At 44.9% G+C, this 72,089-nt stretch overlaps 1 long non-coding RNA gene across 14 annotated transcripts; it reads left to right on the top strand.

The window, feature by feature from the left end:
* Positions 1 to 25,942: 25,942 nt before the first annotated feature.
* LOC125551634 (uncharacterized) lies at positions 25,943 to 33,466 on the top strand. Of its 14 annotated transcripts, XR_007302979.2 has the most exons (11): positions 25,945 to 26,442; positions 26,725 to 26,762; positions 26,873 to 26,896; positions 27,068 to 27,145; positions 27,314 to 27,560; positions 28,566 to 29,495; positions 29,810 to 29,899; positions 30,903 to 30,942; positions 31,231 to 32,315; positions 32,437 to 32,841; positions 32,964 to 33,466. It is a non-coding gene; the product is annotated as an uncharacterized LOC125551634 (long non-coding RNA). The 14 variants fall into 14 exon arrangements; XR_015600965.1 differs by having other exon boundaries at positions 25,943 to 26,442; positions 28,566 to 28,650; positions 29,362 to 29,495; positions 29,810 to 32,315; XR_015600962.1 differs by having other exon boundaries at positions 25,944 to 26,442; positions 30,903 to 32,315.
* Positions 33,467 to 72,089: the final 38,623 nt, after the last annotated feature.

Here is a 72,089-nt window from a genome sequence, read left to right as displayed (position 1 = left end):
ACCAACATGGCCGTGTGGTTGGGCACATCGAAGCACCGGGTCAGACGAACCACTTGGTTCTGGGAACGGGTGGCCATCTGAAAGCACAGAATAATGCAAAGGCATTAGAATTTTCTAGGGGAAATCGGACAGCATAACAGCTGTAAATGCTCAGAAAAATATTTGAGACATCCACAACAGTTTGCAATACCACTCAACAAGATCATATCAAGGTTCTGATTCAACTAACAACATACTAAAAGTAGTAGAAACTGTACTGAGGCTTGTAACAACAATCCTATAAGCTACTACGGATTAGTAACACGTGAAACCTGATAGAAAGAAGAGAGCCTAGTCCTTAACCCACGTAGAATGAGAAGAGAATGACTCAGATCAGAGGGCATAAGGTAAAGGAGTAAAAGAGCCTTACGTTCCCTCCCACAATCAATTCCCCTACATATAACTAAAGCATTTCTAGACTCGACATCGACCAGTTTGGCTCAACGAACCTACAGGCAGTCCGGCTCTGATGCCAACGCTGTCAGGACCCCGATTCCAAGTCACATCGATCTAGCCGGTAACACCTCATATCATATTGCGGCCTCACGCACGGTATCCCCACGGGTGTCGCCTTACCATGGCCCGGGACCGTTTGCGCCATTTGGCTCACGTATATGATAGTGTCGCTAGCATCCATATGACAGAGAACCCGGGCCGACATGGCTAGTCATGAACCCAAAGCGGCACAGACCTATGGAGACAGGCGTACATGAATCACATCGAGCATGTCGGTCAACAGCGTGTGAATCCGGGCTGTAGCACTGGGCTAACAGGACTCTGGAGAACCCGGGCTGTAGCAGGCTAGGCAGGACTCCGAATGTCACCGCGTGACATTTCCCTGAAGGGACAGACATAGGAACGAAGTGAAACACATGCCGGCCAGTCAAGTGTCCTAAGCAGTAGTGCTGGGCTAGCAGGACTCCGGTGAACCGGGCTGTAGCGAACTACTATGGCTCAAGGAGCACTAGACTACATTTCCCCATAAGAGAGGCTGCCAAGGATAAACAACCAGATTGTCGGATCCCACACATACCAAGCATTTCAATCATACACACAATATGCTCGATATGTGCAAATACAACATGGCATCACAACAAAACTCTACAACTCAAGTACTTTATTTAAAGGCTCCAGAGAGCCATACATAACATGTTCATATAGGTAGGGGTCACATGACCCGACACTCAAGTCATACAAGCATACAAGCACATGCAGAAGCAAATAGTCTGAGTACAGACACTAGAAAGGAAGAAGGCTTGTCGAAGCCTGTCTATCTACATAGGGCCCTCCATGGCTAGGATCACCACCTGGGTGGCAAGTTACTCGTCGACGTCGAGGTCTACATAAAACCCATCGGAGGGGGCGGTGTTGTCGTATGAAAATAGTAATTAAAGCAAACATGAGTACAAAGGTACTCAACAAGTCTTACAACAGAACCTACTATACATGCTCATTCTCAAGAAGGTGGTGGAGTTATTGCAGCAAGCCAGCTTTGACCCTTGGCTAAGCTATCCTACGAGACACCACTAGTAAAATAGTTTTCGCACAAGAGTCCACTAATCACTAACACAATACTCCACCGGGGATCCTCCCTCGTCATCCTATGAGAGGGCCATCCTCGGTACTCACACTTATCTTGAGTCTTTTAGTAGTAACCATTAACTTGTCTATGAACTGTATAGGCAACCAAGTAGTCCTTTACCGCGGACGCGGCTATTCGAATAGATGATGTTAACCCTGCAGGGGTGTACTTCTTCATACACGCTCTCACCACTTACCGTCGTTTACACGACATGTACTCGGCAACCTTCAAGCGGAAGCCCAACGAGGGTGTCAGCCACGGCCTACCTAAACACTCAAGTCTCTAGTCCAGGTTTATCGCCTATCCAGGTTCCATCCGCAGGGAGTCCGGCCGAGGTTTCCACATACGGCCCCGAACGATGTGAATAGGGTCCCGAGACGCCAAACGGGCGCCAGGCATACCCGGCCATGGTGTATCTACCGCATCATAGCCCACCCCTAGGGTCAGTGCTACGCACGGCCGCCAACACATAACCTACAAACACCAGAAACTAGTTGCAACTCCTAGACAGAGTACTAGGGTGATTAAGAAGCCGAGAGGGTCCATTGGTTTTCGGCCCAATGTACGGTAGTAGCTGATTCTTAAATCACACATACAGATCTCAGTTCTTAGGGACGGCCTCAATGAAACAACCCACCGTGTACTCCTACATGGCCTCTCATCGATACCTTTACCAAATCATGTTCAACGCATCCCTCACATTACCGACATAAACATTTCACTCTAGCCCATCACCCAGATTATAACACCCTCGATGCGACTATAGCTCCCACGTGTCGAGGCACGACTTAGAGACATAATCGCATTGAAGGCATATGTCACAAGTTAGGCAATCTTCACAAACATCCCATGTAATATAATAATAAAAGGGAAGAACATAGTTGGCTTACACTCGCCACGTCAATCAAGTACATAAATAACATTACATCATCCAAAACACTCATGGCCCGACTACGGCGCCAAAATAAAAGAGAACCCAACATGCGACACGGTCCCAGTCACCCCCAACTGGGCACCACTACCGATCATCGGGAAAGGAAACATAGTATCGTTGAGAGTCTTCGTCGAACTCCCACTTGAGCTCATACGCGTCTCCTGGAGCGGAATCATCAGGCCCTGCATCTGGTGTAATAGTAATCTGTGAGCCACAGGGACTCAGCAATCTCGCACCCTCGCGATCAAGACTATTTAAGCTTGTAGGAAAGGAAAGGCAAATATATGTGGAGCTGCAGCAAGCGACTAGCATATATGGTGGCTAACTTATTCGCAAAGGAGAGCGAGAAGAGGAGGCAAAGCGCGAGCGAGAAACTAGAGAGCAACCTGCGCAAACATTACTCCAACGCCGTGTCCACTTCCCGGACTCCGCCGAGAAGAGGCCATCACGGTAACACACTCAGTTGATTCATTTTAATTAATTAAGGTTCAAGTTATCTACAACCGGACATTAACAAATTCCCATCTGCCCATAACCGCGGGCACGGCTTTCAAAAGTTCAATCCCTGCAGGGGAGTCCCAACTTAGCCCATGACAAACTCTCATGGTCAACGAAGGAATAGACCTCCTCCCAAGACGTTCCGATCAGACTCGGTATCTCGGTAACTCAAGACACTTCGACAGGTTAAAACAAGACCAGCAACACCGCCCGAATGAGCCGACAAATCCCGATAGGAGCTGCACATATCTCTTTCTCAGGGCACACTCAGATTGTCCTAGGTATGGGTAGGCCAGCCCAGAGTTGCCCCTGGTGGCCACCGGTAGCTGACAGGTGGACCAACACTCAGAGGAGCACTGGCCCGGGGGGGTTAAAATAAAGATGACCCTTGAGTTTGCAGAACCCAAGGGAAAGAAAGGCTAGGTGGCAAATGGTAAAACCAATGTTGGGCATTGCTGGAAAAGCTTTAATCAAGGCGAAATATCAAGGGGTTCCCATTATAACCCAACCGCGTAAGGGACGCAAAATCCGGGAACATAACACCGATATGACGGAAACTAGGGCGGCAAGAGTGGAACAAAACACTAGGCGAGAGGCCGAGCCTTCCACCCTTTACCAAGTATATAGATGCATTAAGATAACATGGCAATATAATGATATCCCAACAAGTAAATAAATGTCCCAACAAGGAACGGCCTCCAATCTTCACCTGCAACTAGCAACGCTATAAGAGGGGTTGAGCAAAGCGGTAACATAGCCAATCAACGGTTTGCTAGGACATGGTGGGTTAGAGGTTTGACATGGCAATTTGGGAGGCTTGCAAGCAAGTGGTAGGAATCGTAGCAATGGCATAGCAAAGAGCGAGCAAACTAGCATAGCAAAGATAGTAGTGATTTCGAGGGTATGATCATCTTGCCTGCACAGTTGTCAGAGTTGACTGGATCCTCACAAGCAAACTCAACGGGCTCCTCGGCAGTGAACTCGTCTCCCGGCTCTACCCAAACAAGACAAACAAGCAACAAGGATACAATCAACCACGTGCAAACTCAAACAACATGATGCAAAGATGATATGCTATGCGGGATGCGATGCGGGATGCAAAATGCAAGATATGACAGGAAATGCATGAACCTGGCCTCAACTTGGAATTCCAAGTCTGCCATTGGAAAGATGAGATAAAATCGCTTGAAAACGATATAAAGAACGCCGGAATCGGAGTTACGGTTTGGAAATGGCAAGCGATTTAAGAATGACACCGGTCTGCGATTTACAGCAAGTAGGCATCTAAATGCAATGAGATGAACATGCTACAGCCACCAAACATGACAAAAAAATACATGGCAGGGATGCACACAAGATGCTTAACAAAAGTCTAGCACTGAGCTACGGCCAAATCATCCATTATGAGGTTCAAACAAGCATGTCAAAAACGCAAATGCAAAACAGATCTCAGACTTAGTGAAATTAACACTTGTCTGAAATTTCAGATTACGAAGCCCTCTTCGGAGCAGCAAAACAACATGATGCATGATCTGATTAAGACAAGTAAGAACATGGCATGGAGCTACTCAACAAGCTTAACAAAAGACCCAAAGTGACCTGGGGCCAAAAGGGTTCACAAAATATACTAACGGGCACACGAACATAGCTAAAACACAATCAGTTTTCAAACAGTGAAAACTGAGACATGCTGAAATATAACTCACGAAGGCATGTAAACGAGCTCGATGCACTCACTATGGTGCAAGTCATGGCAAGTCAACCATACATCCATTAAGAAGGCACAAAATGCTAGCTAGACATGGCAAGAACAATGGCATAGCATGCACGGATCAACTACAATAACATCGGCAAAATCGCAAACAAGTTGACGATCTGCCCAGATTCACAACAAAGCAAAAGTAGAGCTCGATTGACTCAAGATAGGGTGCTCCATAATTGCAAACAAAGACATGGATGGATAGATCACTACAAGGTTAACAAAACTCCCTTACTGATTATCATCAAAAGAGGCACGGATCACTAGGAAACAACACGAACATATGGCATCATGAACTAAATAATCCCAGACTTTGTGAAAACTACTAAGTCCCTGAAAACAGATTTACCGGGTGCCTCACTTTGCAAGCTTGCACAAGTCACCACACACATCCTAAAAATGCATGGGTTGCACCTCTGGAAAGAAGACAAAATCCTTAACAAAACATATGAAGGACTCACAGGCATAGCATGCACACAATAATCATGGCAAAAATGACAAAAGTCTAAGATGAACTAGCAGATCTGACAATTAACTCATGAAGCCTCCTTCTAACAGCATTTCAGGCATCAAGATGCACTCAAATGAAAATGATGCAATGGAATGAAATGATGTACTCATCGAGGCGAACATTTTGATATGCTATACGCCCAAATTGGAGCTACGGATGCAAAGTTACGGCAGGTCAAAGTTTGCTCGAAAATTAGGGTTCGGGGATAAAAATCAACCGGATCTCAGATCTGGATTGGGCGGCACGGATTACGAGGTTCGCCGGACTTCGAGCACTGTTCACCGGAATCCTTGCCGGAGATGGAGAAGAGGCCGGGGCTTGGGAGGAGAGGCCGGGCCGGGGCGGCGGCGTGGTTGGCGGCGGCGGGGCGGCGAGGAGGCGGCGAGGGGCGGCCGGCCGGGCGGCGGGGAGGCGGCCCGCGGCGGCGGAGAGGCGAAGCAGGCGGCAGCGCGGCAAGCGGCGTCGGGGACGAAGGTGCGGGCGGCGGCGTGCGGCGGATGGGCCACGGGGGCCGGCCTCGGGCCCTCGCGGGCCGGCGCGGGAGGCGACAGGTGGCGACGGTTGACTGGCGGCGGTGGATCGGACGTTGTCCGGCTCGCCCGGACACGTCCGTCGGCGGCGGAAGGGATTTTTTTTAGGGTTTCGGGGAGAGGGGAGATCCGAAAACGGAGGGGGTGTATTTATAGGCATAAGTGGAGCTAGGAGAGTCCAAATGAGGTGCGGTTTTCGGCCACGCGATCGTGATCGAACGCTCTAGGACATGGAGCAGAGTTTGGTGGGTTTTGGGCCAAATTGGAGGGGTGTTGGGCTGCAACACACACGAGGCCTTTTCGGTCCCTCGGTTAACCGTTGGAGTATCAAACGAAGTCCAAATGATACGAAACTTGACAGGCGGTCTACCGGTAGTAAACCAAGACCGCTTGGCAAGTCTCGGTCCAATCCGGAAATGTTTAAACCCCACACACGAAAGAAAGCTAGAAATGACCACCGGAGGAGAACGAAGCGCCGGAATGCAAAACGGACAACGGGGAAAATGCTCGAATGCATGAGGTGAACATGTATGCAAATGCAATGCACATGATGACATGATATGAGATGCATGACAACGATAACAACACACAGAGACAAAGACCCGAACCCGAGGAAATAAATATAACTTAACGCCGGAAACGGCAAGAGTTGGAGTACAAATAGGGAGAGTTACATCTGGGGCGTTACACAGATGAACCAGACCTGACACAACTCTAAGCATAGCAGGCATAGAAAGGTAGGAAACACATACATGGCTCAATCAACTCCTACACATGCTAGTGGGTTTCATCTAGTTACTATGGCAATGACAGGTCATGCAAAGGATAAGGGTTCAACTACCGTAGCACACAGCAGTTTGAAACGTTGTTGTCTTGATGCAGTAAATGAGAGCACAGGCGAGAACATGGGATTGTATCAATATGATCAATGGGACTGCTTGCCTGATGGAGTGGTAGTAGGGTACTGCCCTTCAGCTGGATACTCGGAGATATCCTCGGAGGCAGAACCTACCACGAAAGACACACAGAATATAATCAACACATGGCAATATGCAACAATATGATGCATGCTATGACATGGCAAAATGATGTGTCCTGCCTAATGCAATGTGAAACAAGTTGAAATGGGTCCATTTGAATCAAAGATTCAAATGGAAGCTTAAGTTCTTATGCATAATAAGTTCATTAGCTTGTTTCACCTAAACAGCAAGGTTAGGTTGTTTTTTCATGCATGAAAACATTACAGATGGAAAGATTGAATTTTTCTGATCATTTTTCATATATAATTTGTTTGATTTGGAGCTATGGTTGATTTTGTATGATTTTTAGAAGTTTTGGCTATTTTCTGGAATTTCCTGTATAAAAATAATTCCGGAAATAATTAACTGCGTCAGCACTGCGTCACTGTGACGTCAGCGGGTTAAAGGCGCCAGCCCAGGTCAAACCTGACGGCTGGGACCCGCACGTCAGTGGAACAACTAATTAACAGGGTTAAGTTAATACTAACTAAACTATCAGTGGGGCCTGGGCCCGCATGTCAGTGACCTATTAGGTTAACTAAAAGTTGATTAGTGCTAAGCTAAAATTAGCAGGGCTCTGGGCCCACCTGTCATTGACCCAGGGGAGTTAAACCCCTGGTCAAACGAGGTCAACTCGCCGGCGGTTTGACGCCGGCGACGACAGACGCGGGGGAGGGCTTCGGAAAACGCCCACAAGCGACCATTTGCGCGGCGGAGAGGCTCTACGTAACGAGGAGACTCGTCCGCGTCTAGTGGTGGTGGTGTTTGGGCTCGGGGTGGTCGGAAAAGACACCGGCGACGAGTTTGGCGGCAGCCGGAGCTCGGGTGAGCTCGGACTCGTCGCTAGGGGGCACGGAGAGGCACGTGGGTTAGTGCGTTGAGCTCCTGGGGACGTGGTGAGTGCGGTGACGTGCTCGGTTTTGAGCTTACGCGTCTGTGGCCACGACGGCGACATGGCCGGCGGAACCGAGCTCTCGGCCGTGATGGCCAACAGGGTTAGGGGGCAGCTCGAGCGACGTGGCTAGGGGGAGAAGAAAGAGGAGCTCACGGCGAGTGCAGCGGTGGCCTTAGAGAGCTCGGGGAGGCAGCGAGTCGAGCGCGGGGTCGCCGGCGATCTCAGAGCCCGAAGGTTGAAGAAGAGGTCGAGGAAGGTGTTGTAGAGCTTCCGGCGTTGCATAGCTCAGCGAGGAGGTCGAGGGAGATGCAGCGGAGCTCGTGGACACGGTAGGGCGGCGCAGAGATGACGGTGGCTACGGCTACGGCGGCGAGACGGCGGCGGCTGCGTCGGCCATGGCTTCAGGGGAGCGAGGGAGAGAGCAGGGGGGAAGTGTGCGGTGTCTAGGGGGTCGAGGGGAGGCCGGGGAGGCGGTTCAGGCGTCGCGGTGGCGAGGGACGCAGGCAGGCAGGGAGGTGGCGTGTCGTCATGGCGCGCGCGTGCGCTGTCTCCCTCCTCTGCCTACTGGCCGAGGTAGAGGATGACTGGCATGGGCCCTGGTGGGTTAGGCCACCAGCTGGGCCAGCCAGGTGGGCTGCCAGCTAGGTCCAGGTGAGTGGCCCAGTGGCCTTCTCTCTCTCTGTTTTTCTGTTTTTATTTATTTTCTATTATTTCTGTAACTTTAGGGCTTTATTAAAAATGCCAAGGCATTTCCAAAAATCATAAAATTAATCATGGCTACTGCTTAGAATATATCCAACAGTAAACATTTTAGTTTATGATTATTTGAGCATTCAAAATATTTTATAGCATTTAAATGCCCAAATGCAAATACTATATGAGTTAATCCAATGACCTTAAGATGTCCTAGAAAAATGTTCACCATTTTTGTCAAAGGTTTTAACCCAAAACAAAAAGGGTGCACTTTTTAGAAGGGCATTTCAGGTTCATTGAAAAAGTTTTTAGTAAACCCTAGTTTTCCAGGGGGTGCTAGGGGTTCTATCATCCCCATTTCATTTTTCTGGGAAATTTAAACATGATGCAATCACTCTAATGCATGAACTAGCTAGGGTGTGACATCAAGCCATATAACATTGGGCATCTTTCCCACCATGGCTCCGCCGCATTCTGCTTGTTGGTCTCCCACCACCTTCGGCTTGATATTAAAGGTCTTCAGCCACAGGCCAAAGTGAGGTCGGATGCGGAGGAAAGCCTCACACACGACGATGAACGCCGAAATGTTGAGGATGAAGTTCGGGGCTAGATCATGAAAGTCCAGCCCGTAGTAGAACATAAGACCACGGACGAATGGATGGAGGGGAAACCCCAGTCCGCGGAGCAAGTGGTGGAGGAAAACTACCCTCTCATGAGGTTCCGGGGTAGGAACAATCTGCCGCGCAGCGGGTAGCCGATGCGTGATATCTGGCTCCGCGCAGCTTCTTGATGTGTCCCTCCATAACGGAGGAAGCCATCCATTTGCCTCCCGCTCCGTACATGTTTGGAGAAGGTTGAGGGGAAGGATGTGGACTTGGGCTTTGGAGCTCGTGCGCAAGAACGGATGAGCAAGGAGGAAGAAGGCATGGGTTGAGAAAGGTTAAACCTTATCCCTTTATAAGGGCGGCCGAAACTATGCGCCCCCACTAGCCTGGTAAAACTCGCTCATCCCCCAAGCGTCATAATTGATGGCGCGGTGGGGTTACCCACACCCGTATTGATGAGAATCCCGTAATAAGGGGGACACGATCTCTGCTTTGACAAGACGTGTCAAGAAACTGCCTCGCGTTATGTGCGGGGCTGGTTAAAGAAAAACGGTTCGAATAATCACTGAGCCATGGCATGATGTCATGTTGCCAAAACGTGTCAGCAGATTAGATTTGTGGAAATATTATTCTCTCTACGGTGGTATGTGGAACTTATTTTGCAGGGTCAGACACTATCATGTTATTCAAACTCTTCTGTGGTAAGACAACACTGCGCGCCGGACTCATCGTCATTGAAGCCTGGTTCAGGGGCTGCTGAGGGAGTCCTGGATTAGGGGGTCTCCGGACAGCCGGACTATATCCTTTGGCCAGACTATTGGACTATGGAGGTACAAGATTGAAGACTTCGTCTCGTGTCCGGATAGGACTCTACTTGGCGTGGAAGGCAAGCTAGGCAATACGGATATGTATATCTCCTCCTTTGTAACTGACCTTGTGTAACCCTAACCCCTCCCGGTGTCTATATAAACCGGAGGGTTTTAGTCCGTAGGACAACATACAATCATACCATAGGCTAGCTTCTAGGGTTTAGCCTCTCCGATCTCGTGGTAGATCAACTCTTGTAATACTCATATCATCAAGAATAAATCAAGCAGGACGTAGGGTTTTACCTCCATCAAGAGGGCCCGAGCCTGGGTAAAACATCGTGTCCCCAGCCTCCTGTTACCATCCGCCTTAGTCGCACAGTTCGGGACCCCCTACCCGAGATCCGCCGGTTTTGACACCGACACTCACAATCACATAAGATCCACGAAGGTACAAGAACAACAAAGGGAAAGATACAAGGTAAAGTTCATCCCAAATCCAAAGGAGATGAGGTCTTGATGCTCCTATGATGGGGATCCTTCTTCAAGAGGAGGCCTTGATATCCACAAGAGGATCTTCTCCAAGAGGAGGGCTTGATCTCCAGGGGAGCTTCTCCAGAAGGAGTTCTAGATCTCCAAGAGGAGGAGGATGAGCAAAGCTCTCTCTTTTTATATAAAGTACTTTGCTAACCCTAAAAACTGAGAGGACCATGAAATATATAGTCTAGGGGCGAAGGGGTATGGGCCTCGGTGGTTACATGGGCTTTTTAGCCCAATTCGTAGCGAAACTAGGCCTACCGGACAGTCCAATGGTAAGGACCGGATAGTCCGGTGAGGACAGATGCATTTCCGTGTGCCACCGGATTGTCCGCTGTGGGGATCGGACTGTCTGGTAGTGCAATTTCAGTGTGACCGGACTGTCCGCTGTGGGGAACGGACTGTCTGGTAGTGCAATTTCTGCACGCTTCCTTTTCTTCATCTTGACACTTCCGGTCATCTCTTGGGTCTTGGGGTCCTTCTCCTTGGCCTCCGGGAAGCTTCCTAGCTGCTTGGTGGTGGTTGCCCTTGTACCTAATGATGCACAGCATTCCATGGTGAGGTAGCACCCAAGTCCAATGGATATTCATGTAAATCTCAAAGAGGAGCGGGTTCACCTTAAGTCCGGTAGGTCCACTTGGGGCTTGAGGGGCTATGAAGGTGTACATGCAGATCACCGTAGGATGCTCCACATCACTTTTGCTACCATATTATAAGCCTTCCCAGCTCCACATACATCTATGTCGTGCATCTGACTCTCCCTGGCAATCGCTCTATCCAAGCTTTGAGAGTTTTGACTACAACGATTGCCGATCATCACCTGTTGCTGGGAAAGAACTAGTAAGAATTCAAGATTTACTTGACGGATTTGTGACACATTGCCACTTTCTAGTAGTCTGTAGGATCATATTCTTGTGTGTTTCTATTGCTGCTAACCATGGCAGGACCACAAGCCGACAAGATTGACTGGGAGAACTTGACGAACAAGGAGTTGCATGACAAGTTTCAGCAAATGATGAGTGGCCAGGTGGGAGATGTGCTAAATAGATTTGAAGAGGCCATGGAGAAGATACATGGCATGGAGAAGTTGTTCGAAGCAAAGCTGGATAACAAGTTTAATGAATTGCTCGCGCGCCTTCCACAACCACCACCGGCTGCACCTATCGCGCCTCTATAATGATAACAACAACGCCCCCTTCCGAATCAGTTCAGACGAGCGAAGCGTGTTCCTATTGAGGATGGCCAAAATTCTGGTGCTGCTGTACCTATTGTTGATGCTTCTTTGGCTCCTGCTACAGCTTCTGCTGGTGCCGAGGAGGATGATGATTATGTGGGCGATTACAAGGCTGAGGTTGACCAAAATCAGGTCATCCACATGCATATAATCGCAACAGTAGGGCTGCACCACCACATCAGGTACGAGATCCTGACCATCTCCCTAAACTAAAATTGAATATTCCACCATTTGAGGATAGATATGTTCTTGATATATATCTTACTTGGGAGTTAAAAACTGAACAACTATTTACATGTTTACAATACCCCGAGGAGAGACGTGCTGCTGCTGCTCTTTGTGCTTTCACTAGTTTTGCTTGTGTGTGGTGGTCTGAACATCGTAGATTATATCCTAATAATATTCCAACTACTTGGGCTGCTTTGAAAACTGCTATGCGTACTCGTTGGGTTCCACTGTATTATCAATGTGAATCACTTCAAAAATTGCAGCGTTTAAGACAAGGAAAAAATTCTGTAGAGGAATATTATTAGGAATTGCAAACTGGCAAGATTAGATGTGGTATTGTTGAGGATAATGAAGCTATGCTTGCAAATTTTATGGGTGGGTTAAATAGAGAGATTCAGACCATTCTAGAGTATAAGGAGTATAATAATATCACTCGTTTATTCCATCTTGCTTGCAAAGCTGAACGTGAAGTACATGATCGACATACATTGATGCAAACTACCTTTTCTGCAGGTTGACCTTCATCATGGACATCGCGTGCATCCTCTACTTCCACACATTCTGCTGCACCGCCACCTCCTTCAGCCGCCACCTCCAACTGTGATACAAGAAAGCAGGCACAACCACCACTATCTGCCAAGAGCACACCTTTTGGACCTGCACAGAGCTCTTCTTCGTCCTTGGCATCAACTGGGCAAACACATGACATTATTTGTCGTCGTTGCAAGGGTGGAGGTCATTATGCGAGAGAATACCCATCTAAGCGTGTGATGATTGCTACAAGCTGAGCAAAATCTGTACACCATGATCATGATGGGTATGAGTCCGCTAGTGACTATGATGAGGAGACCTTGGCTCTTATTACAAGTGAAGAACACGATGAGATGATTCTAAACGAGAGACACAATTCATGGTTGGTGAAGATGCTGACATGTATGAAAGTTTAGTTGCTCAACGTGTTTTGAGTGTGCAGGTCACACAAGCTGAGCAAAATCAGAGGCATAATTTGTTCCATACAAAGGGAGTTGTGAAGGAACGTTCTATTCGCGTCATCATCGATGGAGGGAGACGCAACAATTTGGCTAGCATGGAGATGGTGGAGAAGCTCTCTCTCACCACAAGACCACATCCACATCCTTACTACATCCAATGGTTCAACAACAGCGGCAAGGTTAAGGTAACACGTACTGTTCGTGTGCATTTTAGTATCGCTACATAAGCTGATTATGTTGATTGTGATGTGGTACCTATGGAAGCATGTTCCTTATTAGTTGGTAGACCATGGCAATTCGATAAAAAATCTGTACACCATGGTAGAAACAATCACTATACTCTTGTTCATAAGGATAAACATATTACTTTGCTTCCTATAACTCCTGATTCCATTTTGAAAGATGATATTAATCGAGCTAGTAAAGGAAAACAAGAGCAAAATAAGAGTGAAAGTCAGATAGTGGCAAAAGAATTTGAGCAACAAATGAAGCCTAATAATAAACCATCTAGTGTTTCTTCTGAAATTAAATTGAAAAGTGGATGTTTAATTGCCACCGAATCTGATATTGATGATCTAGATTGCAGCAAATCTGTTTGCTATGCTTTTGTGTGCAAAGAGGCATTATTTTCATTCGAGGATGTGCCTTCCGCTTTGCCTCCTGCTGTCACTAACATTTTGAAGGAGTTTGCTGGCATCTTTCCACAAGACATGCCACCGGGATTACCACCTATTCGAGGGATTGAGCATCAGATCGACTTAATTCCCGGTGCATCACTACCCAACCGTGCTCCATACCATACCAATCCAGAGGAGACAAAGGAGATTATGCGTCAAGTACAAGATCTGCTCGACAAAGGTTATATACACGAATCTCTTAGTCCTTGTGCTGTTCCTATTATACTAGTGCCAAAAAAGGATGGTACGTGGCGTATGTGTGTTGATTGTAGAGGCATTAATAATATTACTATTCGTTATCGTCATCCTATTCCTAGGCTAGATGATATGCTTGATGAATTGAGTGGTTGTACAATATTCTCCAAAGTTTATTTGCGTAGTGGATACCATCAAGTTCTTATGAAATTGCGAGATGAATGGAAAACAACATTTAAAACTAAGTTTGGATTATATGAGTGGTTAGTCATGCCTTTTGGGTTAACTAATGCACCTAGTACTTTCATGAGATTAATGAACGAAGTTTTACGTGATTTCATTGGACGATTTGTGGTAGTCTATTTTGATGATATACTAATTTATAGCAAATCTTTGGAGGAACATTTGGAACATTTACGTGCTATTTTTATTGCTCTACGTGATGCACGTCTGTTTGGTAACCATGGGAAGAGCACCTTTTGCACCGACTGGGTATATTTTCTTGGCTATGTTGTTACTCCATAGGGAATTGAAGTTGATAAAGCCAAGATTGAAGCTATTGAGAGTTGGCCACAGCCCAAAACGGTCACACAAGTGAGGAGTTTTCTTGGCCTCACTGGTTTCTATAGGTGTTTTGTGAAAGATTTCAGTAGCATTGGTGCACCTCTCAATGAGCTCACAAAGAAGGATGTGCCTTCTGTTTGGGGTACTGCATAGGAAGAAGCCTTCACGGTATTGAAAGATAAGTTGACACATGCTCCTTTACTCCAACTTCCTGATTTTAATAAGACTTTCGAGCTTGAATGTGATAGTAGTGGAATTGGATTAGGAGGTGTGTTATTACAAGATGGCAAACCTGTTGCATACTTTTCTGAAAAAATCAGTGGGCTTAGTCTGAACTATTCTACTTATGATAAAGAATTATATGCTCTTGTTTGGACATTAGAAACATGGCAATATTATTTATGGCCCAAAGAATTTGTTATACATTCTGATCATGAATCTTTGAAACACATTAAGAGTCAAGCAAAACTGAACCTTATGTCATTAAACACAAGAAGGGTAAAAAAAAGTGTCAAGCTAAATGGGTTGAATTCATTGAGACTTTCCCTTATGTCATTAAACACAAGAAGGGTAAAAAAATGTTATTGCTGATGCATTGTCTCGTGGTTATACTATGCTTTCAAAACTTGACTGTAAAATATTTGGTTTGGAGACCATCAAAGATCAATATATGCATGATGCTGAATTTAAAGATGTATTGCAAAATTGTAAAGAAGGGAGAACATGGAACAAGTTCGTCGTTAATGATGGATTTATGTTTCGTGCTAACAAGCTATGCATTCCAGCTAGCTCCGTTCGCCTTTGTTGTTGCAGGAGGCGCATGGAGGAGGATTAATGGGACACTTTGGCGTGAAGAAGACGGAGGATGTACTTGCTACACATTCCTTTTGGCCAAAGATGAGACGGGATGTTGAGAGTTTTGTTGCTCACTGCACTACATGTCAAAAAGCTAAGTCATGACTCAATCCTCATGGTTTATATATGCCTTTGTCTGTACCTAGTGTTTTATGGGAGGATATATCTATGGAATTTTTTTTGGGTTTTGATAAGGACATGGCTATCTTGGATACGACCACAAATATTGCATACTTGTATATTTGTGAGGTGATTTCTAATGCAAACTATGCAATAATTTATTTATGTCATCCAGGACAAAAATACTTCACAAACTTTTGTGCCATGTCTAATTATAGGTGTATGGGACATTTGTACAATCCACATATGAAGATAAGGGAAAAGAGAAGTTTAGGTGCTGTTCAAAAAGTTCTCTCACGTCACTATTGGGCCAAGAGAAGATAGAGTCCAAGTCTCTCACGTTCTGTATTCAGATTCGGACTGCACAGATATACCTGACAAAACGCCAACCACTTTTTGATACGGACTCCGAATTGGGTGATTCTTTTTATGTTTGAAAGTATATTTCGTGCTCTTTCTAACACAATTGGATTCACCTTCAAATTCGTCTGGAGCGTTGAGTTATGGACGAAACAATCTGACATTGCAGCAGAATCCGAGTCAAACTACAAGCCCAAAGGTGTTGCATCACCTCCACTTGGGCCCATGAGCCTTGTACGACCTAGGGTTAGTCTTAGGCTGCCTTGGGACGTCCTCCCATCACTTTGGCCGCCACCCCTCGCTCCTATATAAGTAGATCCATTTAGTAGTTTTTTGCTTGGGATTTGTTTAGTTAGAAGTTAGCCATTGCAACTTCGTGTACTTCGTTTGTGTCCAACGACCAGACCAAGACCGCTTTCGGATCCCCACCTTTATCAATACTTCATCTATAATCGCAATACTCAGATTGCATTATCATATTCTTGCTTGTTCTTCGATTGCGTGCAGGAATAGACCTTCGTGGTCAGGCTGATCGTGCTTCCAGCATCGTCAGTAACCTCGGGAGATTGGTCTAGCGATTGCTAAGGCGCAACGTCATTCACGTTTGTAGTCGGATCGTCAAAGTCGTCTCCACCAAATCGATAGTTATCATCTCATTGAAAGATCAGGACACCCTCGCCTATATCAAGTGGTATCAGTTTTCAGATTGCTCGGTTAGAATTTCTAGTTTTTCCTAGATTAGATTTATTTTCTTACCTATTGTCCAAGAAAAAGCCACAAAAAAGTTAGATCTATTAATCCTTTGTCCAAGCCAGTCTGAGCCTTTGCAATTTTCTTTTCATTGCTTGCACAGTTGAATTATCGGTTGCATCGTCGTGTCGAGTTGCTGGTCTTAGTGTCTAGTTCGTTTAGAGTTTCGAGTTCTGTTCACATTAGTCACGCCGCCGCTGCATCGTTATCCCTTCCGCTGTCCATCACCCATCCATCAATTTCCTCCACCTGCTACCCACCGTTCATTGTCATAATCATAGTTGAGATTGTTCCCATCTTCGCTTGATCCAATCTACATCATATCTAGTTGGTTTGGAAAGAGGGAGAGAGAAAAAAAAGACAGAGAGAAAGAAACGAGAGAGAAAAAAGTAAAAAAAAGTCAGAGAAAAGAAAAAGAAAAAGAAAAAAAGTGCGAGGAAAAAAAGAGAGGAGAAAAAAACAAAATTCAGATCTATCTAGACTCAATCTCGTAGTTGAATTCGGATTGGAATCTGTTTTGTGCATTGTTCAGTAAAACAGGCATAACTTCCTCATACGAAGTCTGTTTTGGCTCCGCGAGTACTCAAATGAAAGCTAGCGACGAGCCGCATCTAAATAGTTGCAGAAGAAAGTTCAATATTTGGCACCTCAAAATCGGCTTCTAAATAGGTCTTTTTGCCCTCCGAAGTTCACGAACACAACTTATTCCAGTTTTTCAGTCCAATTTTAGAATTTTTTGACTCCTCATATCAACTCGGAATTGAGTGATTCCTTTTGTGTTTGAAATCTTGAGTCAATACCATTCTTGAAAAATTATTAAAAAATTGGCACAAACTTTTCCAGAGAAAAGTTGGAGAGAAAGTTGTTGATATATCCTGCTTGGCTGTTGTTTCACATCATTATCTTTACGGCTATTGTGATCTTCCCTTATATTTTTCTGTCCAGAGCTACTTCATATCCTTTATTGATGCTAGTTGTGCTATGGCGTGACCTCATTAGTGTTCTAGGCTCGCGTCTCTAGTCCGGTCTAGCCTAGGACCAGCATAGTGCCGTCGTTGAGCGTTTATTCAACATTGCATCTCTGAATTGATTATAGCTAATCTTTTGCTACCATATATAGCCAACCCAGCTCCACATATTTCTACACCGTGTATACGTACGTTCCCCTGGCAATCACTTTACACAATCTTTGGAGTTATTTGACACCGCTAGTTGCCTGTTACCACCTGTTGCATGGTAAGAACTTGTAAGATATTGATATTTGCTTTACTGTGAGCACTTTACAACCACATCCTAGTAGTTCATAGGAACATTATTCTCGAATTTTGTTTCTTATTTCTACTAATCATGACAGGTTCCGGCGATAGAAGTTCTTGGACGACGGACACATCTTCACCATCACGAGAGTTGGAACAACACACACAAGCACATCGTCAGGTTAACTTTTTACCGTCATTTGAAGGTAGATTTAATCCTGCTATTTATCTAGCTTGGGAGGTTGAAGTAGAACAAGTTTTTAGTCACCATGACTTTTCTGAACTTGAGCGAGTAGCTGCCACTAGAGCATTTACTAGTTTTGCTTCTGTTTGGTGGAGTGTGCATTATAAGAAAAACATTGATAACCAACCCACAACATGGAAAGATTTGAAATATGTAATGAGACTACAATTTTTCCCTCCTTACTATCGTCGTGAATTGCTTCGCAAATTTGAACAGTTTAAACAAGGCAACAACACTGTTCATGCTTACTACCAAGAGTTCAAATCTTATATGCATCATTGTGACATAGAAGAATCTAAGGATGATACAATGAATAGATTTTTTGATGGTTTGAACCATGATATTCAGGCAAGATTTCAGTATATTCCTCGTTGCATTACTGGTATGTATGTTCATGCTTGTACCTTTGAGAGACAGATACAGGAGGACGCATTGGGAGACTACAACAACTACTATTTCAGTTCATGCTCACCACCGCCGGTTGGTTCCTCCACCGTTGCACCTACTAGAGCAGCCCCACCTCGGATTGTGAGTGTGACATCATCTCAAGAGTATGGTACATTGTCAACGTCCATACCTACATCAGCTACGTCTTTGCGACAAGGTAACAATAAACGTATTGATGGTATAACTTCACATGAGAATGATGAATGCCTAGTTAACTTGAATGCATCTTGTGTTGAGTTATCTCTTGATTTGAGCACACCGCCTATTTTAGAGAATCTTGTTACTGTCATGAATCTGTCATGTGATCAAACAACTGAAATAACAACAATTTTGAGTGCACCCATTGAATTAACTGTTGATGCAAAAGAACCAATGTTTAATCATTTTGATATGACCTCTAATCTTGGTGATGATTCTGTGTCAAATGACTTATTACATGTTTGCTTATTTAAGCATGTTGTAGCATGTAAATTTGATGTAAGTAAGGTTTATTCACCAATGTTGGGATGGTTTAATGATGAACATTGTCAATCCTTTGATATGAATAAGAGTTTCACTTATATGTGCAAACTGAGTTGCAATATTTTCGTGCCTTCTACTTCTTGTGATAATATTTTGGCTTCAGATTTTATGAACTATGAAAATTACTCATGTATACATGTGTCATTTGTGCAAAAACCAAGGGAAGTAAAAATGGATGACATATACATATACAGCATGTACACCTTGTCTCTTTTGTTAGTCACATTTCAGATTAAGCAATGCTGAGGACGGCTTTGTTTTCAAGAAGGGGAGGATGATGAGGACATGACTACCTTGGATATGACCAAAAATATTGCATACATGTATATTTGTGAGGTAATTTCTAATGCAAACTATGCAATAATTTATTTATGTCATCTAGGAAAAAAATACTTCACAAACTTTTGTGCCATGTCTAATTGCAGGTGTATGGGACATTTGTACAATCCACATATGAAGATAAGGGAAAAAGAGAAGTTTAGGTGATGTTCGAAAAGTTCTCTCACGTCACTTTTGGGCCAAGAGAAGATAGAGACCAAGTCTCTCACATTCTGGATTCAGATTCGGACTGCACAGATATACCTGAATCAAAACGCCAACAACCTTTTCATACAGACTCTGAATTGAGTGATTATTTTTTTGTTCGAAAGTAGATTTCGTGCTCTTTCCAACACAATTGGATTAACCTTCAAATTCGTTCGGAGCGTTGAGTTATGGATGAAACAATCTAACGTTGCAGCAGAATCTGAGTCAAACTACAAGCCCAAAGGTGTTGCATCACCTCCACTTGGGCCCATGAGCCTTGTATGACCTAGGGTTAGTTTTAGGCTGCCTTGGGACGTCCTCCCACCTCCTTGGCCACCACCCCTCGCTCCTATATAAGTAGATCCATCTAGTAGCTTTTTGCTTGGGATTTGTTTAGTTAAAAGTAAGCCATTGCAACTTCGTGTACTTCATTTGTGTCCAACGACCAGACCGAGACCGCTTTCGGATCCCCACCTTTATCAATACTTCATCTATATTCGCAATATTCAGATTGCATTATCATATTCTTGCTTGTTCTTCGATTGCGTGCAGGAATAGACCTTCGTGGTCAGGCTGATCGTGCTTCCAGCATCGTCAGTAACCTCGGGAGATTGGTTTAGCGATTACTAAGGCGCAACGCCGTGCACGTTTGTAGTTGAATCGTCAATGTCGTCTCCACCAAATCAATAGTTATCATATCATCGAAAGATCGGGACACACTCGCCTCTATCAGGTTTGCCTCTGCAAAGAAGGGGAGGGATAGCATATTTGTTGTCGTGGATAGATTTTTGAAAATGGCACACTTCATACTATGTCATAAAAGCGATGATGCTGCTAATGTTGTTGATTTATTCTTTCGTTAAATTATTCGCTTGCATGGTGTGCCAAATACTATTGTTTCTTTATTGGAAAAAGGTGTACAGTCAGGTATATTAAACTGGCAGGAGAGAACACAAAATTCTTTCATGCAATGGCCAGTGAGAGGCATAGAAGAAACTCTATTGCTTCTTTGAAAGATATTGATGGGTCAGTGGTCTCTCAACATTCTCAGATGGAGGCAATTATCTGGAATTGTTTCAAGAACAGAATGGGAGTTTCTTCTGGTATAGCCATGGGTTTTGACCTCAGTACCTTGCTAAAACCTGTGGATGGGCTGGATTTTCTTACTGAGCGTTTCAAAAAGGAGGAAATGGATGACACAATCAAGCATATGCCCATTGATAAAGTCCCTGGACCTGATGGTTTTAATGGATTGTTCTTCAAAAAGTGCTGGCACATTATCTGTCAGGATTTTTATGAGTTGGCTGAGTCTTTTCATTCTGGAAATGCAAATCTAGAGAATATTAATGGCTCTTACATCACCTTGATCCCTAAGAAGCTAGCTCTTGAGGAAGTTGGAGATTACAGGCCAATTTCTTTGACAGGGATGGGGCTCAAGTTTTTATCTAAAATGGCTGCTAATAGGTTCCAGAATATCATCATGGCATGTATCCATAAGAATCAGTATGGTTTTATTAAGAGCAGAACTATTCATGACTGTATTGGTTGGTCTCTGGAGTATTTGCATCAGTGTCATCAATCCAAGAGGCCTATCATAATTCTTAAACTAGACTTTGAAAAGGCTTTTGACTCAATTGAACATGAAGCTATTCCGCGGATCCTCAAGTTCAAAGGTTTTAATCAGAAATGGATCTCCTGGGTCAAGCAGTTGCTCTCCACTGGGACATCATCTGTTCTACTAAATGGTGTGCCTGGTAGGCAGTTTCTTTGTAAGAAAGGGGTGAGGCAAGGGGATTGTCTCTCACCTTTACTCTTTGTTATTGCTGCTGATCTGTTGCAGTCAGTGGTTAATGATATGTTCAGGAGGGGAATTCTACAGATGCCTATACCATGCCATGATCAAAATTATCCAATAGTGCAATATGCTGACGATACTCTAATCATCTTACCTGCAGACAAAAATTTAGCTTTTGGCTCTGAAAGACATGTTACAGGTGTTTTCCACATCAACTGGTTTAGTGGTTAATTATCATAAGTCTTCTATGGTGCCCATTAATGTTGATGAGGACTCTATCAATGGTTTGGCTGCTGCTTTTGGATGTCAAGTGGGTAAAATGCCCTTCACTTATCTGGGCATGCCTGTTGGTACTACCAGGCCTAAAATGGTGGATTTCATGCCACTTGTGGACTGTATGGAAAGGAGGATGACAGCCAGTTCTTCATTTCTGAATCAAGGGGAAAGGCTTCAATTCCTCAATTCTGCTCTATCTTCCTTGCCCATCTTTTATCTTGGTAGTTTGCTTGCACCTGCAGGAATTTTAAAGCAATTGGAGAGAATTCAGAGGCAGTGTCTATGGAGAAAGCGCAGGGATGAGCCTTCACCACCTTTGGCATCTTGGGACCTCATTTGTAGGCCTAAAAATAAAGGAGGGCTGAGAGTTTTGAATTTGGGTGTACAGAATATGGCTCTGTTGCTAAAACATTTGCACAATTTTTTAAATAGAGTTGACCTACCATGGGTTTTTCTTATTTGGGACACCTACTATCACTCTTCTGTTCCTCAGGGAACTGCCATTCGTGGTTCCTTTTGGTGGAAGGATATCTGCAAGTTGTTGGATCATTACAGAAACACTACTTGGATTCAAGTTAACTCTGGGAACTCTGCTCTGTTTTGGTCTGATAAGTGGAAGATTGGGGATTTAGTTACACCTTTGCAATCAAGGTTCTCTGGGCTCTTTTCTTATGTCAAAGATCCATGGGTCACAGTTTATGAGGTCTTCCACTTGCAGGATATGATTAACATGTTCCATCTACCTCTATCTGCTCAGGCATATCAGGAGTTCTTGACTGTACAAGATCTTATGTCTTCCTGTAGCAGACAAGTGGAGCAAAAGGACACTTGGTTCTGGCAGGGGACATGTAATGCTTTCAAGCCCAAGCTATTCTACTCCTTCATGCATTCTAACATGTCCTTCAATCCACTTCTTCTTTGGATTTGGAAATCCTCCTGCACAATGAAAATTAAAGTGTTTGCCTGGATGTTAATCATGGACATGCTTAATACTAAGGACATGGTCGAAAGAAGACATTGGCATCTTGATGATGGGGTTAACTGCCTTCTTTGTCCCTTGAGAACTAGGGAAACCAGAAATCACCTGTTGTTTGAATGTAATTTCAGTGTTAGAATATGGAGCTATCTGCAAATTACATGGTCACCTGGGGATGACATGTCTGCCATTGTTATGCAAGCCAAGCAGAATTTTGCTCAGCCTTTTTTTACTGAAGTTGTTTTTGTTGCTTGCTGGAACATCTGGATAATAAGGAATGCAAAAGTGTTCATGCATGAGAGACAAAGTTTTAATAAATGGAGAAGTGCATTCATCCATGATATTACACTCATGCAGCACAGAGTGAAGGCTAGAAACAAGGAGGACCTGCTAAAATGGATTTCTTTCTCACCCCCTTGAGGTTCTTTTGATATCTCAGTAGATTAGTTCTCTTTTTTTTCCTTTTAGTTCTGATTACCCCTTGTAATCATTGTACATTGTACCTTCTGCTTTAAATAAAAGTTAAATGCTGTGGGGGGTTCCCCTACAGTTCCCAGTCAAAAAAAATAAATTCTTAGCCACTTTTGGAGATGTTTATGGACTAAGTTGGGGACTAAACTTCTTTTTAATACTACATGTCACCCCCAAACTGATGGACAAACTGAAGTAGTCGATAGGACATTGTCTATCCTTAGGGCTGTTTTGAAGAATAACAAGAAAATGTGGGAAGAATGCTTCCCCATGTAGAATTTGCTTATAATCGTTTGCTGCATTCTACTACTAAGATGTGCCCTTTAGAAATTGTGTATGCTTTCCTACCGCGTGCACCTATTGATTTGTTGCCTCTTCCATCTTGGGAGACGGTTAATTTTGATGCTAAACAATGTGCTAAATTAATGTTGAAAATGCATGAGTTAACTAAGGAAAACATTGAGCGGATGAATGCTAAATATAAACTTGTTGGAGATAAAGGAAGAAAACATGTTGTGTTTGCACCTGGCGATCTTGTTTGGTTACATTTGCGTAAGGATAGATTTCCTAATTTGCGCAAATCAAAGCTAATGCCTCGTGCTTATGGTCCTTTTAAGGTGTTAGAGAAAATAAAAGATAATGCATATAAACTTGAGATGCCTGCAGATTTTGGGGTTAGTCCCACTTCTAACATTGCCGATTTGAAGCCTTATTTGGGTGAGGAAGATGAGCTTCTGTCGAGGACGACTTCATTTCAAGAAGGGGAGGTTGATGAGGACACCAATACCATTGTTACACCCACAACCCCTGCTGCTATACATACTGGACCAATTACTAGAGCTCGTGCACGCCAGTTGAATTACCAGGTACTTTCGTTTCTTGGTAATGATTCTAATGTTCATGAGAATATGATGCTGCCTAAATTGGATATTTTGCTTACAAATGAAGGGCCTAGTTTGGACAAGAAAGATGAACCTTGGTGCAAGTTCAAGCATGGAGATGATGGCATGCGCAAGGGGAACAAGAATGGAGTTACAAGTGATGATTCCAGGACTTTGAATCCACCATAATGAGTGCATGAAGCCTTGGACAAAATATACAAGATGCCACGTCATAAATTTCGTCCAGAGGCTATGCTAGGTGTTGCGTCACCTTATTATTGGGCCAGGCCCATGTAATTTCGAAATACTTGATTATATGTTGTTTTTAGAGTCCGTATGTGTGGCCAAACAAGAGTTAGGGTTGGTTTCAGACCCCTTCTCCAAGGGCCACGAAATTCCCCCCTCTTCCTCCATATATATAGCCCTTAGGGCATCTTTTAGACTTTGGGTTTTGTTTAGATTAAAAGTTTGCCATAGCTGCAACTTCGCGTACTTCGTTTGTGTTCAACAAACATACCAAGGCGTCACAGAACCCCACCTTGATCAATAAAGCATTCGTCTTATATTCGGAATATCCAGATTGTAATCTCAGTTTCTTGCTTGTTGTTTGTTTGCTTGCAGGAAATAGACCCTCATGATCAGGTTGATCGTGCTCTGGTGTGGTCAATAACCCCTCAGAAGTTGGTTTAGCGAATTGTTAATGCGCGATGTCTTCGCATGTTCTTAGTCGGATCGTCAAAGTCGATTTCATTAGAAAACGATAGCTATCTCATCGAAACATCGGGACACCTTCGCCTCTATCACTCCCGTCAGCGGCGACGCCGATAGTAGATCCCGCACCCGGTAGCGCGGGGAGAAGCGGTGAGCCTCCCCCCATCGGATCCGAGGAGCCCGTAGACTCTTCGGTGGACCGCATCAGCGATATCCCGGACGCATCCTTAGGGAGATCATCTCCCTTGTCCCTACTAAGGATGGATGCCGCACACAAGTCCTCGCATCTCGATGACGCACTCTCTAGTGCAGCACGCCTCTTAATCTCGATTGTCGTCAGATATTTGTCCTTCATGAATTTGATCTCCTCAGAGCCATCGTCTCCTCCCACCAGGGCCCCGTTCAATGCCTCTGCATCCCGACACGCTACCTGCTATCCATACTCCACACGGTGCACGCCTGGCTGACATCCACTAAATTAAAAAAACTCCAGCAGCTCGAGTTCTACCAATACTACGAAAAATATATGCCGTGATCCCAACTCCATGTATTTGTGCCCACACCACCGTTGTCCATCTCATGGTTTTACTCCTCTCTCCACACCCTCACCCTCTCTCGGTGCCATCTACCAGACAATCTGCTACTAGTGATTCGACTCCCACTGCTAAAAAGACTTTCGCTTGTGGTGGTTGATCTGTCAGAGGCCTCACTACACAACATCATCCAAGCCGGTTGCTCTGCCGTGGAGTGCTTGCTGCTTGTTTTCAGATTAGAAATTCGTATCCATTGTCTCCAAATAAAGTGGCCTCACCTTAAAAGCATTGGAATTTATTTTGAAGGACAACAACTCATCATCGAGGATGCCCCTTCACTTCAAAGGTTGCTCCTTAATTATTGTTATAAACCTTCACAAATAACTATCGTCTCTGCGCCTAAACTTGAGGCCTTGGGTGTAATTCGTGATCCGTTTGTACATCACGACATGGTGTTTGGCTCCACACTTATTCAGGTATTGTATATTATCATCTACACTTTTGTAATCACAAGCTGTGTTTTTCATTTGTGCGCATACATTTTATATCATCTTGGAGTACACTTTGGATACTAATATTACGTTATATGCTCAATGAAGAGTTCATCGATTGATAGCCTATCAATGGTGTTGGATTCTGTGAAGATCTTATATATCGGAATGTTTAGTATTAATCCGAACAAAATTATTGGCTTCTCACGATGCTTTCCATGTCTCGAGAATTTAAAACAAAACAGAAGCTAGCCAACTTGCTCCCACGGTGATCCCTCGATGTCATGCATTCGCGACCGTCGGATCGTCCTCGTTCTGAGCCTGGGCCGTCAGATCTTTACCTTTGGTAAATCTAATATTCACCTGTTGATAAGTTTCTTTAGAGTATGACTGGTGGGCTCGTTTCTGGCATCTATCGACTGGGTGAAACGTCGCGCAGGTGCGAAAGGATTTTGGCCAATCCTCTCCTCGCGCGCGGCGTGCTTCGAGTGGGTTGTGGAACCCTAGACCCCTTTCCCCAATACCACGGCCGCCTCCATCCTCCCGTGCTCCACCCCGAGCGTGCCCGGGCTCCGCCTCCTCCTCCTCCTCCACCATACCTTCTCTTCTCACTCTTCCTCCTGTCGCAGCCGCCTCCTCTTCTCCCTATCTTCCTCCTCCTCGCCCCACGCGACCCCTCTTGTGCCGCTCGTTCCACTTCGTTGCCGCCATAGATCGAGGAGGACGGCGCGATGACGACCATGATGCATCGGACATCCCAGATCGACGACGCCATGGAAGCCATGAGAGCTGGCCGAGGAAGAGGGGGCAGGGCCGCAGGCCATGAAGGGCATGGCGGCTGCGGGCGGAAGCAGCATGGGTTGAAGGAGCGGCGGATGTGGGCGGGGTCAGAGGTGGGGAAGACTCGTCGGCTGGGCAACAGCAAGCGCCGGTGAGTGCAAGCATGCGTTTCCAGAAGCGTCCTCTCCCGCAAGGACGACGTCGTCGCCCTTGTAGGACCTCCTCCCATCCCTTTTGCTCCCCCTCCCCTGCCTCCTCACCTTGCCGTTGAGTCCGACGCAATGTAAGACAGCCCGCAGGCAAGCTCAAGCTGGAGGCGATGAAATCCCTCTCTTGTGCCAGAATCTAACTTCTTATTTGTGCAGTGTTCTTTTGCTTCTATGTACTGTACCATGGTTGTGCTCTGACCAGATCGTTCCCATTTGTTTTGCAGGTTCTACGATCTGTTGCATCTCTTTTCTTCTCGTTAAGGTTAGCTGCTCTATTTCCTAGGTACACGTGTATTATCGTTTATGTGGGTGCTATCATGGTACTTCGTCTGCTGATCATTTTAATGTTCTGGATCTGGGGTGTGGCTGCAGGAGAGGGGAGGCGGCCAATGAAGGGTAAGATGTGTATTTTTTTTTTCATATTTTTACAGATGATCTTGCTGTTTTGCAACATGTATTGCATTTCCAGGGATTATCCTTTTGCTTATTTAGTATTTCCTATGTTCTCTGAAGATTAATTTTGGCCCATACAGTTTTCGGTGACTGGAAGTCTGAAACTGATGACAGGGCATATTGTTTTGGTTATCGGTGGTTGGAGATATTGTGGCTTGATGTCCCTGGAGCAGTCAGACCCTTCCAAGATAGGTGAGCCTGATTTCTTCTGCAATTCTTCCACCACAGTACATGAAAAGGAATATGTTCTACCTATCGGCACCATTTCTTGTGGAGGATTGGTGCTTCCCCTTTATTTTGTCACACTTTTGTGTCCTTGAGTTCAGAATAGATTCACCTTTGTTCTGATTCTGCGCACAGGTCGAGCGACGGCGAGCACATCCGACGGCAACACACCCGTTCTTTCTCTCCCCATGCCGCCTCCTCCCTTCGGCCCTGATTCATCGGCGCGTGCAGACACCTTTCCTTCTTTGACTTCTCCCCTCTTTTTCGTAAAAGCAAAAAAGAAGCAGGAGCAAAAGGAAAGTGAGCACCATAGAAAGGATGATTATAAGCAAGCGACAAGAACAAGCCAATAGGCATGGCATTTTATGAAAAATGAGCAGAGGTAATGTAATATTGTATTAGTCGAGACTTGAGGGTACTGTCTAAACAAAATGTATACAGTTGGCAAATAATTTAATGTACATACATAGTACATTATGTGATGTATAATGTTCAATTGGCCTCCCAATCATAGTATGGATATTTTCAATATGGGTGGCATTCAGGCTTAGTTAGTTTCCTCTCATTCTTGGCATCAGATGACATCCATAGGTGGGATCCGTTTTCATATTAGTATATAGCCCTACTATTTAAATGGTTCCGATTGAATTTTTATGCTCTGAAATAAATAATTTCTCCAGCACCGGATTTATGTCGTCATGGATATATATTATTGGTCTTTTGGCCAATATATAGGTAAATGCATCGTTACCAACTGCTGGAAAAAAGTTTGTATTCAGCATGGCCAATCTAAATAGATGAGCGATGGAGATGGATATTTCTATGCTTTTTTAGAAGATGCTCTGAAGTTAATTGTTTGTGATGCTTATTTGTAATGCGTTTTTTGAAATAAAATTGGTTCTTCGCTGTGATTTTTTTAGACCTAGGTTCGTACATTATTGATGCGTGCATTGCTTATGAAGAACACAGCCGCAGCTGATGTATTCATGTGTCGTCCCTTCATATGGTACTATATTTAAATGTTCCTGGCCACTGCAGCTGCTACTTATCAACTTATAAACATTTGGTTTGCTCATGTGTCTTAGAACAACTTTTTTAGCACCTGTATGTGAAATAACAAGCATAGCATTCTCATTTATAGGACATTTATTATTTTCACTTTCATGTTAGAATGACTTTTGTTGTGCTATTTAAAACAACTGTGTTGATCTCAATAACACAGGGATACATAGAGCTAGCCAGTGCAAGCTTCTGGTTTGGTTGTTGTAAACATAATAAGGTCCCTACCATATGTGAAAAGAAGGAAATGTTGGTGTTAGCTGATGCACCACTTTCCTTTCATGATGTTATAGTTTGAATGGTTGCTCATGGGTTTTGTCTCGTGCAGAGACCAGGCGTGGGACTAGTGCTTGGTAGCAGCAGCGATTCCTTCAGGCATTTCGATTCCAGTAACCACAAGTTCTAGGGAAGATGTATGTTTCCTACTAAAGGGTTTGAGTTTGAGAGGCACAGAAGAAGTTACAAGTGTTGCAGCTTATTTGGCTTTATAGTGACATGTATCGGCAAACGATTGTTATATTCAGTATGCTAGGGTGTGTCCTATTTATCATGCAGATTCTGTATTAGGTGCTCGATAGAGGTAACAAAAGCTAACAGAGATCAGAATATATTTTTACTTATATTTTTGTCTTTCTTTTAGTTCTGTGTAGTCTTTATTTACCATGTAATGATTAGTTTGAATGCTTATAGTGGTGATACTTTCCCTATAAATTTGTTGGGTAGATTATAATTCCGTTACTTGATTTAGGATAGTATATGGTTCTATGATACAGGATTTAGAGGAACATATATGGGATTTAGTTTTTCAGGTCACACCTGTCCCATATTCTTTTACTTTCCCTATTGATTTTAGCTTGCAATTGAGTAAGATGCAGGTTGGGAATTCTCCCTTGTGTGTCAGAATCTGAAGTATTTGACCATTTGGGTTCACTTCTATCATGTTTTGTATCCTTCCTCTATTTTAAGATTTACTAGGCACATGCAGGTCAGTTGTTGTTTCAAACATGTCAATGAAAGGTAATAATGTTAAAATTGGTTCCCCAAGGGCCAAGGTGGTGATGATTACTTTGTGCTTCTTTTCCTACTTGTTCTAAAAATGATCCTTCTGGGTGATGTTGATTTAGGTTTTTGTGGTCGTGTCATACACCAATTACCGTTGAGATGGGTAATGGTATGGGAATGGGCTCCAAGGATGTGAAAATGGTCTGGAAGACAGAGTTAGCAGCGACATGTGTCCTCAAGTAATTTCTTGCCAAAGGTATGCTATAGATACAACCAGCTTCAGAGACATGCCTAGGTAGCTCTCCTATACGGGTTCTTGTTGATCTTTGTTGGTTAAAATATGCGTTGCTGTGACCTTGAGAACATTTTTTTATCTTATTACTGCAGTTTTGTTTTTTCACTGAAACATATAGTGGTTAGTGTTGTTAATCCATACATAGCCATATTTGTAGGTTGATGTTATCATATCTTTCATTCAATATCTTGTGCAAAGTTACATGCGTATTTTTCTTTCTTTAGGCCGTCCACCCGTTTGATTTCTGGACCCATATTTTAATGGTTCTCTTGCAGGTGATGTGAAGGTTAGCTACTGTGATCAAGGAAATAACATGTATCTGTGTGGTTTGTTCCTGCTGTTGATCGGTCGTTGCTGCATTTGAGGTATGTTGTGCCCGGTGCTACTTAATGCTATATAAAACCTATAGCTGTACATAAAACGCCTTGATATGCAAATAACCCAGTTAAAATAAATGGGTTGCGCCATCTAGCATTACATGACGACATGCCAAACACTTTGCCACCTAGGATAGTCTATATTTGTATTTCATTCAGTTATCTCATATTTCCAGTAAAAAAAACTCTTCGCTTTGGGGTTTTGGAATAATCTTCAGGAAGTTGGTGACAAGTTAGTAGAACTTATAGAAATGCCGCTTTCATTAGACAATGACATGCCAAAGACGCCACTGCCTAAGGTAGTCTTTGGACTTAAGCTATGTACAATAACAAGATTTGTCGCTTCAGTTTTTAGAATAATCATTGATAAGTTGGTTAAGAATTAGAGCTAAAGTTACGCTCATGAGTAGTATTTGTTGTACAAACATCCAGTTAATTCTTGAGATACAATAGAAACACTATATTAGTACTACTTTAGTCAAATACATTGTCCACTGGTTGTTGTAGTGAAATGTCGCTCTAGCTATTAATTTACAGAATTGTAGAAAATAGCCCCTACGGAATTACAAAGAGCGAGAATAAGGAAGCTGGCAAACTTAGTGCTCCATGGTATTTCAGTAGAAAGGAAATAGAAGAGAATTCTCCGTCTAAGAGGGATGACATTGATTTAAAGAAAGAGACTTACCTTCGGAAATCGTATTTGCACTTATCTACAAGATTTGGGGATGCGGCTCAAAGTGTAAGATATTTTATGTCCTTCTATGCATTTATCGATACTGTAGCCTGTTGGCTGACTGTCCCTTACTTATCCAAAAACATTGAGTTCTGCTACTTACCCAACCAGATGTTAAATATTTCAAAATGCGTCTTTATATTGACATTGTATCGTAATTGCTTCTCCTGATGTGTTTTTGTTTTACACCAGCATATATTTGGTCCAGAGATATTCAATTGTTTGTCTGATAAGATAATATTTTACTTCTTTATGCAGCACTCTTATGGCAAGCACATTTTTTCTGGATGAACTGCTGGTTGGTTTTTTTCTCCATAAATACGATAAATTATCATATCATATGAAATGTTAAGATATACTGAAAATATGCCCTGTATGATGGTGGTCTGGCATTTTAGAATTGTTTTGGGCAATTCATGTTTGTATGCATTTTTTCTTTTGGCCCTTGAAGGCATCTTTAATAGTTTGCAATTGCGATAGAAATTGCTGTGCTCGTATCTTTAGTTTTTATTACAATTGGTCGAGCTACAACGAGTGCGTCTGATTCCAACTCATCAAGGTGAGCTCCCTCTTTTATTCTTCTCAGGTAATGAGGCGTCAGTGTAGGCCCAATCTTTTTGTTTGTTGCTTTGAAGAGTGTTGTCATGTTGTGGAAAGGCAACATGTGCTTGATATGTGGAGTTGGTGTTGAGCCTGGCGGTAGTAGACAGGGAAGGCACCCATCTCACTTGATCTTGAGAGTTGATTCATATCTTTTTTCTTGACCTGATTGAGTTCCTGTATATGCAAGGATAAAGAAGAATGGGCATTGTCGTGGTTGTTGCTTAAGGTGTTGGTCAGGAGCTGATTGCCGGGACTGATGACAAGAACGGAGAGCAGGATGAGTATGTCAACATGATGTTCCTTGATGTTGGCCTTCTTTTATAAAGTTCACATGCAACTCTCCTCCATGGTTAGAAATAACTAATTTAAACGTTTTGTTTCTTTGGTGGTTACTCATTTCTCTTACCGTTGTTGTATCAAAACAATTGTATTTTCGTTGATGGCCACTTGGGCTCATTTTCGAGGAGAATGAGATGTGGAATAAACTACTCTAAAACGGTTGGTTCCCTTAAGACAATTTATTAGCTAACTAATTTTGGCTGCTGGTGCACATGATACAATTGTGCTCTGTTGTTGCCATCTTGCATTTTATGTGAGCTTAAACAGACAATCAATTAAACTTTTACTAAGTTCTTACCGTATGTATTTGCTCAAACACAGTTACTAAAAAAATTCAAATATTTTTAGCAAGTACATGGTTTTAAATGGGACTCGGTGCCATTTAGCGCGATGGGCAGTGTTATAGAAATATAATTTTTTGGTGCAACAGTTATACACTCTTTTTTCAAGCTTGGATTTCACAATGTGATAGACATTTTCAAAAGAGTATGGTTTAATATATGGGTTTTCTACAACGAGTATTGAATATGTCCTTGCAAAAGAAACTATTTTCATCCACAACATGTTTTTAGCGGCGCAACGGATAAGAAATCGCACTGGTCTGTGGCTGAGGAAATGCCTCTGTCACCCAACTGAGGAACCGAGAAAGAAATGAAGGGGATAGACATTCTCTGCTGGATCCGTCCACTGCTGCTTCATATTCAACTCGGTCCACAGGCATCGCTCTATGTGGGTTGGGCTAAATAACATATGATCTATCCTAATACCTCCTCATCCCTATATCTATGTATGTTCACAACAAAGACATGCTTTTTCCTTAGATTTCTTATCTTTTTCCTTTTTTTTTCAGGTATGGACTATCATAATACCTTTCGATCCCTATATCTCCGTATATACACAACAGACATGTTTTTTTCTTAGGTTTTTTTTATCTTTTTCCTTCTTTTTTTACAGGAAAAAGATGCACGGTCAGGTTTCTCATCATGATAACCATGTTTTCAAACTTGCTAAAAAAATACAACCATGCCAACTTTACTCTCTCATCATAGTGGTCATATTTTCAAACTGAACATATTCATATTATGCAAAGTTTCCCTTTTCCTAGACTACTATTTAACAACGTAATAAACATGTTTAAAAAATAGCATGATTTAGTTGAAGGTTTTTGCAGCATGAAACTATTTTCATCGACAACATGTCTTCAGCAGGTCTCTGCGCCATTTGGCGGAACGGGTCAACTAGTTTTTATATAGAGGTGATTCTTTCATGCACATTGAAAGCTCATATATATTGTACTAGAATTACCGTTCGGCTGTCGCTCTATCGACATACTCTTTTTTTAAACATTAACTATTTTCAATCTTCATGTCTACGTAGGCAGCAACACATGGAGAAAATCATAACCAATTGGTGGTGTAATAAGCACCGGGATTTTCTCAGTTCTCATGACATTCATTTGAGGACAATAACGATGGAAGGTTATGCATCCAATCAGGCAAACAGAGACTTCGTCACATTCTTCCTATTGAATGCGAGGTTACTATTGTCCATGGGGCTTAAGTTTTTCAACAAGAAATTTCTCACAGATGGATATGTTGGACAGCAAAAAAAGAAGATTCGGGTCGACAAATGGGCTTATGAACGTGCTCGGCTTCTATTTACAACAACTTGTCGTCATATGCGAGTAAACTTTTTGGCATAGGATGTTGATTTTATGGATCACACCGACCCATTTATTTGTGACTGCCAAAAATAGTGGTTGGGTTAGATGTTATTGCCATGCGTGTTCAGTCTGGATTTTGTCTAAACCTGATGAACAATTAATCCTTGGGCTTTTGTACTGTTTATAAGCTTGAGTTAGATATTGTTGCCCTTTTCAACTCGGCTGCGACTGTCATATTTTATTTGAAACAAGGTAAATGGCTTGTCATTTCCTTATAAAGATAGAAATATTGTAACAAATCCTAATCAAGGGAAATAACATCACTCTCGCCGGCTGCTTGAGCTCGCTGTGCATTACATAACCCAAGTGATTAGCCCCCACCCGCACACACAAACTTATTTTGAACTAGCACACCAAATGGGATGTACATTTTCATATGAAAGGTTGCATGGCCTTGACAGATTTGGATTCTGACATTTGGAACCCACGAGGAAAACGCCTATCCAAGGTGGTGTCCACTTACTAGTCAACAAACGATTCTGCCTACCAGCCGTTGGATTGACATTCAACATCTGTCGTGTATCTTCTATCTCTTGTCTTCTTCCTCCAGCCACCCAAACCAAACCACCCCGTTGGCTATGCCTGCTCCCGCCTCCCGTGGCTGGCTACGCCTCCGCCGCCCTACCGTACCCTCAAACGTTGGCCAGTCCATCACTCTCTTCCCCCACACGTCATGTTATTCTCCGGTGACATCAGCCCCAACATGCACCCGCACCTGAACCAGTCAACTCTCAAAATCCCCTTCACCTGCGACTAGACTGTCACATCTTCCATGGCTCCTGTTCGTTCCGATCCGAGGCCTCGCCGTCGTCCTCTACCTTGGTTCGCTCGCCGTGCGCGGTGCGCCGCCGTCTGCCGTTGTCAACGTGGTCAACAACCGAGAGGAATAAGGAGATGAATATTCGTGGAGAGGATGACAGTATGGACCCACTAGGGTCATGGCAGTACGCAAGCAACTGCCTCGTTATTACAAGCCCAAAAAATGTTTCCTCCTAATGGTTGGACATCTGGGTCCCACACCATTGTCAACGTAGTCAATAAACGAGAGAATTACACAATGAGCGGCTGACACTAGGGACCCAGCAGGTCGTACAGTTGTTATTTACTTTTTTTCAGGAACAAGTAGTTGTTATTTACTAGTTTTAGAGACGGATCAGGGTTACAATGGGGCTGTGTGGGGGCTGTGGCCCGTCTAGCCTAGGTTTTATTTTATGTTTACCACATGATGAGTCAGTTGTGTTTTTTGCTTGCTGAAAATGGCTAGCCCAGTTCTACTTTTTTAAAAGAAATACCCAACGGAGGCCTACTTGCTTTCTTAGACGTGCTGGGGTGCAAATCTTTCAAGACGAGAGCAATGTATTCGCTTGCCCAAAAAATGAAGTAGTAAGAAATGGAATGTAAATTTTAAAAACACAGCAAACCGGTAATTAGTTTCGAATATCGTTTTTTAAGAATTTGACATTCTGAATTAATTTTTTTGCGGGGAAAATTATGCTGGATTTTAAGTTGATATAAATTTATTATTTTTAAATTAGTTTGAACGTGATTCAAAATTTCGGGATTAAAAATAGTTCGGACCGTACCAAAATATGAAAATTTGATTGAATTTTTAACCGTGGCCAGAATATGGGCTGTAATGGTAACAAAAAGAATATGGGTTTCAAAAAAATACTTAAGAATTAGCCAATGGGCTATACATTTATTAGCAATAATGGAAGATGGGTTATATTCTGTTTTCCACATATTTGAAGCTGACTTGTGGGCCTACTAGGTTGACGCGTACACTTTCCTAAAAAAAGGTTGACGCGCAGGCAAGGCCGTGTCAACTTAGTCAACACACGAGAGCAGTTACTGTTGGATGTCCATCCAATAGCCATCATGCTTCTTCATCTCTGCTCTTCCTGCTCCAGCCGCTCAAACTAGTGCCGGCAGGACTGCGTGCTCCCTCCTCCCGTGGCCGGCTGTGGTGCCGCGCGGGCCTCCCCGCCCCACCCTACTCCCATCGCTGGCCTGGCCATCCCTCTACTCACCCACACATGCTGTTATTGTCCGGCGACGGCAAATGAACCAGTAAACCCTCGTACTCCCCTCCACGTGGGAAACCACTGCCAAGTCTTCCCTGGCTCCATGTTGTTCTCTTCCTAGGCCTCGCCATCATCGACCGCCCTGGTGCTCTCGGCGTGGCATGGTCAATGTGGTTAAAGAACGAGTTCCATCGGAAGAGGACTGTACGTGGAGATGCTGACAGCGGGGTCCACGGCCGCATGCAAGGAAGTGCCTCCTTATTACACGCAAAATAATGATTCCTCCACCTGACAGCAGGGACCCACCGGACGGGCCTCTGTATTTCGCGAAAAACGTTCCTCTCATTGAAAGCTCGGACCCACCAACTATATCTTCACACGCAAGGAAGTGCCTCCTTATTACGCACAAAAAATGAATACCCCCTGCTAGCTGGCACCCACCATAGTTGGAGGCTGACGCGGACGGAGGGCTTTGCCAGCTTAGTCAATAGGAACGATTCTAGCTCTAGTGACCGTACGATGTCCATCCAACGGCTGTAATGCTTCGTCAACCTATGGTCTTCTTTCTCCAGCCGCCCAAACCAGCACTGGTCATGCCGCCTGTTCCTGCCTCTCGTGGTTGGCTCTGTTGCCGCGCAGGCCTCATCGCCCCACCCTACTCCCATTGCTGGCCTGGGCATCCCTGTACTCACCCAGACCTCCTGTTATTCTCCGGCAACGGTAGCCTCACACTGCAGCCCTACCAGTAAACCCTCGTACTCCCCTCTGCGTGGGAAACAACTGTCGATCTTCCCCGGCTCTGGGTCATTCCCTTCCTAGGCCTCGCCGTCGTCCACCGCCTTGGTGCTCTCGCCACGGCGTGGTCAACGTGGTCAAGGAACAACTTACATAGGAAGAGGACTGTATGTGGAGAGGCTGACAGCTGGGTCCATGGTCGCAGCAAGGAAGTGCCTCCTTGTTACGCGCAAAATAATGATTCCTCCACCTGGCAGCGGGGACCTACCGAAAGGGCCTATGTATTTTACGAAAAAAATGTTTCCCCCCCGATAGCTGGGACGTACCAGCTATATCTTCGGACGCAAGGAAGTGCGTCCATATTAGGCGCGAAAAAAATTAATCCTTCCCCTGAGAGCTTGGACCCACCATCAATAACTTCACACGCAAGGAAGTGCCTCCTTATCCTCCCTGACAGCCGGGACCGACCTGGTCGAAGCATATGTAGCATTGTCATTCTAGTCGCGAACGTGTACATAAATACTGGCCGATCGGTCTCTCTACAACGATGAACCGTGGCCGAGCAAGCAACCGCACGTGTAGTAGTAGAGCCCCTGACGTAGCAGTTCAGGCAGTCCCTTCTAAACCGTGTACACGTACATACAACCACATGCCAAAAAATATGTCCACATACGTACATACGGGCGGGGTCTTGAACGCCTACTCGCGCATACGTACAGCCAGGGCTCGTGTACATGGAGAGGCAACGGACGGCAGCAACGGCGTCCTGTTCATCGGAAGCCAACCAGCTGGGTCAGAATGGAGAAACTGTGTCGTGTTCATCGGGAGGCAACGGAATGCATCGTGTTCATCGGGAGGCAATGGAATGCATCGTGTTCATCAGGAGCCAATCGGCTTGGACGGAACAACCGAGACGGGGTCTGGCGTATCGCAGTACGGAGGAAACGGCCTTCTGTTCGACCGGCTACTGTCGAAATGACATCCTGTTCATCGAGAGGGGCCTGGAGTACCGCAAAACAGAGGAACAAACTTGTGTTGAAGCGCTACGGTCGAAACGGGGGTCCTGTTCATTGGGAAGGGTGTGGCGTACCGCAAAACGGGACTCCACGGGCTACTGTTCACCGACCATCGACTTCCTCCAGCCTCCACCTGCACTGTTCATCCACCCCGTCTTCCTCCTTCATCCACCAATTACTGTTTATCCACGGGCTACTATTCATCCAGCCCTCCACTGGCTACTGTTCAACTAGCCCTTCATGGGGTCCTGTTCATCCACCCCAACCACCTCAGCTGTGGCGGCCTCCTCTCGGGGTCCTATTCATCCAGCGGCAACGACCTACTACCACGGGATCCTGTTCATAGAACCCCCATAGGGAACTGTTCATCCAACACTAACCACGTACGTCTCGACTTGTTCAACCAACCCCCACATTCACTGTTCATCAAGAGGCAGCAGGTTCGATAGGCTTCAGTAAGCAGCAGCAGCGATCGATCACTCGGGTTTAGTTAGCAGCAATAGCGAAGGAATTGCTCTAGTTCAGTTAACAACCAAGGGATTGATCGCTCGGGTTCAGTAACGTAGCTAGTGCAATCGCTCGAGTTCAGTAAGCGAACACCTCGCTCGGGTTTAGTTATAGCCCAACACCTCGCACATTCGCGCGTACGTGTACAAGACAAACGCGCAATCGTTTCGTGCATCGCTCGGTCCCGACCACCCACCATAATCGGGAACTCCCCGAAAATCTCCTCGCCCTCGCTTCTACCACGATTTTTCCATCATGGACGGCCCAAAGAATGTCATGCAGGTGCATCCGTGGCCCGCCCAGGACGAAAAGCCCATTTTCTGTCATGATTTTTTGTCATAATTATCGTCATAGAAGTGTCATAAGCATGATAAAAAATATTTTGTTCGGCCCAAAATTTCACCGATGTGTCTTTTTTTTGTAGTGATGGACCTATGACAAGAGCTCGAGCAAGGGCTATAGAAACTAAGGTGAACTCGCTCCTCTCCGAACTAGCATTTTCCACATGTGAGACAGTCCTACTACCTCAAGCGTAAACCCTATGTGTGATCAGGTACTTAGAGGGAAGCAACAAAGCCACTACATCCAACGGACGAGCTAGCGAGGACGCCAAATACAAGGACCATGAGAAGGAGCTGCCAGGAGTCTACAACCACCAGACGACTGGCCTGGACCGGACATCCCACGCCTGGAGCGTTAGCCAGTCAGACCAAGGCCCAGCTAGCGAGGACTCCAGCGGCCGGACGACCGACAAGGACCGGACATCCAACACCTCCCAGCGCCCGGATGTCCGACACCTCCCAGCGCCCGGACGACTGTTGTCACCCAACAGAAGGGAAATTATCGGAAGTCCAAAGTCACCGGATGACCGACGACCGGACGGCCGACCGCCTTCGGAAGTCTGACGCCGCCTGATCTGAGTCGGAATGTCGGACGTCCAACTGCTCCTAGATGTCCGGACCCTCACGAGCCACCGGACGTCCGGTAGCTACCGGACGACCGACGCCTGTCTGTGCACAGTGTGTTGGGCCTAGGCCCATATACCCCTTTCGCCCACCTAGACTATATATACTCCTCATCCTCCCTCTTATTAGGCTTAGCATTGATTTAGCTCATTTGAGAGATACAGATGTGCCCATCCACTTGTTACCCTCTCCACGAGAGACTGAGGCCCCTCCGAAGAAGATCCCCCAAGTGGATTCAAGGCCCCTCACGGGAAGATCCTTCGTGGATTCAAGGCCTCCTCACGGAGATGAATTAGTTACCCTTTGTATCATCCTTTGTTGACTTTGGATTGTGTATCTCTATGTGTATTCTGATCTAGCACATGTGTGATCGTTCCTTGTTGATTTGAGTGTTACCTTTCGTTCCCCTCATGTTTTCCCCTCGTGTTCTTCGTGGGAATCCCCTCCATTCGTGAAAGGATGGCCTAGATTAGGTTAGCCCCGCATCAAGTTTGAGGGGTAATTTCTGCTGCGGCCGAACAGACACCGTATTTGTGTAACATCCCAAAATTCTAAATTTTGGAATGTTATATTAAATAGATAGATTTGATTGATTGTCTGAAAGTGAGTGAATTCAAAACTTTTTGAAAGTTAAATGAGAGGGAATAAAAGGACTTTCCCAAACTTTCATATCTGCTTTCTGATCTCCATGAATTCAAATTATTTTCAAATACAAAACCCTTGAGCGAAGATGATATGACTTCTTCCATTTAAATTAAATGAAAGGGTATTTGAAAATAATTGAATTTCATTTGGAAATATTTCAATTCATAAACTTCATGCAGCTCAATGATTTTCATGAGAGAAGATAAAATGACTTCTTCAAATTATATGAAATATGAGTTGGGAGTTTCAAAGAATTAAATTCAAAGTTCTTTTGAATTTATTTTCAATTTGGAGTTATTTGAGTTTTATTCAAATTATTTTTCTCCAAAAATAAAATATATGGAAATTAGGGTAACATGATTCCTTACAACAAAAAATTGGAGAGAAATAAATTTGAAATCATTTTGATATTTTTAAAATGATTTTTATTGGATTTTATTAGACCAGTAGCACTCTTTGAATTATCTAAATTTGTGTGGATTTTATTTGGCATTACAAAAATGTTCAACTTGTAGAAAATCTTTTTTTGAAAATTACGATATATAATATGCCGATATAAAGTTTTATTTTTATTTTCGTTTTTTTTGTTTATCGCATTCTGTATAAAAAAAACTACACGCGCGCCTGAAGCTAACTGTCGCCCACGTGCGCATCATAGTACCAGCGGGCGCCCTATTTTTTTCTTTATCCTATATGGGCCAGGCCCAGCCAGCCTTTTTAGTTTTTTTTCTTAGGCCGAATTTTCCAAAAAAAAAAACTGCACCGCCCACGCTGCGGCCGGCCGAAGGCCTTTAGGCCCATCCGTCTCTTTTCTTCTCTGTTTCGTATATTTTCGTCTACGTTTAGTCCCACATTGCCTAGCCTTTGACCTCTAAACCTCTTTTCCACGAATAAATATAGACCCATAGAGCCTCCAAAAATCATCCGATTCGGGTTAAATCAATTTTTTGGTTTGACTAGATTCATTTAAGAAAAATATATTTCTACTCTCCGGCGCGACTTCTAGAAATTTTCTCTTCTCTTCAAAGTCATCTTTTGTCTGCCTTATAAAGGTATCTTTCTTTGTTTTTTTTCTTTTTCTTCTTATACTTTCGTTTTTTTTGACTAACACGATAAAATAATTAGATTATCAATTAGTCTACGTATTTATACATTAGACCCTAGCCCGTAGCTATTTTTTTCTTCCGTAAAACAGCTTGGCCCTGATTTTTCAAATAGCCATAACTTTTTACTCGTTTGTCCAAATCCAACGAAACCAACGCCCACTTCTTCGTTATGATCCCCTCTATCCAGTAATCCAACCCAAACATGTTTTTGAAATTTCCAAATTTCGAATTTTGTTCAGATCTATATTCAAACTTTTTTTGAACATAACTTGAGTTTCGTAGCTCCGTTTGAGTTGATTCTGTTTGCAAATCGAAGCTCTTGACCTAAACTTTCTGATAAGGCCAAATTCACATAATTTTGGTACTGTTAGAAATTGTTTTATGTTGCAAGAGTTATTTGCTTGGTTTGATGTTTTCCGAATCGTCATCTTCGTTCTTTCTGATCTTTTGAGTGATTGCTTATGTGTGGTTACTATTGCTTGCTTACGATAGATTGACCGGAGTGTGACGATTAGAGCTATCAAGATTTTTGAGTGCGAATCATCTTCATCAACATTGCAGGCAAGTTCACACCTTGATCATACCCCCCTTTCATACCCAGTTTTATTGCATTAGATCAATCCTCAAACATTGCATGATTAGGATCTAATTAAATTGTGGGATGGGAAGTAGTTGAGGTAGTACCTATTACCTGTTTGTTATCAAACCCTTGGGAGTTACTATTACGTTATGCTTATAGTGCCATGCTATGCTCGTAGACGTGGATTGGGTTTTGAGAGTATCCATGACCGATGTGAGATTGTTAATTAATGGTTTACTTAAGGTGGCAACTTAAACACACATCTGGGTGGATTGAGGTACCTTGTTATTCCAGGATTGCCTATCTAGGCACCTGGGTAGACCAGGATTGCCTGTTTTTTTATGGACCGCCACCCAGGCTCAAAGGGATCATGAGATTATTCATACTAAAAACTTCCGTGTGCAGCCACAAGCTATTATGGGCTCTAGCATAGTTGATTAAGTCGTGTGAACTCTTACAGTGGTAGACTAGCAGATGTAGGGGTTGTAGGTGGTACGGTCTACCCATCGTAAGGTGCAAACGCTTCTGAAAGACTATGTCTCGGTCATCCGTTTCTCAAATACCATGTAGTACGAGAAATCCAACGGAGGAGATCGAGTCTTGTGGGGAAAAGTGCGCAAACCTCTGCAGAGTGTATAAACTAATCATGATTAGCCGTGTCCCCGGTTATGGACGTTTTGAGTATCTAGTACTTGGATTATCATGTGAATCTCATCACGTTACTTTAAATTAAGTTTATTGGGTTTAATGATGTTATTTAATTGGGATTGAGAATGCTGTCAACCATTCTCAATGTTCAACAACCACCATGATAGTTAAATAAAATTTATTCCTTTGTAGTAGGGAAAAATTGGCTTTTCGCAAAAATTTATACCATAGAGCTTTTCCACCAGCCAAATATGCATGTAGTGATAGCCTTTATTCATCATTATCTATGGTGTGAATTTGCCAGTACATTCAATGTACTGACCCTTTGTGGCTGCAACGTCTCATGTTGCAGGATTTCTTACGACGAGTAAGTGATACGTTAGGGTTACGATTTCTACACTCAACTTTGCCGTTGGTGTTGATGGGAATCCACAACCTTGTTACTTCTGCTATTTTGGATTGAGGTAATAGTGTTTACGTTACTTATACATGTGATTTACCTCTGTTATAAATCCTCGAGTACTGTGTGTGTCAGCATACCGATCCAGGGATGACACTTCAGCACAGAGACTTGATCCATTCGGGTCGGGTCGCTACAATTTGGAACCATAAATTTCAAAAGAAAGCATTCGCAGGTGAATTGAAGAACACATAGTCCATTCATAATAGTTAACCATGGCTACAGAGGTCGATCATCGCTACATTTATACTACAATGCGATACCGCCTAGCCTAACTAGGATAAAACGGAGCTCACCCGACCACTCCCAGTGTAGCGGCGACCCTGTGGCGCCAACGCTCACTCGTCGTTGTCGGAGTCGAAGGAGACAAGCGCCATGCGGACTGCTTCTCATGGAACTCGCGGTCTGCGGCAAAATCCTGCTCGAAGAGGAGGTCCTTGAGCTCGTCGTCTCGCTGATAACGCGCGTCCTTGATACATCCATTTTGCATCATGATTTTATATCAATATTTATTGCATTATGGCTGTTGTTACACATTATATCACAATACTTATGCTTTTTCTCTCTTACTTTATAAGGTTTACATGAAGAGGGAGCATGCCGGCAGTTGGAATTCTGGACTAGAAAAGGAGCAAATATTAGAGACCTATTCTGCACAACTCGGAAAGTCCTGAAACTTCACGGAGAATATATTTGCAATATATAAAAAATATTGGGCAAAGAAAGCACCAGAGGGGGGCCACCTGCCAGCCACAAGGGTGGAGGGCGCGCCCCCGTCCTTGTGCCCCCCCTGGCAGGCCCCCGACGCCCATCTTCTGCTATATGGTGTGTTTTGACTTGGAAAAAATCGCAGGAAGCTTTCGGGATAAAGCACTGCCGTCTCGAGGCGAAACTTGGGCAAAACAAATCTAGGGCTTCGGTGGAGCTGTTCTGCCGGGAAACTTCCCTCCGGGAGTGGGAAATCGAAGACATCGTCATCACCAACGATCCTCTCATCGAGAGGGGGTCAATCTCCATCAACATCTTGACCAGCACCATCCACTCTCAAACCCTAGTTCATCTCTTGTATCCGATCTCTGTCTCAAAACCTCAGATTGGTACATGTCGGTTGCTAGTAGTGTTGATTACTCCTTGTAGTTGATGCTAGTTAGTTTATCCGGTGGAAGATTATATTTTCAGATCCTTAATGATAATTAATACTCCTCTTATTATGAACATGAATGTGCGTTGTGAGTAGTTACATTTGTTCCTACAGACATGGGAGAAGTCTTGTTATAAGTAATCATGTGAATTTGGTATTCGTTCGATATTTTGATGAGATGTATGTTGTCTTTCCTCTAGTGGTGTTATGTCAATGTCGACTACATGACACTTCACCATTGTTTGGGCCTAGGGGAAGGCATTGGGAATTAATAAGTAGATGATGGGTTGCTAGAGTGAGAGAAGCTTAAGCCCTAGTTTATGCGTTGCTTCGTAAGGGGCTGATTTGGATCCATATGTTTCATGCTATGGTTAGGTTTAACTTAATTCTTCTTTCGTAGTCCAGATGCTTGCGAGAGGGGTTAATCATAAATGGGAGGCTTGTCCTAGGAATGGCAGCACCCAAGCACCGGTCCACCCACATATCAAATTATCAAAGTAACGAACGTGAATCATACGAGCATGATAAAAACTAACTAGACAGTAATTCCCATGTGTCCTCGGGAGCGCTTTGCTTTATATAAGAGTTCTTCCAGGCTTGTCCTTTGCTACAAAAAGGATTGCGTCACCTTGCTGCACCTTATTTACTTTTGTTACTTGTTACCCGTTACGAATTATCTTATCACACAATTATCTGTTAGCAATAGTTTCAGTGCTTGGAGAAAATACCTTGCTGAAAACCGCTTGTCATTTCCTTCTGCTCCTCGTTGGGTTCGACACTCTTACTTATCGAAAGGAATATGATAGATACCCTATACTTGTGGGTCATCAAGACTCTTTTCTAGCACCATTTCCGGGGAGTGAAGTGCCTTTGGTAAGTGGAATTCGGTAGGGAAACATTTATATAGTGTGCTGAAATTTACTATCACTTGTTACTATGGAAAATAATCCTTTGAGGGGCTTGTTCGGGGTATCTTCACCTCGACCGAAAGAGAAAAGAGTTGCTCCTCAACCTACTGCACCTACTGAAAATATTTGTTATGAAATTCCTTTGGGTATGATATAGAAACTGCTAGCTAATCCTTATGCAGGAGATGGAACATTACATCCCGATATGCACCTAATCTATGTGGATGAAGTTTGTGGATTGTTTAAGCTTGCAGGTATGCCCAAGGATGTTGTCAAGAGGAAGGTCTTCCCTTTATCTTTGAATGGAAAGACATTGACATGGTATAGGCTATGTGATGATATTGGATCATGGAACTATAACCGATTGAAATTGGAATTTCATCAGAAGTTTTATCTTATGCATCCGGTTCATCGTGATCGGAATTACATATATATATATATAATTTTTGGCCTCGTAAAGGAGAAAGTATCGCTCAAACTTGGGGGAGGCTTAAATCAATGTTATATTTGTCGTGGTTCTAACTCTGACAGTGATGTAGGGGGGTGTGTATGGAGAGGCTAGATCTTAGCTATTGGGAAGTTGTAAACACACCAAGATGTACGAGTTCAGGCCCTTCGCGGAGGAAGTAACAGCCCTACGTCTCGGTGCCCGGAGGCGGTCGATTGGATTATAGGCGTGTGAATAACAGGGGTGCGAACCCCCCATACTGAGGAGGGGGGTGGCTTATATAGAGTTCGCCGGCCCTCTCCTGCCCTCAGTGATGCAGGGTTTAAGGTACATTTAAGGTTGGGCGTTACTGATAACGTCCCTAATAAAGTGCTATAATGACCATAGAGACTACTTAATAGCCGACTGTTTGCCTGCGGAGTGACTTTAGGTCTCCTGGCAGTCGAGTGGTTGGCTTCATGGTCGAGTGATAGCTTCTTGGTCGAGTGTCTTGAACTCGTCGAGTGGGATACCTTCAAGTCGATTGAAAGGTGACTTCTTCTAGGGATGTCCTTGGGTAGGGCTCCTTGGACAGGTCCGTGCCCCTACCCTAGGTACATAGCTTCATCATTAGCCCCCGAATGGATCGAGGTTTGAGTGGGGAAAGAGTTGGAGATCCTTCCGACTGGTTCTTTAGGCTACATGAGTGCCTCGTTTTTGGTCAATCGTCACGGATGACGTTATCAAACTCTTCCAGTCGCCTTGATCCATTCCAGGCCTTTCGTCGAGTGAATTTCTTTACTTGTGACATACCGAGTGTCGGCGCGAGTGGGGTCTTCTGTTTTGACAAGTTGTTTTGCAGCCCGCGGATGTCGTGGGATTCGGATTTCGGGAAGCGCGCGGGACGGGAGCGGCCGCAGTAATCGGGAGCGATAAAGCGGAAGCTCCTCGATTTCCGTGCCATCTTTTTCGCCACGTACTGCGCGCGCGTCCGCTGCGGGATTTGACTGGATTGCCTGGGCCTACCAGTCAGCCACTCGGGAGCGGCCTCTTATAAGTAGCCGGCTCGGGGTTTCCAAACAGTGTGCTCTCTTCTTCCTCTCTCCCTTCGCAAGCTCCTCCGCCACCTCCGCTCTCACCCTAGCACCGCAGACCCGTGCGAGATTTGCCAGCAACGATGGCGAAGGACAAGACATCCGCTCTGGAGCGTGCGAAGAAGGCGGCGGCGCAGGGGAAAGGGAAGAGATCTGCTTGGGGCGGATCTTCCTCAAGGTCTGCTCTGCCCCGCGGCTGGATCCAGGGCGACTGGATGCCGTCGGTGATCTGGCAAGAAGACCTCGACGACATGGTCGAGGGGGGAGTCATTCCCCACGAAGCTGCGCGTCTCCCGGGGAGAGAGATCGAACCTCAGCCTCGCGACGGTGAGTGTGTGCTCCTAGCCACCCATATCGACCGAGGGTTTTCTCTGCCACTCCATCCTTTTTTCCGGAGCTTTCTGAACTTCTTGGGAGCGCAGCTCCACCACTTCACTCCCAGCTCCATCGTATATCTCGCTGCTTTCATTTCCATGTGTGAGGGTTTCTTGGGTTGCCGCCCCCATTGGGGACTCTTCAAGCACATCTTTACCCGCCGTTCTCAATCGGTTAAGAAGGCCAAGTCGAGTGACGAAAGGATGCAGGTGATTCAGCTGTGCGGGGTCCTGGCGATCCAGACGAGGGGAAAGAGTTGTTTTCCATCTATCATTTTCCCGGAGTCGGTCCGCGGTTGGCAGGCGACCTGGTTTTACTGTCAAGACCAGGCGACCCCATGGCAGTCGACCGGACTTCCCCCTTCCTCACTGGACCGAGCTAAAAAACCTGCTTCTCTGAAAGTGACGCCGGAGGAAAAGGCCCAAGTCAAAGTACTGGCTGGTCGAGTGGTTGAGATTGTCCGTGAGGGCGTGACTGGTATGGACTTGCTGGAGGTCTTCCTCCGGAGGCGCATCCAACCACTCCAGGCTCGTGACCACCCGATGTGGCTGTACTCGGGTCTTGACGACACCACTCGGGTCCTCCCGGAGGAGGTTACTGACGAGATGCTGGAGGGGTGGCTGTCGAGCATCACGGGGAACAAAGACAACCCCCGAGGAGCCAGGAGGGTAATTCCACTCGACAACTCGTATGACGTGGACCAGGTATGTCTTTATGCTCCTGACTGAGATCTTGTTTTCTTCATTGGTCTTCTTTGAGTAGGTCGATTGACTTTCGTCTTGTCTGTTGTTTTCCAGGTGACTACCGAGATGTACTCGACGCCCAACGGGGCACAGGGGCCAACTGAGGAAGGGGAGGCGAGCGGAGGTGAGAGCGGAGACGATCAAGGCAAGTGGGAGTCTGACGGTGAAGGAGAGGGAGGCGACGACGTCGACTCCAGCGAAGAGGAGGAGGAGGAGGTTGAACCCCCTCGCCCGGAGGGGCGATCCAAGCTCACACACGACCCAGCGCGGGAGCGTGGTAGGGCGAATGCTCCTGTTGGGCAGTCGTCGAAACGCCCTCGGACCTCTTCTCCTACGCCGACTGGAAAGGCTCCCAAGCACCCAAGCGCAGCGCCGTCCAAGCCGCCCAAGGCTCTGCCCAAGATGAAGATGGCCGTCCCCACCATTTCTGGGTAATAATAAAACTTGTTTTCCTTTGTCGACCGTGGACAGATCCTTGGTCGATTCATTGAGCCAATTGACTGACTTTCGAGCCTTGCAGTGCTGCTACTTCTGAGATTTCCGCCAAGGACGACGACCAAGAGATGGAGGATGCTGTTACCCCCAACCCTGGTACGATCACTGACGTTCCGCTTTGAGTCGACTGAACATTTATTGCAACTCTGGTTGATTGAATGTTTCCCTTGTAGCCCCTCCTCATGTTATCGACCTCCCGGATGACGACGACAACGAACCGCTGCGAGTGAGGAGGAACAAGAGGGCGTCGGCTGATAAGACCCCCCCCAATCTGCTCCGGCGTCTGAGGCCGTAGCTCGGGATGGTGGTGACACCGCTTGGGCTTCCGTGACTTTCGCCATTCCTCTGACAAGTGTGCGGCCTTCGACGTCGACTGCGGACCCGTCTTCGCTTTTTGCCGCATACCCCGTCCCTGAGGACCAAGCGGCTGCTGCAAAAGAGGCTATACGCCAGGCGGGGATCATGATGGAGCAAGTGAAGGTGGCTCGGGAGGCCAGCCAAGCAGCTTATGATGCAAGCTCGGCTCTTCAGAGCAACGTCCAGGTCAGTCGACTCAACACTTGGTCTGTTATGATAAGCTGTTTGAAGAATCTCTTTTCTGAAGATCTTTGTATCTGTACACCCACTGGGTGTGTCTGCCAATTCTTGAACGAGTGGCGGCACGTTAAGTGCACCCACTGGGTGTAGTCCCCGAGACTACGGTGGACTGCTGGCAGTCGACTGTAGTCTTTATATTGTGTTGCTGTAGCTGTATTTCTTCACTCGGTCTGGTCAGGCCATGTCGAATGGGACTGTATCCGGTCGACTGCGGGCAGTCGACTTTTTTTTTACAGTGGGGGCATGCTGAGTGCACCCACTGGGTGTAGTCCCCGAGACTACTGTCGAATGTTCTTGATTCGGCTGTAGTCTTAGAAACGTCATCATTGTCTCTTAGTTACTCGGAAGCAACTTATTTTGGACGTCTGTCGACTGATTTTTCTTTTTACAGAAATCCTGTGAACTTGTAGCCTGCTATACTGAGTTGGAGAATCAGCAGATCTAGCTCAACCTTAACTTGAAGCTTGCTCAAGAGAATTTGAAGAAAGCGCAAGAAGAAGCAAAAGGTATGGCTGGCGAGGTTCTCCATTCTTGGCGAGTGGCTTTTCTTTCTTGTCCATTCTTGATGTTGATTTCACTCGACGTGCCGCAGATAAACTGGAGGAAGCTCTGAAGAAGAAGGATCAAGATCTTGCAGAGGCACAGAAGGAGGTCTTGGACAAAACGAGGCTTGCTGAAGAGAAAATGGCCTCGGTCGGAGCTCTTGAGCAGGAGAACTCCAGACTGAAAGCTGCTCTCGAGGTAGCCAATCAAGAGGTCAGCCGACTGAAGAACGACAACGTGGCTCTGCAGGACAAGGCAGGTGAGCTGGCGGGGAAGAGGAACGATCTGGAGGCTTATCTCGGTGGACTCGCCAAGAAGCTGTTCGTCGTGCTCGAAGGTAATTGCTCTGCTCCGACTGTCTTGCAGTTACCAAGTCTGTGTAGGGTCACTGTCTTATTCTTGAATCGTGTTTGCAGAATTCTATCAGAACTTTGAAGAGGAGACCAGTCGAGTGGAGCCAGGCTTGGACCCTGCTAACTCCCTTGTGAAGGACGAGGCTGCAATGAACGTGCTCCGTCTGGAGTCTCGTATTGCCAGCGTGGTTGACTATCTTGCTCGACTGAAGGTTGCGATGTCGCGGTTCGACACATCACTCTGGCTTGGGACGACGCTTCAGAACGACCTCGAGTCCCTGATGGCTCGACTTAATGAAGTCCCAGGTCGAGTGGAGGAATGGAAGAAATCTTCTGCTAGATGTGGTGCTGATGTCGCTCTGTCTCTGGTCCGCGTCCATTGCAAGGAAGCGCGAGAAGAAAAGTTGGCTGCCATCCAAGTTGCCAATACCAGGAAGCACAACTTTCAAGACTTCATGGAGACTTTCATTGCTGCCACCACTCGTATTGCAGACGGGATCGACTTGGACGAGTTCGTCGCCCCTTCCAGTCCTCCTCCTGAGGAATGAAAAACTTTTATGCTTCACTTTAAATTTGCCTCGGAATGCCGAGTGGATTTGTAACCGTTAAACTCCGCCGAGCCGAGGGCTCGAGTACTTTGATCTGAGGTCTGGGACCTTTTAGGCTTTATCTGAACTTGATTTCTCTTTGAATATCTTCATGGTTTGATCCATCGAGTGGAATTCGATCTTCACTCGGAATAACCTTGTATTTGCGGCGCAACTCCAAAGGAGAAGGTAGCAGTCGACTTGCGCCTCGTCGTCCTTGCGGATTGGGTTGTGTCCTGTACTTAGGCGAGCACTGGGCCGCAGCTAAGTCCCCGAGTGGGAGGTTTGCTCTCACTCGATAGGGTTTTTAAACACTTAGGCGAGCGCTGGGCTGCAGCTAAGCCCCCGAGTGGGAGGTTTGCTCCCACTCGGTAGGATTTTTAAACACTTAGGCGAGCGCTGGGCTGCAGCTAAGCCTCCGAGTGGGAGGTTTGCTCTCACTCGGTAGGATTTCTAAACACTTAGGCGAGCGCGGGGCTGCAGCTAAGCCCCCGAGTGGGAGGTTTGCTCTCACTCGGTAGGATTTTTTCAAACTTAGGCGAGTGCCTGACTGCAGCTAAGTCTCTAGGTGGGAGAACTTAGGCGAGTACTGGACTGCAGCTAAGCCCCCGAGTGGGAGGATTGCTCTCCACTCGGTAGGATTTTTTCAAACTTAGGCGAGTGCCTGACTGCAGCTAAGTCTCTAGGTGGGAGAACTTAGGCGAGTACTGGACTGCAGCTAAGCCCCCGAGTGGGAGGATTGCTCTCCACTCGGTAGGATTTTTTCAAACTTAGGCGAGTGCCTGACTGCAGCTAAGTCTCTAGGTGGGAGAACTTAGGCGAGTACTGGACTGCAGCTAAGCCCCCGAGTGGGAGGATTGCTCTCCACTCGGTAGGATTTTTTCAAACTTAGGCGAGTGCCTGACTGCAGCTAAGTCTCTAGGTGGGAGAACTTAGGCGAGTACTGGACTGCAGCTAAGCCCTGAGTGGGAGGATTGCTCTCCACTCGGTAGGATTTTTTTCAAACTTAGGCGAGTGCCTGACTGCAGCTAAGTCTCTAGGTGGGAGAACTTAGGCGAGTACTGGACTGCAACTAAGCCCCCGAGTGGGAGGATTGCTCTCCACTCGGTAGGATTTTTAAACACTTAGGCGAGCACTGGGCTGCAGCTAAGCCCCCGAGTGGGAGGATTGCTCTCCACTCAGTAGGATTTTCAAACTTAGGCGAAACGGATTCGCAGCTAAGTCACCCACTGGGGGATTTCGTGTGCAAACAAAAGTGACAGCAGTTATTGGAACACTCTTGTCTTTGATAAAAATGTACTGCAGGAAATTTTTCCTTATTACATCTCGTCCGAGTGAGAATTCAAGCGTAAAATGGGCGGAGTAGTTCCGCATTCCAAGCTCGTGGCTCGTCGATCCGGCGACCAACGTTGTAGAGATGATATGCTCCATTGTGGAGGACTCTGGTGATGATGAAGGGGCCTTCCCAAGTAGGAGCAAGTTTGTGTGGTTTCTGCTGATCCACTCGGAGGACCAAATCTCCTTCTTGGAAGGTTTGGCTCTTCATATTTCTGGCATGGAATCGATGCAAGTCTTGCTGATAGATGGTCGATCTGATCATAGCCATTTCCCTCTCCTCCTCTAGGAGGTCGACTGCGTCTTGCCGGGCTTGCTCTGCTTCGTCTTCGTTGTAAAGCTCGACTCTAGGGGCGTTGTGAAGTAGATCACTTGGCAGGACGGCTTCGGCTCCGTAAACCAGAAAGAATGGCGTTCTTCCAGTCGACCGGTTTGGGGTGGTCCTCAGTCCCCACAAAACTGACGGAAGCTCGTCGACCCAAGCGCCTGCCGCGTGCTTGAGATCACGCATCAGTCGAGGCTTCAGTCTTTTGAGAATTAGACCATTTGCTCTTTCAGCTTGTCCATTCGACTGGGGATGTGCGACCGACGCGTAGTCGACTCGTGTGCCTTGAGAGGCGCAAAAAGCTCTGAACTTGTCTGAATCGAAGTTTGACCCATTGTCACTGATGATGCTATGCGGGACCCCATATCTGAATATCAACTCTCTAACGAAACTGATAGCAGTGCTAGCATCAAGATTTTTGATAGGCTTGGCTTCAATCCATTTGGTAAACTTGTCGACTGCCACAAGCACATGTGTGAATCCGCTCCTGCCTGTTCTCAGTGGACCAACCATGTCCAGTCCCCAAACAGCGAAGGGCCAGATGAGCGGAATGGTCTTCAAAGCTGATGCTGGCTTGTGCGACATGTTGGAGTAGAACTGGCAGCCTTCACACTTGTCGACTATCACTTTCGCCATTTCGTTTGCCCTGGGCCAGTAAAAACCCGCTCGGTATGCTTTGGCCACAATGGTCCGAGAGGACGCATGGTGACCACAGGTCCCCGAGTGGATATCATCAAGGATTATCTGACCTTCTTCTGGCGTTATGCACTTCTGACCGATTCCAGTCGCGCTTTCTCTATACAACTGTCCTTTTATGACTGTGAAAGCTTTAGATCGACGGACGATCTGTCGAGCCTCTTCTTCGTCCTCTGGAAGTTCTTTCCTCAAGATATACGCGATGTATGGTATCGTCTAGTCGGGAGTGATAGCCAAGACCTCCATGACTAGGTCGACCACAGCAGGAATTTCGACTTCAGTCGGATCTGTGGCACTTTTCAGTTGCGGGGCTTCTTCTGTAAAAGGATCCTCCTGGACTGACGGCGAGCGGATGTGCTCCAAAAACACATTGCTAGGAATGGCTTCTCTCTTGGAGCCTATCTTTGCCAGATCATCAGCTGCTTGATTTTTCAGTCGGGGGATGTGATGAAGCTCTAACCCCTCGAATTTCTTTTCCAACTTTCTTACTGCGTTGCAGTAGCCAGTCATAGCTGGGCTTCTGACGTCCCACTCCTTCATCACCTGATTGACCACCAAATCTGAGTCGCCATAGACCATGAGGCGCCGGACGCTGAGTGAAATGGCCATGCGCAACCCATACAAGAGTGCTTCATATTCTGCTTCATTGTTGGAGGAATCGAAGTGAATCTGGAGAACGTATCTGAGCTTATCTCCTCGGGGGGAGACCAATACTACCCCAGCATCGGAACCATTCAGCATCTTAGATCCATCGAAGAACATGGTCCAATGCTCCGAGTGAACTTGAGTCGGAAGTTGCTGTTCGATCCACTCGGCGATGAAATCTGCAATTGCTTGGGACTTGATAGCCTTCTTTGCTTCAAACTTGATATCTAGGGGAAGGAGTTCAATCGCCCACTTCGCCACTCGACCAGTTGCATCTCTGTTGTGCAGAATCTCTGACAGTGGAGCGTCACTGACGACTGTAATGGAATGGTCAGAGAAGTAGTGTGCAACCTTCTTCGTGGTCATGTAAATCCCATATACAAGCTTCTGGTAATGGGGATATCTTTGCTTCGAAGGAGTCAAAACTTCAGACACATAATATACTGGGCGCTGAACTCTGAAGGCCTTTCCTTCTTCTTCCCGCTCGACCGTAAGTACTATACTGACAACTTGTCCCGTGGCCGCAATGTAAAGCAGCAGAGGCTCTTTACTGATTGGGGCAGCAAGCACCGGCTGGGTGGAGAGTAGAGCTTTGAGCTCTGCAAACGCTGCATCAGCTTCTGGAGTCCACTCGAACTTGTCAGACTTCTTCATCAGTCGGTAAAGGGGAAACGCCTTTTCACCGAGACGAGAAATGAATCGACTTAGAGCGGCCAGGCAACCTGTAAGCTTCTGGACGTCGTGTACACGCACAGGGCGCTTCATCCGGAGTATGGTGCCAACTTTCTCGGGATTGTCGTCGATTCCTCATTCGGAAACGAGAAAACCGAGTAACTTTCCACTTGGAACTCCGAATGTGCACTTTGATGGATTGAGCTTGATATCATATCTCCTGAGGTTAGCAAAGGTTTCGGCAAGGTCAGTCAGTAGGTCGGAACCTTTCCGTGACTTAACCACAATATCATCCATGTATGCCTCCACGTTCCGACTGATCTGAGTGAGCAAACACTTCTGAATCATCCTCATGAACGTGGCTCCAGCATTCTTGAGGCCGAAGGGCATGGTGACATAACAGAAGCATCCGAATGGGGTGATGAAAGCCATTTTGATCTCGTCGGGTCCATACAGACGGATCTGATGGTACCCTGAATAAGCATCTAGAAAAGACAAATGCTCACACCCCGCGGTCGAGTCGACTACCTGGTCGATGCGGGGGAGAGGGAAATGATCTTTCGGGCAGGCCCGATTGATATGTTTAAAGTCAATGCACATGCGAAGTGACTTGTCCTTCTTAGGGACCATGACAACATTGGCGAGCCACTCGGAATGGTAAATCTCTCGGATGAACTCCGCTGCTAAGAGCCGAGCCACCTCTTCGCCAATAGCTTTCCTCTTCTGGACGGCGGACCGTCGAAGATGTTCTTTCACAGGCTTGAACTTCGGGTCGACTCGTAGACGGTGCTCAGCCAACCCCCTGGGAACTCCAGGCATGTCAGAAGGCTTCCATGCGAAGACGTCCCAGTTCTCACGGAGGAACTGGATGAGCGCTTCTTCCTATTTGGAGTCGAGCGTCATTGAGATGTGAGTCGGAGCAGCATCGGGGTCGGTCGGGTGAATGTGAACTGGCTTAGTTTCACCGAACGACTGAAAAGCAGATTCTGAAGAAGGCTTCTTGGCTCGTAGCAATTCACTCGGATCAGCAGTCTTCTGGTACTCTTGCAGCTCAACAACTGCCATCTGAGCGTCAGCAATCTTTGATCCTTTCTGAAAACACTCCTCTGCTTTCTTCCGATTGCCTATAACGGTGATCACACCTCTGGGGCCGGGCATCTTCAACTTGAGATACACATAGCACGGTCGAGCCATGAAGCGTGCATAAGCTGGCCGGCCCAGAATAGCATGATAAGCACTTTGGAAGTCCACAACCTCAAATGTCAACTTTTCCTTGCGGTAATTCTTTGAATCACCGAAAACCACATCGAGAGCAATCTGGCCGAGTGACTCGGCTTTCTTTCCAGGAATGACTCCATGGAAACTCATGTTGCTGGCGCTGAGCCTGGACATCGGAATGCCCATCCCTTTCAATGTTTCAGCGTACAATATGTTCAGGCCACTGCCACCATCCATCAGGACTTTGGTCAATCGAGTGCCTTCGACAACTGGGTCGACCACCAAAGCTTGCCTCCCAGGGGTGGCAATGTGTGTAGGGTGATCAGACTGGTCGAATGTGATGGCAGTCTGAGACCACTTCAGATAACTGGGTGTCGCCGGAGCAACCATATTCACTTCACGGTTAATGACTTTCAGTCGACTTTTGCTTTCGACATCAGCAAAAATCATCAGGGTGGAATTGATTTGGGGGTATCCATCGTCACTATCTTCCTTGTCCTCAACTCTGTCCGACTCTTTTTCCTTATCTTTGGACGGTTTGCCCTGAAACTGCTGGATCAGGAGCCGGCACTATTGAGTGGTATGCTTTGGGTAAATAAAATTACCCTCCTCATCTTTTTGGTGTGGATGTGACATGGCAGATCCAAAACATCATTTCCATCTTGATCCTTGACTTTCTTGGGCTTCCAGGGGCCTTTGGGTTTTCCCTTGAAATTTCCCTGGGTTGCGGCCAGGGCCTCCCCAGGGGCGGCTGGCTCGGCCTTCCGCTTCTGTTTCCGACTGGAATTGCCTCCGGTTTCCTGGGCGACTGCTTTCTGCTTGCCACTCCGGAGTCGATCTTCATCTTCTCCGTTAGCGTATTTGGTGGCAATTTCCATCATCTGATTCAGAGACATTTCTCCGGTCCAACCGAACTTCAGGTTCAATTCTCTGTATTTAACGCCTTCTTTAAAGGCACAAACTGCTTGATGGTCAGGCACATTCTCAACTGTGTGATGCAACGTGATCCACCTCTGGATGTAATCCCTCAGAGTTTCATTCGGTTTCTGCACGCAAGAACGCAATTCTGTAAGGCCTACGGGTCACTTGCATGTTCCCTCAAAGGTTGTGACAAACACTCGGGAGAGGTCCTCCCAAGTGTAGATGCTGCTGGGTGCCAACTGATTTAGCCACGCTCTGGCTGAGCCCTCTAACATGAGAGGCAAATGCTTCATGGCCACCTCATCATTGCCACTGCCAATCTGTACAGCCACTCGGTAATCTTCGAGCCAAGTGTCAGGCTTAGACTCACCGCTGAACTTGCTGACTCCAGTCGCCAACCTGAAGTTGGGAGGAATCACTGCGGCTCTGATGGCTCGACTAAAACACTCTGGCCCCGAAACATGTACTCTGCTGCTGGCAGGCGCATCTCTGTTGTGGCCTTCTCGATGAGCTCTGTTCCTGTCAACTAAACCTTGAACGAGGATAGACGTCGCGTCAAAGCCTGGGTCCCTGGGGTCGACTGGAATTCTCTGTCCAACACTATGAGGGCGCCTGTCATCTCGATGTCGAGGCGCATATGACCCACTCCTCGGGGGAGGGGTTGGCACTCGACGTCGATCATCACGATCGGATCGGTGATCATACTGCTCATTCCTTCTATACTGATCATGCCGGTCACCATGTCCCTCACGCCTCGGGGGCGATCTCGGGCTGTGAGCTGACTGGACTGTATCTGTTGCAACGGATCGACTGTGGATCCTATTCCGCGACTGAGAAACAGTGGAATTCTGGTTTCCCGCCACCCGGAGCAACGCTCTGATCTGCAACAAGCCCCTGCCAGCCTCCGACTGGGAGGGCTGAATCGATTCTGCTATACGGGCCATGGCGGCCAAATTCTGAACTGGGGTTCGGTATACCTGCATCGGCGGGAAGAGCTGACGTCGACTAGACTCGGGAGTCCGCTGACGCGCTTGCTCGTCGAGTGCTCGCTGTAGATTCTCCAGTCGAGTGCGCTCGGCCAAGTTAGCCAAGCGCGCGTCCTCCAAAGCCCGGGTCTCGAGGGTCTCTCCGATGATAGGAGTGTGGAGTGCGTCCATGTTCCGCCGGCGAAGCTCCTCTCGCTGTAACGACGTGAGAGGTTCGGGGAGATACTCATCATGGGGATGCGACGGGTCACCCCCACCCGCGCCTCCATCAGCGCGAGGGAAACCGGGAGGACTGTGCGTTCCATCGACCGCCAGAACCTCAGCCGCTGGGTCGCTGCTGTCGCACTCGGATGCGGTCTCCGCGGAGCCAGTCGACAGGTCGAACAGGCCGCAGAGGGATTCATCGGGCTCGATTGCCGCGACTTGTGGGGCGGCCAACTGGCGAGCCATGGCATGCCTCACCCACCTCTGAAGTCTCGACCGACCGGAGCGCTTGCGCCGGTGGGAGACAGAGCAGGGAGACGACACGGGGGCCGACCGATACTGGGTCGACGGCTGCCGCAGGAGGATGCCACGAACGCATGCGCGGAAGTGCGTCGTGCCGCGGACGGGGAGCGCGTCGATGTCGAGTGGTGCCTCCTGAAGCCAGGCGGAGTCGTCGGCGATGAACGTGAGCGCGCCGAAGCGGATCTCGCGGCCCTCCACCAAAACTCCGCACGAAACCATGATCAAAGGGATCGGAAAAACCGCAACTTCTCCAATCAGGCGCTAAGATTCCTGCCCCACGGTGGGCGCCAACTGTCGTGGTTCTAACTCTGACAGTGATGTAGGGGGGTGTGTATGGAGAGGCTAGATCTTAGCTATTGGGAAGTTGTAAACACACCAAGATGTACGAGTTCAGGCCCTTCGCGGAGGAAGTAACAACCCTACGTCTCGGTGCCCGGAGGCGGTCGATTGGATTATAGGCGTGTGAATAACAGGGGTGCAAACCCCCCATACTGAGGAGGGGGTGGCTTATATAGAGTTCGCCGGCCCTCTCCTGCCCTCAGTGATGCAGGGTTTAAGGTACATTTAAGGTTGGGCGTTACTGATAACGTCCCTAATAAAGTGCTATAATGACCATAGAGACTACTTAATAGCCGACCGTTTGCCTGCGGAGTGACTTTAGGTCTCCTGGCAGTCGAGTGGTTGGCTTCATGGTCGAGTGATAGCTTCTTGGTCGAGTGTCTTGAACTCGTTGAGTGGGATACCTTCAAGTCGATTGAAAGGTGACTTCTTCTAGGGATGTCCTTGGGTAGGGCTCTTTGGACAGGTCCGTGCCCCTACCCTAGGTACATAGCTTCATCAATATTCATGCCCCAATCATGAGCTCTCGAGAGAAATTATTATTCAAAACTTTTATGCTTGGCTTTCTCATAATGATTGATCCATGCTTGATACTTCTTGTACTGGTCCTTTTATAAAGAAGGATATTGAATTCATGGTATTTATTGGAAAAAATTAAACACAACTCTAAAGATTGGGAACTGTACGAAGGTAAGGAGTCAGGTATAAACCTTAAGTTTGATTGTGTTAAATCTTTTATGGATACCGATGCTTTTCGTGATTTTAAATATCTTCTTTCTCTGAATCTTTTGCTACTCATGTTGATCTTCCTAAGGATAAGTGGTTTAAATATCATCCTCCCATTGAAGTTAAAGTAGTAGAACCTATTAAAGTTGAAGAATAAACTATTACTTATAATGTTGATCCTATTGTCCCTATCTTTTATATTGAGAAACCACCATTTCCTGCTGGAATAAAGGATCATGCTAAAGCTTCAACTCTGGTTCGTAAGAGTTATACTAGAACACCTACACCCCCTGAACAAATTGAAGTTGAACCTAGTATTGCTATGGTTAAAGATCTCTTGGTTGATAATATTGATGGGCATGCTATTTATTTCTGTGATGAAGCTGCTAGAATTGCTAAACCCGATATGAAAGATAAACCTAGACCTGTTGTTGGCATGCCTATTGTTTCTGTTAAAACATGAGAACATTGTTATCATGGCTTATGTGATGTGGGTGCTAGTGTGATTGCAATTCCTTATGCTCTATATGATGAAATTATGAATGATATTGCACCTGCTGAGATAGAAGATATTGATGTTACTATTAAGCTTGCTAATAGAGATACTATATCACCAATTGGGATTGTTAGAGATGTTGAAGTCTTGTGTGGGAAAATAAAATACCCTACTGATTTTCTTGTTCTTGCTTCTCCACAAGATGATTTTTGTCCCATTATATTTGGTAGACCTTTCTTGAATACCGTTAATGCTAAGATAGACTGCGAGAAAGATACTATTACCGTTGGTTTAGGGGATATGTCTCATGATTTTAATTTCTCTAAATTTCGTAGACAACTCCATGATAAAGAATTGGCTAGTAAGGATGAAATTATTGGTCTTGCTTCTATTGCCGTGCCTCCTACTGATCCTTTAGAACAATATTTGCTAGACCATGAAAATGATATGTTTATGAATGAAAGAAGGGAAATAGATGAAATATTTTTTAACCAAGGGCCTGTTTGGAAGCACAATTTGCCTGTTGAAATCCTTGGGGATCCTCTTCCACCCAAGGGGTGATCCCGTGTTTGAGCTTAAACAATTACCTAATACTTAGAAATATGCTTATCTTGATGAAAAGAAGATATATCCTGTTATGAGTTGTAACCTTTGAGAGCATGAAGAAAATAAATTATTGAAAATTCTCAAGAAGCATCGTGCCACTACTGGATATACTCTTGATGATCTTAAGGGCATTAGTCCCACTTTATGCCAGCACAAAATTAATTTGGAGCGTGATGCTAAACCAGTTGTTGATCATCAACGAAGGTTAAATCCTAAGATGAAAGAAGTGGTAAGAAATGAAATACTAAAGCTTCTGGAGTCAGGTTTAATTTATCCTATTGCTGATAGTAAATGGGTAAGTCCTGTTCATTGTGTCCCTAAGAAGGGAGGTATCACTGTTGTTCCTAATAATAAGAATGAATTGATTCCACAAAAAATGTTATAGGTTATAGAATAGTAATTGATTTTCACAAATTTAACAAAGCTACTAGAAAGGATCATGCTAGAAAGACTATCCAAACATAGACATTTTTGCTTTCTAGATGGTTATTCTGGTTTTTCTAAAATTCCTGTGTCAAAAGACGATTAGGAGAAGACCACTTTTACTTGCCCTTTCGGTACTTCTGCTTATAGACGTATGCCTTTTGGTTTATGCAATGCACCTGCTACCTTTCAAAGATGTATGACTGCTATATTCTCTAACTTTTGTGAAAACATTGTTGAGGTTTTGATGGATGATTTCTCCATTTACGGAACTTCCTTTGATGATTTCTTAATTAACCTTGATCGAGTTTTGCAGAGATGTGAAGAAACCAATCTTGTCTAGAATTGGGAGAAGTGCCACTTTATGGTTAATGAAGGTATTGTCTTGGGGCACAAAATTTCTGAAAGAGGTATTAAAGTTGATAAAGCTAAAGTAGATGTTATTGAAAAGATGTCGTGTTCTAAAGATATTAAAGGTATAAGAAGTTTCCTTGGTCATGCTGGTTTTTATAGGAGGTTTATTAATGACTTCTACAAAAATTTCTAGGCCTCTCACTAATCTCTTGCAAAAAGATGTTCCTTTTGTTTTTAATGATGATTGAGTAGAAGTATTTCAAATACTTAAGAAGGCCTTCATTTTTGCACCTATTGTTCAGCCGCCTGATTGGAATTTACCCTTTATAATTATGTGTGATGCTAGTGATTATGCTATTGGTGCTGTTCTAGGGCAAAGAGTTGATAAGAAATTAAATGTTATTCATTATGCTAGTAAAACTCTAGACATTGATAGAGGAGAGGGTCCCGATATTTCGATGAGATGATAACTATCGATTTGGTGGAGCCGACTTTGAAGATCCGACTACAAACGTGCACGATGTTGCGCCTTAGCAATCGCTAAACCAATCTCCTGAGGTTACTGACGATGCTAGAAGCACGATCAGCCTGACCACGAAGATCTATTCCTTCATCCAATCGAAGAACAAGCAAGAATATGATAATGCAATCTGAATATTGTGAATATAGATGAAGCATTTATAAAGGTGGGGATCCGAAAGTGGTCTTGGTCTGGTCGTTGGACACAAACGAAGTACATGAAGTTGCGTTGGCTAACTTTTAACTAAACAAATCCCAAGTAAAAAGCTACTAGATGGATCTACTTATATAGGAGCAAGGGCTAGTGGCCAAGGAGGTGGGAGGACGTCCCAAGGCATCCTAAAAGCAACCCTAGGTCGTACAAGGCCCATGGGCCCAAGTGGAGGTGATGCAACACCTTTGGACTTGTAGTTTGACTCGGATTCTGCTGTAGCGTCAGATTGTTTCGGCAATAAATGAATGCTCTAGACGAATTTGAAGGTGAACCCAATTGGGCTCAAAAGAGCATGAAACCTACTTTCCAACAAAAAAAGAATCACCCAATTTGGAGTCCGTATGAAAGAGTTCTTGCCGTTTTGCGTCAGATACATCTGTGCAGTCCAAATCTGAGTCCAGAACATGAGAGACTTGGACTCTATCTTCTCTTAGCCCAAAAGTAATGTGACACGACTTTTTGAACAGCACCTAAACTTCTATTTTCCCCTTATATTCATATGTGAATTGTACAAATGTCCCATACACCTGCAATTAGACATGGCACAAAAGTTTGTGAAGTATTTTTGTCCTGGATGACATAAATAAATTATTGCATAGTTTGCATTAGAAATCACCTCACAAATATACATGTATGCAATATGTTTGGACGTATCCAAGGTAGTAATGTCCTCATCATCCTCCCCTTCTTGAAAATAAAGACATCCTCGACGTTGCTTAATCTGAAATGTGGCTAACAAAAGAGACAAGATGTACATGTTGTATATGTATATGTCATCCATTTTCACTTCCCTTGGTTTTTGCACTGATGACCATGTATACATGAGTAACTTTCATAGTTCATAAAATCTGAAGCCAAAATATTATCACAAGAAGTAGAAGGTATGAAAATATTGCAATTCGGATTGCACATATAACTGAAGTTCTTATTCATTTCAAAAGGTTGAAAATGTTCATCATTAAACCATTCCAACATTGATGAATAAACCTTACTTTCATCGCTACAACATGCTTAAATAAGAAAACATGCAATAAGTCATTGGACACAGAATCATTACCAAGATTAGAGGTCATATCAAAATGATTAAACAATGGCTCTTGTGCATCAATAGTTAATTCAATGGGTGCGCTCAAAATTGTTGGTATTTCAGTTGTTTGATCACATGACACATTCATGACAGTAACACGAGTCTCTAAAATAGGTGGTGTGCTCAAATCAATAGGTAACTCAACACATGATGTATTCAAGTTAACTAGGCATGCATCATTCTCATGCGAAAGTGGAAAATCTGTACCTTTTTCATTACCTCTTATGATCAACTCAGATGATTTAGGCACTCTCGATGGTGATGTGTCACATGGCGGAGATGACGTAGTCCTCCCAACAATTGATGTGGTTATCATAGTACGCCTAGTAGTTGAAGAAACATCTGTATCAACAGTTGGAATGTGCACCGTGCGTTAGTTCTCCTTGCGGGCAACACGTTGTTTTATTTCCTGTTCAACTTTGCAAGCAAGACGAAACAAATGGTCCATAGGATAACACTCTTCATGAATTAGTATCTCCTGAATATCATGGTTCAATACTCCCCAAAATCTATCCATAAAATCTTCTTCACTTTCTTCTAAAAATGAGTGCAACAAGGTAGTTTGTAAATCATCATAATATTTTGTTGCGGTGTCACTACCTTGTTCTAAATGTTGTAATTTTTAATCATGCCACGAGTATAATAAGCATCAATGAACCTATCTCTCATGTAGTAGGTATAAAATCAGGGTTTAATCGACAATATTCACTCCACCAAACTAAAGCAAAGCTACTAAAAGTACTAACCACAACTTGAAATTTTCCACGCTCATCAAAATTATGGGAAGCAAATATATCATTTATTTTGTACTCGCATGCAATATATAAATCAGGCCTAAAATGACCAGTAAATGGTGGCATGGAAACATTAACCTGATTATGTGCATTATGATGTTGTTGCTCCTCTTATGACGGTTGTTGTATTTTCTTAGGTGGTGGCAAATCTCCCATGATCGATGAAGCCCAAGAACTAACAACTCCAGAACCTGCCATAGTTAGTAGAAAACAAGAAACAAAATCCAAGAATAATGTTCCTATGAACTACTTGGATGTGGTGGTAAAACACTCACAGTATAACAAATATCAATATCTTACAAGTTCTTACCATGCAGCAGGTGGTGACAGGCAACCAGCGGTGTCAAATAACTCCAAAGATTGAGTATAGCGGTTGCCAGGGGAACGTACATACACCCAATGTAGAAATATGTGGAGCTTGGAAGGCTTAAATATTTGGTAGCAAAAGATTAGCAATAATCAATTTAGAGATGCAATGTTGAATAAATGCTCAACGACGGTACTGTGCTAGTCCTAGGCTAGACGGGACTAGAGACGTGAGCCTAGAACACTAATGAGGTCACGACGTAGCACGATTAGCATCAATAAAGGATATGCAGCAGCTCTGGATAGCAAGATATAAGTGAAGATCACAATAGCAGTAAAGATAATGATGTGAAACAACAGCCAAGTAGAATATACCAACAACTTTCTCTCCAACTTTTCTCTGGAAAAGTTTATGCCAATTTTTTTATAATTTTTATCAAGAATAGCATTGAATCAAGCTTTCAAACGCGAAAAGAATCACTCAATTCCGAGTTGATATAAGGACTCAAAAAATTCTAAAACTGACCTGAAAAACTAGAATAAGCCGTGTTCACGAACTTCGGAGGGTAAAAAGACCTATTTAGAATCTGATTTTGAGGTGCCATATATGAAAATAGCTTCTACAACTATTTAGATGCAGCTCGTCGCTAGCTTTAATTTAAGTACTCACGGAGCCAAAACAGACTTCGTATGGAAAAGTTATGTCTGTTTTACTGAACAATGCACAAAACAGATTCCAATCCGAATTCAGCTACGAGATTGAGTCTAGATAGATCCGAATTTTGTTTTCTTTCTTCTCTTTTTTTCTTTGTATTTTTTCTCCCTCTTTCCAAAACAAACTAGATAAGATGCATATTGGATCAAGCGAAGATGTGAACGATCCCAACTATGATTATGACAATGAACGGTGGGCAGCACGTGGTGGAAATTGATGGATGGGTGGTGGTTAGCGGAAGGGATAACGATGCAGCGGCAGCGTGACTAATGTGAATAGAACTAGAAACTCTAAACGAACTAGGCACTAAGACTAACAACTCGACACGATGATGCAACCGATAATTCAACTATGCAAGCAATGAAGAGAAAATTGAAAAGGCTCAGACTGGCTTGGACAAAGGATGAATAGATCTATTTTTTCTGGATTTTTCTTGGACAATAGGTAAGAAAAGAAATCTAATATAGGAAAACCTGGAAATTTTCACCGAGCAACCTGAAAACTGATACCACTTGATAAAGGCGAGGGTGTCCCGATCTTTCGATGAGATGATAACTATCGATTTAGTGGAGTCGATTTTGATGATTCGACTACAAACTTGCACGAGTTGTGCCTTAGCAATCTTTAAACCAATCTCCCGAGGTTGCTGACGATGCTGGAAGCACGATCAGCCTGACCATGAAGATCTATTCCTGGATGCAATCAAAGAACAAGCAAGAATATGATAATGCAATCTGAATATTGGGAATATAGATGAAGTATTGATAAAGGTGGGGATCCAAAATCAGTCTTGGTTTGGTCGTTGGACACAAACGAAGTACACGAAGTTGCAATGACTAACTTTTAACTAAACAAATCTGAAGGAAAAAGCTACTAGATGGATCTACTTATATAATAGCAAGGGATGGCGGCCAAGGAGGTGGGAGGACGTCCCAAGGCATTCTAAAACTAACCGTAGGTCGTACAAGGCTCATGGGCCCAAGTGGAGGTGACGCAACACCTTTGGACTTGTAGTTTGACTCGGATTCTGCTACAGCATCAGATTGTTTCATCGATAACTCAATGCTCTGGATGAATTTGAAGGTGAATCCAACTGGGTTGGAAAGAGCACGAAATCTACTTTCCAACAAAAAAGGAATCACCCAATTCGGAGTCCGTATGAATGAGTTCTTGGCATTTTGAGTCAGGTATGTCTGTGAAGTCAGAATCTAAATTCAGAATGTGAGAGACTTGGACTCTATCTTCTCTTGGCCCAAAGGTGACATGAGAGGACTTTTTGAACAACACCTAAACTTCTTTTTTCCCTTATCTTCATATGTTGATTTTACAAATGTCCCCTACACCTGCAATTAGACAGGGCACAAAAGTCTGTGAAGTATTTTTGTCCTGGATGAAATAAATAAATTATTGCATAGTTTGCATTAGAAATCACCCAACAAATATACATGTATGCAATATTTTTGGTCGTATCCCAGGTTGTGATGTTCTCATCAGACAGTGCCTAGAGAAATTATGCTACTACTGAAAAAGAATTTTTAGCAGTTGTTTTTGCTTGTGATAAGTTTAGATCTTATATTGTTGATTCCAAAGTAACTGTTCACACTGATCATGCTGCTATTAAATATCTTATGGAAAAGAAAGATGCTAAACCTAGACTTATTATATGGGTTCTCTTGTTATAAGAATCTGATTTGCATATTATTGATAGAAAGGGAGTTGAGAACCCCACTGCAGACAACTTGTCGAGGTTAGAGAATGTTTTTGATGACCCACTGCCTATTGATGATAGCTTTTCTAATGAACAATTAACTGTCATAAATGCTTCTCATAATACTCCATGGTATGCTGATTATGCTAATTACATTGTTGCTAAATTCATACCACGTAGTTTCACATACCAACAAAAGAAAAAGTTTTTCTATGGTTTAAGACATTACTTTTGGGATGAGCCACACCTTTATAAAGGAGTAGATGGTCTTATTAGACGTTGTGTACCTGAGCATGAACAGGAACAGATCCTAAGCAAGTGCCACTCCGAGTCTTATGGAGGACACCACGCTAGAGATAGGACTACACATAAGGTATTGCAATCTGGTTTTTATTGGCCTACTCTATTCAAGGATGGTCGTAAGTTTGTCTTGTCTCGTGATGAATGCTAGAGAATTGGCAATATTAGTAGACGTCAGGAAATTTCTATGAATTATTCACTTGTTATTGAACCATTTGATGTTTGGGGCTTTGATTATATGGGACCTTTTCCTTCCTCTAATGGGTATACACATATTTTAGTTGCTGTTGATTACGTTAGTAAGTGGGTAGAAGCTATTCCAACTAGTAGTGTTGATCATAACACTTCTATTAAGATTCTTAAGAAGTTACTTTTCTGAGGTTTGGAGTCCCTAGATATTTAATGATTGATGGTGGTTCACATTTCATTCATGGTACTTTCCGTAAAATGCTTGCTAAGTATGATGTTAATCATGGAATTGCATCTCCATATCATCCTCAATCTAGTGGTCAAGTAGAATTGAGTAATAGAGAGATTAAATTAATTTTGCAAAAGACTGTTAATAGATCTAGAAAGAATTGGTCTAAGAAACTTGATGATGCATTATGGGCTTATAGAACTACTTATAAAAACACTATGGGTATGTCTTCGTATAAAATGGTTTATGGAAAAGCATGTCACTTGCCTCTTGAATTAGAACAAAAAGCTTATCGGGCTATTAAAGAGCTCAACAATGATTTCAAACTTGCCGGTGAGAAGAGGTTATTTGACATTAGCTCACTTGATGAATGGGTAACCCAAGCCTTTGAGAATGCCAAGTTGTTTAAAGAAAAGGTTAAAAGATGGCATGACAAGAGGATACAAAAGCGTGAGTTTAATGTAGGTGACCATGTTTTGCTATATAACTCTCATTTAGGATTTTTTGCAGGAAAGCTTCTCTCTAAATAGGAAGGTCCTTACATTATCGAGGAGGTCTATCATTTCGGTGCCATAAAAATCAACAACGCTGAAGGCACACATCCGAAGGTGGTAAACGGTCAAAGAATAAAACATTATATCTCAGGCACTCCCATAAATGTTGAGACCAATATAATTGACACCGTAACACCGGGGGAGTACATAAGGGAAGCTTTCGAGAATGCTCCAGACTCCAAAAAGGAATAGGTATGTGGTACGGTAAGTAAATTGACTCCAAAATTGTTCTAATAGTAATTTTTCTCCGTTTTGGAATATTTTAAAAATTAGGAAAATTAAAAGTAGTCAGAAAGAGACACGATGTGCCCACAAGGGTGGAGGGCGCGGCCCCTACCTTGTGGCCACCTCGTGTGCCCTCCGGACTCCGTTTTCTTACACAATACTTCTTTTCGTCAGTAAAACTTCATTATATAATATCCGGAAGGTTTTGACCACCGTACCACGACAATATCTCCTGTTTTTCTTTTGAGCTGTTTGTGCAGCAGATTTAGAGCAAAATGTCATCCCAAGATTCGGAGGGAGAGAGCTACATATCTGATTATATCACAAACCCAAAAGTATATGGGGATGTGGAACATTATGGTTGGACCTCAGAGGAAGAGGAAGCCTATGATCTAAAGGGAAAGGAGGAGACAAGCTCTGATGAAGAGGAAGTCCCTCTACCCCAACCTAGGGACATGCACTGTGACGCCCCGTGACCGACGCGCCAGGTGCCTTCCAGTTATTCACTGTCATTGCCATGTCATTTGCTTGCGTGTTGCATCTTATCATGTCATCATGTGCATTGCATCATCATGTTTTCAAAACATGCATTTGTCCGGGGTATCCCAGTTCTCCCCGTTGTCCGTTCCGAGCCCAGACACACTTGCACGCGCCCGCGGCATGTCCGAAATATTATTTTATAAGCGACCGGAAAATGTTCTCGGAATGGGTTGAAAGTTGGCATGCGGTGTTTTTTAGTTGTAGGTAGGACGCCTGCCAAGTTTCATCGCATTCGGAGTTCGTTTGATAGCCCAACGGATAACTATAGCGACATTATAGTCGGCCAAACGTCGGACGTTTTCGGTCTCCGGAAACAGTCGCCGGGTCTCTCTCTGCTCTTCTCTCAGCCCAAAGCTTTCTGCACAGTCCGCTGTCTACCGCCAGACCCCGAAACCCTCTCTGCACATTACATCGAACCCCTCACGTGCGCGTCCGAAACTTCCTCAGACCCGACCCGGGCAGTTGTCACCGTTGTGTCCGGATCATCCCCAAACATCTACAAAACGTCACCGTTTTCTTATTTGGACTCCCTAGACTATTTTTCCTGACCGTCCGATTAAAATCGGAGGGACCAAATTCCCCTATCACAAATCCACTTGCTTTTTATATATAGACCACCCCTAACCTAATCTAGACACACCACCTAATTTCTAGGGATCCTCCCGAGCGCCGCCACTCTTCCTGTCTCTTCCTCATCGGGATCCTCCCCGATCCAAAAATCCCTTCCTTGTTTTCAGATCCACCCAATCCCTCCATCGATCCAACCATCGCCCTCCGCTGCTCTACTTCGCCTCGATCCACCCGAGCTCCTCCCGAGCGTCCCCTCCTCACCTCGCGCCCGATCCTTCCCCTCGTCCAGGAGGTAGGAGCCCGAGCTCCTCGGTCCCTCCCCGCCGGCCAAGTCCTCGCAAGCCGCCGCTGCAGGTTGTCCTCCACGCCTTCCCCACCTCCGATCGCTCAGAGCCCGCGAGCCCAGTCACCGGTGAAGCCCCGCAGAAGCTCGTCCCGCACGCCGCGCCTTGCTACATCACCGCTCGCACCGCCCCATCTCTATAGCCTCCTCCTTCCTCGGTTCCGAGCAGGAGAGCACCCCGCCGGCCAGCCAGGCCATCGGAACTCCCTCCGTCGCTGAAGAAAGGCTAGAAGAACCAGCCCCGTCGCCCCTCTCCTTCCTTCCTCCACTTCTTCTCTCTCGCTCCCTCTAAAGGTGTCCCGACGCCGCCGTTCTGCAAGAGCCTGCCGGCCATGGAGCTTCTAGAGGTTCCCGTCGCTTCTGCCTCGTTCCAGGGAGGGACGCCCTCGCGCCTGCTCTGCAGCGCCATCGCCCTGATCCGACGCCCTCCGCCAAGCTCCTGCCGCCGCCGCTTCCTTGCAAGTCCAGCCGCGCGCCCAGCTCCCCTGCTTCGAGCTAAGTCATGTCCTGCTTCCCCTGCACGCGCTCCCTCCGTTCCGTCCAGATCGAGCAGGGTGCAGGGTCACCGCGTTGACTCAGTCCTCGACCACGCTGGCCAGCTGCGTGGGCTGCCAGGCGCGCCAGGCCCAACACTGCGCCAGGCCGCCCGGGCCAATGTGAGGATTTTTCCCAACCCAGTCCAGTTCTGTTTCAGCTCATTTGTTTTTTTGTCCAACGAATTTTGCAATTTATCCAATGCATGCATATTTACAGCAAATGCCATTTTCTTGCTTTGCTCATAATTAAATAACCATGCATCAGAATTAAACAAACCTTATATGAAAAATGTTTAGAATCTTGTCTAGTTTCATTATATCCAACTTTCATGAATGTTTAAAATGGTTAAATTGCTGTTTGTTTAAATTTGTTCATATGCTATGCTAAAATGACTTAAATCATATCTAAATAATCGTAACTCCAAACCTAAAAAACTTTATATGTAAATGGGGTGGAAAAATGCATAGATTATCATGGTGCCATCACTTTGCATGTTTAACAACTCTAAAATATGGTTTAGGGAAGAACAGTACCAAATCTATAATATGCTCATGAGAAGTTTCCAGAATTGTTGTTCGTTGTTTCCGGCCTCATTTAAACTTGCCTAGATAGGGAGTTTTGTTGTGTTTCACCCCTTGCCATGTTAAGAACATTAAATATTGTTGGGTACATAACGAGATCGAACTAAATAATGGAACGTGGTGTTTCGTCAATATGCAATGGAGTTGCATATTGAGCTCCACTTAATTTGTAGGGTTGTTTGTGCACTTTGCCATGCCATGCCTCATTAAACCGGACATGCATCATACTTGATTGTGCATCATGCCATGTTCATGTGTTGGTTGTTTACTATGTTGTGTGCTTCTTTCCGGTGTTGCTTCTTCGGGTTGGTTCTGATAACGTCGCGTTTGTGAGGAACCGCTTGACTACGTCCGTTTGTCTTCTTCATGGACTTGTTCTTCTTCCTTACGGGATTTCAGGCAAGATGACCACACCCTCAAAATCACTTCTATCTTTGCTTGCTTAGTTGCTCGCTATTTTGCTATGCCTATGCTGCGATACCTACCACTTGCTTATCATGCCTCCCATATTGTTAAGCCAAGCCTCTAACCCACCTTGTCCTAGCAAACCATTGTTTGGCTATGTTACCGCTTTGCTCAGCCCCTCTTATAGCATTGTTAGTTGCAGGTGAAGTTGGAGCTTGTTCCATGTTGGAACATGGATATTTGTTTGGATATCACAATATCTCTTATTTAATTAATGCATCTATATACTTGGTAAAGGGTGGAAGGCTCGTCCTTATGCCTGGTGTTTTGTTCCACTCTTGCTGCCCTAGTTTCCGTCATATCGGTATTATGTTCCCGGATTTTGCGTTCCTTAGACGGTTGGGTTATAATGGGAACCCCTTGACAGTTCGCCTTGAATAAAACACCTCCAGCAAGGCCCAACATTGGTTTTACCATTCGCCACCTAGCCTCTTTTCCCTTGGGTCGGCCAGCCCAAGGGTCATCTTTATTTAAACCCCTGGGCCAGTGCTTCTCTAAGTGTTGGTCCAAATTAAAGCACCGTGCAGGGCCATCCCTTGGCAACTTGGGTTACGTCGGCTCCTCTACGTTTAGCTTATCCGGTGTGCCATGAGAACGAGATATGTGCAGCTCCTACCAGGATTTGTTGGCACAACGGGTGGTCTTGCTGGTCTTGTTTTACCATTGTCGAAATGTCTTGTAACCGGGATTCCGAGCCTGATCGGGTCTTCCTGGGAGAAGGAATATCCTTCGTTGACCGTGAGAGCTTGTGATGGGCTAAGTTGGGACACCCCTGCAGGGATTTGAACTTTTGAAAGCCGTGCCCGCGGTTATGGGCAGATGGGAATTTGTTAATGTCTGGTTGTAGAAAACCTGAAGCTTAAACTAAATTAAAATGCATCAACCACGTGTGTAGCCGTGATGGTCTCTTTCCGGCGGAGTTCGGGAAGTGAACACGGTGTTGGAGTTATGTTTGGCGTAGGTTGTTCTAGGATCACTTCTTGATCATAGTTTCTCGACCGTGCTTTGCCTTCTCTTCTCGCTCTCATTTGCGTATGTTAGCCACCATATATGCTAGTCGCTTGCTGCAGCTCCACCTCATACCTTTTACCTACCCATAAGCTTGAATAGTCTCGATCGCGAGGGTGTGAGATTGCTGAGTCCCCGTGACTCACAGATATTTCCAAAACCAGTTTGCAGGTGCCGATGAAACCGTGCAGGTGACGCAACCGAGCTCAAGGAGGAGCTCGATGAAGATCGTGTTCGCTATGTTGTTCCATTTCCAGTTGATTAGTAGTGGAGCCCAGTTGGGACGATCGGGGATCTGTGTAGCATTTGGGGTAGTCTTCTTTTATTTTGGGTTCTGTAGTCGGACCTTGTGTGTATCTGGATGATGTAATGTTATATTCATGTATTGTGTGAAGGGGCGATTGTAAGCCAACTATGTATCTCTTTCCCTTATGTATTACATGGGTTGTGTGAAGATTACCTCACTTGCGACATTGCTTACAATGCGGTTATGCCTCTAACTCGTGCTTCGACACGTGGGAGATATAGCCGCATCGTGGGCGTTACAAGTTGGTAATCAGAGCCTTCCCCGACTTTAGGAGCCCCCTGCTTGATCGAATCGTTGGCATTGTTGTGTCTAGAAAAATGTTTTGAGTCATTTAGGATTATATATACCGGAGAGTAGGATTCTTTTTACTCCTCAGTCCCTTCGTCGCTCTGGTGAGGCATCCTGACATAGAGTTTTGACTCTTCTCTTCTCAAATTTCACTAATTTTTTTAGGATCACGCGGGTATCTTGGAATCGTTCCGATGGTTTTGTGACGAGAACATTGTTCTTGGTGCCGCCTGACATTTAGGGGTTGTGGCAGTGTCCCGGGGAGTTGAGCTCCGAGGTGTTGTCGTCACAATTTTATCGTTGCAGTTTTGGAATATCTGAGTTTCGCCGACATCAAAAATCTCTTTTATGCTGTTGTTGGTGAGATAACCTCGACGCCACCTAGTACTGGGGCGGGAGTTAGGGAGTATTGCCATAACTCGTATAACGGGTGCTTTTCGAAGGTTGAGGTAAATGATTTCTGAAGGTTTCTTGGTTATGTGTTGAAGGATGGATACAACTGGATGTAGGATTTGTTAGTTTTGGGTGAGATATTATGCTTCCCCTGTATCCCCAACACCTGATTGCATAACCGGAAAATTTTGGGAGTTTATAAGTGGGAATTCAAGTAGCTCCTAGGATATCTTTCCGACAGATGTATGATATGAAATTGGGGTTCGACGTCTAGTGGTCCGCCTATCCACGGTTGATTTTACAGTGGTCTCATTGCGTCTTAAAGAGTCCTTGGCTATGCTGACTCGGGGACGCTTCGTATGTCATGTGCACTGCCTTGTACATGATGGTGCTGTACGATCGAGCCCGTGTAGGCTCCACCACGAAAACTTCGGACGAAATCTCTATCTTATGTTTGTTCCGGCTTATTTTGCAAGCCAATCCTTTGTTTTGTTTTGAGTTGTGGTATTCGAGTTGCTTCAATGTCAAATGTTGATTCCATACCTTTCCTAAGCGGTGTTCTCATGTTCCTATGTGAATACCAATCCTTCTTGATCATCGAGATTGTCATGTCAATCTTGTTCAACCGGTGTGTCTCTCTTCAAGTGGATCCGATCACTTCAACATTCGCAAGATCAATTATCAGTTCTTCTCAACGGTGTTTGGTTCAT

Source organism: Triticum urartu, chromosome 4A (genome assembly GCF_056163025.1).
Source record: "Triticum urartu cultivar PI428250 chromosome 4A, HENAU_Tu73, whole genome shotgun sequence".
Taxonomy (NCBI): Eukaryota; Viridiplantae; Streptophyta; class Magnoliopsida; order Poales; family Poaceae; genus Triticum; species Triticum urartu.
Note: the sequence above shows the minus strand (reverse complement) of the source record. Positions and strands in the feature narration are given on the sequence as shown.